At 40.1% G+C, this 72,089-nt stretch overlaps 3 long non-coding RNA genes across 7 annotated transcripts in view; 2 read left to right on the plus strand and 1 right to left on the minus strand.

Moving 5' to 3' along the window:
- Window positions 1-4,471: 4,471 nt before the first annotated feature.
- Window positions 4,472-24,025, minus strand: LOC115286722. Of its 4 annotated transcripts, XR_003906235.1 has the most exons (6): window positions 23,888-24,025; window positions 12,237-12,399; window positions 9,952-10,187; window positions 6,589-6,733; window positions 4,754-4,863; window positions 4,472-4,502 (listed from the first exon to the last, which is right to left on the minus strand). It is a non-coding gene; the product is annotated as an uncharacterized LOC115286722 (long non-coding RNA). The 4 variants fall into 4 exon arrangements; XR_003906234.1 differs by lacking the exons at window positions 4,472-4,502; window positions 4,754-4,863 and having other exon boundaries at window positions 6,442-6,733; window positions 12,237-12,362; XR_003906233.1 differs by lacking the exons at window positions 4,472-4,502; window positions 4,754-4,863 and having other exon boundaries at window positions 6,442-6,733; window positions 9,952-10,149.
- On the plus strand, window positions 11,320-41,037 carry LOC115286723. Its single transcript, XR_003906236.1, has 3 exons — window positions 11,320-11,377; window positions 32,866-32,989; window positions 40,737-41,037. It is a non-coding gene; the product is annotated as an uncharacterized LOC115286723 (long non-coding RNA).
- Window positions 41,038-64,010: 22,973 nt separating this feature from the next.
- Window positions 64,011-72,089, plus strand: part of LOC115286724 — a 14,272-nt gene continuing 6,193 nt past the window's right edge. Inside the window, exons 1-4 of one of the 2 annotated variants that reach the window (XR_003906238.1) lie at window positions 64,011-64,064; window positions 65,904-66,093; window positions 67,840-67,970; window positions 68,149-68,268. This is a non-coding gene — a long non-coding RNA (uncharacterized LOC115286724). Of the gene's footprint in view, window positions 64,065-65,903; window positions 66,094-67,839; window positions 67,971-68,148; window positions 68,435-72,089 lie in introns of those variants that run through there. The other variant, XR_003906237.1, reaches the window with a different exon arrangement.

Raw genomic sequence — 72,089 nt, forward strand, 5'->3', positions numbered from 1 at the left:
CTCCATGTGATCTGATAATTCAACACACCACAAAGATGCTGGCCTCTCTTGGAATGTGCCAGGTGGACCCTGGTAAGGCTTGTTTTATTTTATTTTTTTGTAAACATAAAGGACATTAAAGAATCTCTTTGAAAGTTTGGGGAATCTTAGAACTCGATCAAGAAGAGTATCAAGAAAGCAATCCTATTAGTGTTGAGAGTTTTATTAAAGTCATGACATGATAGCATTTTCTAATATGATTCAATTTGTAAAGTATCTCATTACAATTATAGTCCAATCAGGGCAGGGGAACAGATAACTTCCTTTTCTTTTCTATTTATTTTGCTCTCAACTGCCTTAAAAAATCCACTTTAGGTCTAAAATAATCTAACTCAGGCTCATGGGTTGAAAAATCATCTATACATCTGCAGAGTCCTGGTGTAGAGGATGGGGGAAGAAATTAATTTTACAAAGCATATGCTGCACCAAAATATAAGATAAGTGAGATTTGGGATAAAAAGAAAAATATTTCTTGCTCAGGGTCTGATTCCTGTGATTTCTTTCTTCTGTTGAAACATATTGTGTCTCCTAATTTTAGAAGCTTGATTATTCATAAGAAGTTCACTCTGATGAAGCTGTTCTCCTGTTTTCAACAAAGAAATTGGACAAGTTCAGAAAGTTTGTCCAAGCTCCTCATTTGAGTGTCTGGAAAAAAAAACCATTCGGTGGCAGTAATTGCCAAGAGCTCATTTCTAGCCTTCAGGAGCCTTCAAGAGTTGCCTGGCCCAGCCTAATTCAAACACCAAATGACCTGATGATATCTGACTCTTTATTCTTTCAGCCACATTGTTTTTCACTTAGGGAAAGACACTCGTGGCTGGTAGAACAATAAGAAGAAAGTTGTATAGATGTAGAATTATGAGAGTAGCTGTTTCAGTCTCCTCAATACCAAGGTTGGCACATATTCCCCTTTCTTATCTGTAACAAAAAATAGCCAAAGCAACGTGAAGGGTTCCAAAAGGGGCAATATGGATGAAATGATTTATTAGATTTACAAAGACTAAAGGGAAGTGCTAAAGCTATCCATCTCCTATACTTTACTGAGAACAGGACCAATGATTCAGACTATCAAGACAGTATCTCCAAGCAGAATTGAAATCTCAAAGTTAGCTGAGAATAAGTGCATGCATTTTGGGAGAAGAAGGATCAAAGGCCACAGTGAAAGCACACGTAAGCCTTCAAATACATTGAATACAAATCTGTCTGCAACAGCTATGCAGCCACATAGCTTTGTAAATAAAGACCTCATTTCAGATGGTCTTAAAGATTTTTTTCCCCTTAGTCCTTTCTTACATTGGAATGCAAATTAAAACTATCGGGTGACAGTGGGAAAATTATTATTTGGGTCATGTGAAATGCATATGTGCAAATAAATAAAACTAAGATTGATGTAAAGAACAAACAATACCATTTAACTGAGACATATACACGTTAGATCTTTTCTTTTGGCATGATGACATCAGAATAAGTCGAATTGGCTGATTATGTTTAAAAGTGTCCTGTGTATCAATGAGCTTGGAAACTGAGTAAATCTAAAGACATTTGATTTAGAATCTTAACATAAACTGCTAACATGTTCATCTAAAGGCAAGGGTTTGATTTTTTAAAAGACATTGATTCACTATTTTAAGTTAGACATTGATTTATTTTATTTTATTTTATTTTATTTTATTTTATTTTGTCGTTGTTCCATCAGATAGAACTGGTTTCAGTTCCTATAAATGGCTGGTTTGGTATTTACAATCTAGGTGGTCTGGGCCAAGTTTCATTTGTCTCTGCTTAGGCTTAGTTTGCCAGTTGTAAAATGGGGGATGATGACATTCCTTAATGCAAAGATGAAACTTGATCATAAAATAAAAACAGCTCAGTGCTCAATAGTAAATTTTAGCTGCTATGATGATGATGATGGTGATGATGATGATGATGATGATGACGACGACGATGATGATGATGATGATGCAAAAGGGTGGATGGCAGAGTCTAGGACCCTTTTAGAAGAGAGCTATGAAGCAAGGAGAGGGCATGCACCAGGCATTCCCTGCTTATTTCAGGGGCTTCAGGCTAATATATTAATTCCCTTGAAAAAGTATTCACTGAGAATCCACTAGGTTCAGGTTCCACACTCTCTGCTTCCTTTTAGACTGCCTCCACATAAAGATCATAAGAAACCCAGACAACTTAGTTTGTTTCAGGTCAGAATAATGCAGGTGGAACAAACGAGGCACATCCATGGGACTATCAGAGAGACATGCCACCTTCAGCAGGGAGGGACGTGGTAAGACAAAGTGAAGAGAAAGGAGTGAAGAGGCATCCTTTAAGAATGAATATAAATTTGAAAAGCAGAAATGTTCAGTCATTTAACAAATATGAATTGGGTATCTGCCATGTACTCTTTCACATTCTAGAGATTCAGCAGAGAGCAAAGCAGCTGAATTGCTTTGCTTGGTGGAACCAGGGAGGAACATTGAATGAATGTTCTTTGGATATGGAATAAAAAAAAACAAACTAAACTTTATGATGACAAGTAACAGTGATTTCCACATAAATCTTAAAGTCACAATACCTCACTTATCTCTATCCAACAAGCATAAAATTGGGATCCATTTCTCAGAATTATAAGATGATTAGAGACAAAATTTTATAGATAGATATAAAGAGATAAAATTCTAAAGTGGAACATGTACTCTTCACTCTGTTTCCTTGACTCATCCTCATATCCATTAAGTTTTTCTATTTGACATAAAGATAATAATTTTCTCAATATATCCCTATCTATATTTATATCTTTTCCATTTCTCAATATAAATTTCTTTTTGAGAGCTGCATATCTAAGTTCTTTTATAACTAAGAGTTTTCATTTTATTTTCCAACTTGCCCACTTGGCACATTTCATCTCCCGTCCCTTTATTTCTACTTCTACTTTACAGCGTGGCACTCCCTAAATATCTTTCCATAGTACCCAAAACAGTTTACTGAAAAAAACAAATTCAGTTATAAAATAGGACTCAATGATGCCAGCCTGAGCTCTCTCAATCTCCCCAAGGGAACAAGGTAGAAACCTAATGTTGTTGGATCCTGGCACTCTTCCTCTAAAATGCAAAATTACTGAATTAAATATAACATTAATATTAGCAAATTTGGTGACATCATGATTAAAAAAATCTTTTGTCTATTGGACAGGCACAGTTGCCCTTGGTCTGCCTGAAGAGTTCAATCTCTTGGGCGGTATTGATCTTCACTGAGTTTTGAAATCTCAGAAGCTCATACAAACCAGATGCCCCCCTCCCAAATTAAGATGAATGTGTGTAATTGTCATTCAAGACTCTCAACATTAGATGTTGACATATGCATGAGGAGTTTGCCGCCTGTGTGTGTCCCTGTCCATGGTACTAAAGAGTCCACCATGACTTGTGGAAAAGCTATTAATAACGACAGTAGTAAATGATAGAAAAGCATGTTTGAAAGCCAGGTGCTGTTCTCAGAGATCCATGCATTTCATTTAAAACATTCACAGTGCTGATTTACAGTGTCTTTTTAGTTATCCTCTCTCTTTTTCTAATTGATTGGCTGTGGGTCATGGGCAGAAAATGTTGGGGTTTGCAGGGGGAAAGGCACATGTATGTATTAAAGGCAGATGGTTGAACTGAGCTAGGATTTGTCACCTCCTATTATAAAATCTTATTTTCCAAGATTTTACAACACAACCATAAAAAAATATATTGTGGAATAAAACTTAGAAAAGAAATGACTCTTTGCAGGCTAACTAATTAGGGGAAAGTCCTATAACCTGCAAGTTATAGTCATGGAAAATAAGGCAATGTTGGACCGCAAGTGCCTAACTATCTACCATCTATTGTGTGGGATTAAATAATTTGAAAATCGATAACCGGCTAGTGTATTTAAAGCTTCAAACCCTAGAGTTGTGCACTGTTAACCAATTAGAATTGGTCTTTGAGGGAAAACATTGATAGTGGTATCAAGAAATGGTGGAGATGCTGAAGTTCATGAGCCAACTGTTCTTCATCTGTTGTACTTTCTAACAATATCATTATAAAGAAGAGGGTTAGTGAGTTGGCAAGGAAACCTGATGCCTGATGCTTTTGAAATCATTAAATAAGGTGGCATTACCTCAGCTTATATCGGGGCCACCTGAGCCTTTTTAGAACAGGTACAAGGATTTCTCTAAATAATGGATTTTTAAAAGTAAAAACCAAGCAGTTTCAAATTTAAGATTTCTAGTCTTGTCCTGTAAATTGGTTCATATATCTTTGGGTCAACAGACAAAACAGAGAAAACAAAATAGTCTTTTTTTCCTGGAGTGGCTGAAAAAGTAAAACCTATAATTACAATGTAAAAATATTTGAAACTTGCATTTTAGATCTCTACAACCATTAATATGTTTGTTCTAAAAAATAAATTACAGATATTTTATTGTATGGGGAATTCTTCACAGCTGTGACTATCTAGATAAAAGAAAATAGAAATGATAATTGTTAGAAAGAGCTGCATTAATTCTGGTGAATGAGTTAATTTATTAAGTGATTTACACTGAGTCCTTAGAACAATGAATGGCACACAGCAAGTTCTTCTACTATAAATATTCTTTGTTGTGGCTGATGATGTGTTTTTTATTGTTGTCATTAAACAGATAGGGTAAAAAGAAACCCTTCTAATCTCTGGCCTCAAGTCCACATTATTAGTTAAATATACTCACCAGAGGTGCTTGGGCAACTTTCTTCCCTCTTCTTTCCTGTCTTCATCTCCTTCCCATTATGTACATCTCAATATGTGCTTTCCTGATAATCTTGGGCAAAATTATTATAGCTTAAATAAAAGTTAATTTTGAAAGGCAAAACATCTCTGTGAGTAATCTAATAGTGATAGAATGGTCCTTAATTCAAATTTAAATATATATAAAATATATATGCATAATAGTCAACAGTTTAGTCTGTAATCCAAAGAATAAAATAATTGGAGTGGCTGGGTGGCTCAGTCAGTTGAATGTGCAACTCCTGATTTTAGGCTCCGGTCATGAATTCATGATTCGTGGTTTCAAGCCCCGCGTTGGGCCCAGCACTGATGGTGCAGAGCCTGTTTGGGATTCTCTCTCTCTCTCTCTCTCAAAATAAACTTAAAAAAAAACCCAAAGAATAAAATAATGGCCTCAGTTTCCTCATATGAAAGATGGAACTAGTAAGACCTATCTCATAGAATATAATGGAGATTAAATTAAATATCTTCAAAGCACTTAGAATAACGGTTGGCACTTGATGGCTAAGTGTCTTTACATGATTTTTAAAAATAAAATTAAAAACCTTTGTTCTTGTTCTTGTTTTTATTTTTCTCACCAGAACCAGAATTGATATGAAGATCTCAGGGAGTCTGAGACTGTTCTGGGTAGGAGTCAGAGAGTAAGCACTGCCTCAGAAACTATCCAATAAATGACACAGCAAAATTAACTCAGTCTCTAAAGCCCAAAGAGTTCTCATGTCAGGCCCCATGTTATCTCTGTATAAACTTTCCCTTTTATATCTCTCTGATGCTTTCCTCCTAAACAGAGAATATACTTAAGGCCTTAGTCCACTGTGGGGCGTATGAATCTACTTTACTTATCTTAGGGCTGAAGGTCAGACCTGGTAGTAATTTGCAGATGTCAGGAGTCATTGAATCCAGAAAGACTCTGCTGAAGGCAATGTTCAGGATTTCAGGGTAGCCTCTATGTGTATCCCCTAACTCTTCCTTAACTTTTATCTCTGCTCAAAACCAGAGGCTACCTCTTTCTGTTTCCAGGAGGATGGAGACAGCTAGCGTGTCTATTTCTGGCTGGATTCTGCAAGAATTCCATGAATTCAGGAAGCCTTCAACATTAGATGGTCTTTGTGCCTTTGTTTTCCCCTTGCTAACCAACTTCTTAAATTTATTTCATTTTTTTCAAGTCATAAATTCTGTGGCCATCTTTTCATTTCAGGTCCTTCCTAGGCAGGTGTCTCCCTGTAACTCAAATTTGTATACCAACCTAATTTCCCTCCACATCCAACTCTACCACCAACTGTTTTTTGTTTGTTTAATTTTACTTCTAGTTTTTATTTTACCTAGTTGCACAAAAGTTACTGGTTCCATACATAATACGCTTAATTTTATATTTATGTTGTAATTACTTCTGCTGGTATAAAAAATTAGATATAAAAAATTAGGGATGTTTGTACCACAACTCAGCAGAACTTATGGAAATACTCATAACTTGAACCAATATTTTCATCTAGACAAAGCATTTAGCCATCTCCCCCCCCCCCGCCCCGCACCAGTAAACCTTTTTTTTAAAATGCTGGTTTGAGTACCTGGCTCCATATTCTATAGTTGCCTATCAAAAGATGCTGTACAAATTCATTTCACCACTTGAAGTATGAAGTGCAAACTTTGTTTTGGTAATTGTTGGTTTGTTTTAGGTAGGTCAGTTTGATCTGTCCATAGAGTCAGGAAGACATAGTGGAGGGGTAAAAGAGGGAAGAAGAGTAATTTTCCTAGACAATAGTTACAAGAGGTGTAAACCTTTCTGGAGTGGCAGAAGGGTGAGCTGTCATCTGAGCCCTCACGTCTTCTGGGTCTGAGTTCTTGAGATAATTCAGCGAATGGTCACGTGAACACAGCTAAGGAATCATCTTTTATTCTTCAGAACACTCTCCAGGACTTGCTTCTGGAATGAGGAGGGTGCATACCCTGTTTGTTTTTCTAGGGCAGAAATTCACTTGTACCACTAAGTTGCTTTGAATAGTCAACTGTTGAATCTTTGGCTACCCCTGTGTGTAGAGTAGGGAGATAATTGCTCTGATCCCAGGGTGAGCCATCTGCCAGTACAAATTGCTCTGCTATCTGCTTCATTGAAATGCTTGTGTTCGTTATATTATGTTGAAATGTTCATGAAACGTGGTTTCTACTAAGCTGTGTTCCTGGAAAATTTGATTCTATAAATGGGCAGAACACTTTTAATTGCAAGGGCTTGTCTCTCTCTTTGGATTTCTAAGCTGCTTTGCTGATTTGATCTGGGGCACTGGAAAGGCAACATCCTGTGATAGAAGCTGATTGTCAATGCCTGGGAGGATATAGCAGTGACAACCCAAATTTACAAGACTCATAACTGTTTCTAAAACCTCCCTCAAAAACAGACATTCCTGAGTTCTGGAATATGAAAAAATATGTCTGTTATTATCATTCTAATGTTCATTGTTGATGCTGCTATTGGAAAGTTCAGTTAGTGTCTCATCTATCAGCTTCATTCTTGAATTGTAATACTAGTCGGGGGAAAGTATAATTTGATAAATGCCCACTCCCAAATCTTTTTGTTTGCTGTGTTAATGTAAGATTAATGACCAGGATGGCTCGAGATGGGATTTTTTTGACATGTTGCTTTCTTTATGCCTCCTGATATCACACAGATCTGCAAAATATATCTATGGCACAAAGGGAGAAAATAATAATTAAGTAAGAGATAGAAGCAGAGTCTTCAATGAACAAGACAATGTTAACACAGGTAGATTTCATAATTCTTCAGGTGCATCTGGTAGAAATTTGAGAAATAAAAGTTGGGACAGGCAGAGAGACAATGTTAGGACATTAGTAATTTCTTCCTGCCATATATTTCTTACTCTACTATGAATAAAGCTAATGCTAATTTATTTATCCAATTATCCTTTGAACTTGAGTTTAAAAAGCCATAAGACAAAGATTCAGGTAGGATGGCAGATTTGGTCTGATTGAATACCCCAGTGATTCTTGTCATCTGAGGTCTGTTGACATAGTATGGGTATTAGGGGACCTGGGATCACCAGACTGGACCCTCTTTCCCTGATACCTCCATTATCCATGATGGTTTGTACATACCAAATAGTTCCTTGGGTGGAATCATTTTACAAACGATGTGTGGAGATTATATATATATATATATATATATATATATATATATATATATATGGCTAAAAGTTAATAGATCCAGCTTCAAACAAAAAGTTATATATGTGACCAACGAGAGTCTTCCATCACTTGCTAGTAGGCTAGAATTGGCAGATGGGAATTTAAGCCCTTGTGTGGCAAAGTTTGTTTTAAAATTCCTCCTTTGTCTTTCCCACCTGTTCTGGGCAGCCAAGACCAAGAGGAGAGCTATATATTTGAAACATCTCTCCTCTCTCTCTTCCTCATCTTTCAACAATTTGATTCCCTTTTTATTATCATTATTTATGTTTTGTATAACTAGAAAAATAATTTGTCATGGATTACATCTTATTTGCAGGAGGCTCTAGAAAGATGGCAACAAGGCATGGCACAATATATCATAATTTAGCAGCTTCTCTTGTAACTATACAGAAGTAATGGTGGAAAAAATATATATAAACAACTCTGAGGACAGATTTTGAATGATCCAGTAATTTTGATTTATACTTGGTATTTGATGGAACTGTATTAGCAGTTAAAGTCAATGGCTAAATGATTCCAGCACAAAATGAGCCAGAAGTACAAAAGAAGCTTTACAATGCACGATTGAGAGCTCCGAGCCTCCCAGCTTAAATTTCCAAAGTGCGGTGTAAATTACGGGCCCAGTTGTCACTTGTAACTAACCGTTCTACTCAATACGGTCTAGCTGGGTAATTTGTCCACTATTCCTTTATGAAACAGCAAACACCAGCTTAATTCCATTGGCTTTTCTAAGGCAAGCAGCCTCATTTCTCATATCTACTGCAAAGGAGGGGTGAATCTCCTGCCTCGGATGACAATAAACCACATTCAAGAAACACCATGTGGAACCTGGGATTGGATGGAAATGCTTTCTGTGACTATTAATAGCACTGGCTGCTGATCATCTTGAAGAGATCAACCTCCCCAAGTCCTGCCTGGGGAAAAGGACCTCATATTCTTGTGTTTTCTTTCCTTAACCAATATTCCCTCCCACCTCTGAACAACCATTTCTTTGCACTTGTATCCTCAACGGCTTTCTTATCCCAGAAAGGAAATAAATGACAGTGTTGGAAATCAAAGCTCAGCACTCTACCAATATTAACAGAAAGAGAAAAACAGTCCAAATTTCAATCAAAGCCTCAAATCCAACCCAGCAAAATATCCAATTAGGCAGGCAGATGCTGGTTCCACAGCCACTGATATAGACTGATATTTCATTAATTTGACTTGTCTATCCTGGGCAATTTGATCATACCCTCATAGAGATTTCTTAGCCAGAAATGGATCTCTGAAGATTACAGATGTTATGAGGGAAAGACCATTCATTTAGACATGAGATCTTTGATTTTTGCAGGCCAGGTGGGAAAAGCTAATAGATTTGCATAAATGCTTCCCAGGGCATCTGTACTATGAGCAGTGTGATACAGATTTATTCAAGGGCTTGGATGTGGACCAGAGGATCTTTTTTCTTCTTTAATCAAAATGTGACCTTACTGGTCTTTATTGCTTTCTTTTGAATCAAAGAAGATGATCTCTGACACTGTCATTCATTTGAAAAGCATCCTTGGAATCTTTCAATCATAGGTATTCACCAAATATTCACTAAGTTCTTGCTTTTGTTATGCGTTGTAGTGGACATGCGGGATGTAAAAATGAACACTGCTTGGTCACCATCCTTGAGGGACTCAAGGGCTCCTGGGAAAGATCAAGATATAAATAGCCACAATAATCATAATAATATGTGCAAATAATTGGCATAAGAATCCTGAGGATCACTAAAGAGGGAACAGCAAACTGGGAGAGTTATGAAAGGGATATAAGAATAAGAGGTGTTAGAGGGTGTTTATTTTGTGTGGTTTTTGTTCTTTGTTCTGTGTGTGTGTGTGTGTGTGTGTGTGTGTGTGTGTGTGTGTGGTTTTGCTGCTGTTTTCAGAGTGTCTTTCTAAAAGATACCTAAAAACTTACAACTTTCAACGGTGAGTTGCTGTGGTGGTGAGGGTCAGAGAGCATGTGGTCTCTACTCAGTTGAGAAGATGTTGTTGAGCCATTGCTGTATTTTCAGCATTGTGCCAGATGAACTCAATATGCCAATACCACTCCGGTATTCACCACCTGACCTTCCCATGAGCCAGCTCCTCCAGGATGGAAAAGAAGCGGGTGGAGCTGGAGGGTGTGGAGGAGGAAATGTTGAGATTCATTACCTAAAGGTCATTTGGAGAACAAGATGAACGTCATGTAGGTCTTCTTTGGAAGCACCTCTTCTCCTGAGCTGCCAAAATGCCACCATTTAAGAAGACACTAGCGGAGTTTTACTCTTTAATTTCTCTGCTCATTAAGCCTTCACTTCTGAGGTGTGAAAATGACTCCAGGCTGATAATAAATGGCTGGAGAAGTCATTATTTTAAAAATGATCTTGCTCCCAAAGGGGATGGAGTGGTACAAAGCACAATTGCTCCAAGATCAGCTCCTCTGTAGGACAATGATTGTTCAAATGTTTCAGTTATCATAAGAATAAAAAAGGGCTGTCTACTTACAGCAAGAAAAGATGAAGCACAAAGCACCCAGACCTACTCAATAATCACATTAGTCTATTTTTGGGGGTGGGGAGAAGGCACGTTTCAATGGGGGAAAATTATAGTATTGTTAGCCTGGGCATTGTAATGAAAAGAAAGCTGAAAGGTTCCAGAAAGGACCAAGAAGACAGAAGTCACTTTCAGGGAGTTTTGTGATGTTAAAAAAGGAACCTGGAATAAGTTGGAATAGCAATAATGCTGTTAACAATAACAAAATTCTTTTGGAGTGGTGAATGTCACCACTTTTGAGACAATTTAGTTCACTATAGACAGGACCTCTTACATTTTGTTTTTTTTACAGGATTCTCATTTGACCCGCAAATTAGTGAGGGGCAAAAAAGTTTCCCATGACTAATACAGAATCTCCCCTTATCCACAGGGGATATGCCTCAAGACCTCCAGTGGATGCCTGAAACTTCAGGTAGTTCTGAAACCCTATGCATATTATGTTTTTTGCTGTTCATACATACATATGATAAGGCTTAATTTATAAATTAGGCTCAGTAAGAGATTAACAACAATAACTAATAATAAAATGGAACACATAATAATATAGTAAAGGTTATGTGGATGTGGTCTCTCTCAAAATATCTTATTGTACTATACTCACCCTCCTTGTGATGATGTGAGATGATAAAGTGCCCATGTGATGAGATGAAGTGAGGTGAATGACATAGGCATTGTGACGTACTATTAGGTTAGTACTGACCTGCTGACAATATTCCAGAAGGAGGATCACCTGGTTTTAGACCAGGGAAACCTGCAACCTTGGAAAGCTAAACCGCAGATAAATGAAGACTACTATACTTCTTAAGGCAGTAAGACCCAGACTTTGGGATATTAACTTTCTGTGTCTTTTCTCTCTTTCTTCCTTGGCCATCTCCCTCCCTTCCTCCCCACCTCCTCCCTCCACCCTCTTTCTCCCTCCTTCTCTCCATCCCCTTCCTCCTTCCTTCCCTCCCTCCCTTCTTTCCTTCCTTCCTTCCTTCCTTTCTCCCGTTGATTGTTCAGTGCTTATGTCTATATTTCTCCCCTTAATACCATCACAGAGAATGCAATCTCTGCTTTTCTCTCTAAGTAAAAGTAAATTAAGACAATTTGATTTTGAGAAATTTTTGAGCCTGCAGTAGAACCCAGTGAGATAATCAGACAGCTCCTGTGCTGTTGCCTAAGTGGGATTGTGGGAGGTGTAGATGGAAAAATGATTGATTGAATGTGGATAAAATGTTATTCTTAGGATTCTGCTTTTCATCCAGCATTTTAAAAGTCTCTGAGCAATCAGCCCCCTCTGCTTGGGCCAATTAAGGGGCATGATTAGAGGGAAATTGAAGTTACCAACTGGTGATACAGGGATAATGTTCTCTTCAGGAGGCAATCTCTTCTCTGGGGAAGGGAGTTCACTCAGTCACCTCACCTCTGACCTAGATCCATTGGACCTCTGATGGGGAGAAGGAAAAGTAAAACCCCCATGGCCTATGCAAGCCTCTTGGCTTTCCTCCTGAGGCTACCAATCATTTCCCTCCACAGCATTTTGGTCACATGTCCTCATTGCAAAATCACCCAGGGACTTGCCCTTGACTTCTAAAGACTCATTCTCAGGTTTCCTTTGGCCACCAGGTACAGGGCCTTGTTCAAACACATACCAGATGTTACTGAAGGCATAAACTGAATAATTACCCTTTTGGTAACTGTAGACTCCGTGGTCCAAAGAACAATCACAAGTTATAGTTCACCTCTTCACCAACTTCCACATGATCAGTTATTCTTCAGCTCTTTGACAATCAATTCAGCATCAGCTGGGAACTAAGGAGAGGACTAAATTTTAGGTTCCAAAATAGAGCTGAAATGAAAGAAGACAGAACACATAGTGATCTTAACTGGACAGATGTGGTAGAATGCTCTCCTATTTTGGGGTTCATATTGATGAATGAGGCTAGTCTGTTGCCCAAAAAGTTTGGCAGATAGAACCTCAGTGTCTTATTGGAACAGCTCAAAGAGCTTTGCCATTGCAACCAATACCTAACACTATCACTACCTCTAGCACCAACTTCACCATCACCTCCTCGACCATCTCCTCCGTTTCCACCTTCATGCCCAATCCCACTATGATCATCTCTACCTCTACCATCTTTCTTTTTTTTTCTTAATTTTTTAAATGTTTATTTATGAGAGAGAGCTAGTGATCAGGGGAAGGGCAGAGAGAGAGGGAGACACAGAATCTGAAGCAGGCTCCAGGCTCTGAGATATCAGCACAGAGTCTGACTTGGGGCTCGAATTCATGAACTGAGAGATCATGACATGAGCCAAAGTCAGATGTCTAATCCACTGAGCCACCCAGGTGCCCCTCTACCATCTCTTTCATTTCTACCTTCACACTCAATGCCACTATGATCACCTCTTGCCACTACCTTCCTCACCACAGGACTACCCCTCCTGCTACCACTTCTACCCCCCCCTCCCCCAACTTCCATATCCATCACCACTCAGATTGGTCCCTCAGTCATTTAAGTCAGTAAATGAGCAGGCAATGGCATCTCCCTTATATTTGAATATGGTATTTATCAGTCTACTTTCTCTCCAGTTCTTTTTCTTTTGGGAGCTCTAACTGATCATTTTTTTAAGTTTAAAATTTTTAGTTACTTAATTTTTAAATATAACTTTTATTTTATTTAAAACATAGACATTGTAGAGGGTATCAGTACTGAAAATTCTCAAAATACAAATATATCCCTCTTACACAAATGGTAGCAGACTGCATGTGACATTTATTTTTAATTCTTTTGTAATGTAATGACTTGGATATCATTCCGAAAGAGTACATAAAGAGCTTCATTCTTCTTTTATATTTGCTTGAAATTAAATTTTAGCTTTTACTTATATTAGTTTTTCCCTCTATGTTATTTGGGTTTGTTTTGATGTTTTTATTCTAATTTCTTTTGAAGGACATTTAGCTCATTGATTTTCAATCTTTCCATTTTTCTAATATGAATAATTGTGGCTATAAATTTCTATGTGTTCCATTAGCTTCATTCCAGGTCATAGTGTTTATATTCTTTTTTTATTTTTTCAGTTCAAAATATTTTAGAACTTACATTATACACTACTATTTGATCTATTTAAAAGTATATTTCCTAACTACCTGAAAGTGATTTTTCAAGTTATTTTTTGTTATTGATTTTTAGCTCAATTGCATTGTTGTCAGAGAACATATTCTGTAAAGTTTTAGTTTAATTGTTCTTTTGCTCTATGTCTCAGTATATGACTATGGAAATGATTATTTTAAATGTTTATTTATTTATTTTGAGAGACAGAGAGACAGAGAGAGACCATGAGTAGGGAAGCAGGGGAGAGGGGCATAAGGAGAGAGAGAGAGAATCTTAAGCAGGCTTTATATCCAGTGAGGAGCCTGACACAGGGCTTGATCCTATGAACTGAGCTGAGGTCAAGAGTCAGACTCTCAACAGACTGACCCATCCAGGCACCCCTCAGTATATGATTAATTTAAAAAAATTTAGTGGATTAGACTCTTTTAAAATAGTTTCTTTTAAAGGCAATTTTTGTTAAAAACATAATGCTTTGGTGTATCTTGAAATGGTTTCTTTTCCCCTTTTCCTCTGGTAGCACAAGGGAATTTTTCTCCAATAGTCACTGTGGGAACTTGGTTCAGTTTATGGCAGTAAAGCTCACAGAAGTGCCAATGCACTCCTCCTGCCTAATACTGAGCCCCCTAGAGATTTTAACTTTGAGATTTGTCCACTCTGAGCATCCAGGAATTCATCAATTACAGTTTGGGTTTTACTATCCCAGTACTGGTTTCTGTAGAGGGATTTTGTTCCTTTAAGTTGTGATTCTTTATATGGGCCTGTCTCTCCAATCCTGGGGACATCAGTTTGCTTCTGTGACCTCAGTTCTCTGATGGATCTAAAAAGAGTTGTTGATTTTCAGTTTGTTGAGCTGTGTGTGTGTGTGTGTGCATGTGTGTGTATGTAATGATGAGAATCATGACTTCCAAGCTCTTTCCATGCTGAATTTGAAACAGTTTTCCTCAAATGCTGTCATTATTTTTATTGAAATATAACTGACACACAGTATCCAATTAGTTTCAGGTGCACATCAGAGTGATTTGATATGTCTTACATTATGAAAGGATCCCCACAATAAGTTTAGTTACTATCTGTCACTATACAAAGTTATTACGATGTTACTAGCAATATTTCCTAAGAAGTATATTATATCCACCCACTTATTTTTTTTAAACTGGAAACTAGTACCTCTTGATCCCCTTCATCTATTTTGCTGTTCCCACCAAGCCCTTTTTTCTCTGTTAACCAACAGTTTGTCTCCTGTAGCTATGGGTGTTTCTATTTTGTTTTGTTTGTTTTGTTTTTTAGATTCCACCTCTAAGTGAAATCACATGGTATTTGGATTTCTCTGTCTGACTTATTTCACTTAGCATAATACTCCCTAAGTTCATCCATGTTATTGCAAATGGCAAGATTTCAATCCTTTTTATGGCTGAGTACTATTCTACTGTATATGCATAGAACATCTTTTTTTATCCATTCATCTATGGATGCATAGTTGGGTTACATATATTGGCTATTGTAAATAATGCTGCAATAAACAGAAGGGTACATATATCTCTTTGAATTGGTGGTTTCATTTTCCTCGCATAAATACCCAGAAGTGCAATTACTAGATCATACAACAGTTATATATTTTTAAAAATTTTTAATGTCTTTTATTTACTTTTGAGAGACAGAGAGAGACAGTGCGAACAAGGGAGGGTCAGAGAGAGATGGAGACACGGAATCTGAAGCAGGCTCCAGGCTCTGAGCTAGCTGTCAGCACAGAGCTTGATGCGGAGCTCGAACCCACGACCTGTGATATCATGACATGAGCCAAAGCCGGCCTCTTAACCAGCTGAGCCACCCAGGTGCCCCAACAGTTCTATTTTTAATTTTTTGAGGAGCCTCCATAATGTTTTCCACAGTGGCTGCACCAATTTACATTCTTATCAACAGTACAAAAAGATTTGCTTTTCCCCACATCCTTGCTAGCATTTTTTGTTTTTTTCTTTTTGTTGTTATTGTTGTTGTTGTTTTTTGGATAATAACTAATCTGACATGTGTAGGGTGATATCTTATTATGGTTTTGATTTGCTTTTCCCTGATGATTAGTGATTTTGAACATATTTTCCATGTGCCTGTTGGCCATCTGTATGTCTTCTTTGGAAAAATGTCTATTTAAACCAGGAGCTCATTTTTAAATTGGATGCTTTGTTTTACTTTTTGGTTGTTGCTGTCTTTGAATTGTATGAGTTCTTTATGTATTTTTTGATATCACCTCTTTATCAGATATATGATTTGCAAATATCTTCTCCCATTCAGTAGGGTTTTTTTTTGTTTTTTTTTGGTTTTGTTTTTTGCTTATGGTTTCCTTCAGTATGCAAAACCATTTCTGGTTTGATATGATCCTATTTGTTTATTTTAGCTTTTGTTGCCCTTGCCAGAGGAGACTGGCCCCCAAAATATTGCTAAGACTGATGTCAAAGAGCTCACTGCCGATGTTTGCTTCTAGGAGTTTTATAGTTTCCAGTCTTATGTTCAGGTCTTTAATTCATTTTGAATTTATTTTTGTATATGGTATAAGTTAGTGGTCCAGTTTCATTCTTTTACCTGTAGCTGTACAATTTTCCCAGCACCATTTATTGAAGAGACTGTCTTTTTCCAATGTATATTCATGCCTTCTTTGTTATAGATTAATTGGCCATATGTTTGTGGGTTTGGTCTGTGCTCTCTATACTTATTTCATTGATCTATGTGTCTGTTTTTATGCCAGTACCATACTGTTTTAATTATTATAGTATTGTAGTAGTATAGTTTGAAAACAGTGAGCATGATACCACCAACTTTGTTCTCCTTTCTTTGTCTATTGCTTTGGCTATTCAGGGTCTTTTGTGGATCCATACAAATTTTAGGATTCTTTGTTCTAGTTCTGTGAAAAATGCCATTGGTATTTTGATGGGTGCCAGAGTCCAGCTCCAGCAGGTCCAGGGCTCCCTGAAGGATGGATGGTGCTGGCGAAAGGGAATGAGAGAGCCTCAAGTTTCTTTCTGATCACCAGGCAGGCATCTCTGCACTGACCGGAGAGTCAGCTTTATTTATTTGAAAAATGTATGGGGTACAAAACATAAGTGGCAATTGCCTTAGACAATGATTTCTGATGAAAAATTCTTTGGTATGTAAAAATTTCCCAGAACATTGATTGGTAGAAGACTCAATGCATAATCTTTATCAATAGTGATTGAGGTAGGTAACTTAGGTGCTTATCATATGAGGGAGGAAGTTATCTTTAGCATTCAAATACAAGGCAATGTTTTTAGCATAGCAAAGGCAAAAGTTAGTTCTTTGTGACAAGGGTCAATAGCCTGTTTTCTCAAGGGGTGGAAAAACAGGTTTCTCAGGAAATGTAACATTTGATCCCATAAACAAAAAGAAGAAATTCCTCGAATACGTTCCTTCACAAGGTGTAATCAGCATTTCAGGGCCAGAATAAGGAGACAAGTCACTCCTGACACCAGTCAGCAAGATGTCTTGGGGGTTGGTGCTCAAGCAAAAATAATTGAGTGGGGGGTAGACATCAGTCGCCATCTGACAGTGGAATCCTTGCAAACCCGCCTTGCCTCATAAGGAGATTTCTTGACTATTGTGAGTTCAGAAACAGCTTCCAGCAGATGGGGATTGCATTGAATTTGTAGACTGCTTTATGTAGTCTGGACATTTTAACAATATCAGTTCTTCTAATCCATAAGATGATATAGCTTTCCATTTATTTGTGACTTCTTTGGTTTTTTTCAGCTTAGTTTTTCAGAATACATGTCTTTCACCTCCTTAGCTAAATTTATTACTAGATATTTTGCTAATGTTGTCATCTTAATGTCTTTTCTCCTGTTTATTTTTTAATTTTTTAAGGTTTATTTATTTAAGTTATCTCTTCACTCATTAGGTGCCCAAACTCATGACCCCAAGATCAAGAGTCATATGCTCCTCTGACTAAGCCAGCCAGGTACCTTAATGCTGTCATTTTTAAATGCAGATATATATATTTTAATGTTTTATATATTTTTGAAGGAGGGAGAGACAAAGTGTGAGCAGGGGAGGGGCAGAGAGAGAGGGAGACACAGAATCTGAAGCAGACTCCGGGCTCTGAACAGTCAGCCCAGAGCCTGATGCAAGGCTCCAGCTCACTAATGATGAGATCACGACTTGAGCCAAAGTTGGATGCTTAATGAACTGAACCACCCAGGCACCCCTTAAAACAGATATTTTAACTCTTGTTGGAGAGCAAAACATTTTTAATTTCATCTTCTAGTTTCTCTGGCTGTTCTAATAATTATATTAACATAAGAGATATTAACAAGAGAAAAATTAATTTAATTACATACATACTGGGGCCTCTCAAACACAATGAGATACAAGGACAAGCTGGAAAATTGAGGCTTCTATGCGATCTTGAGCTAAGGAATGGATTAGAGGCTTGGGACCTCAAAGGGGACAAGAGTGATTCACAGGATGATAAGCAAAACAGATGTTTGTTAATTAGGCATTTGTCCTGCCATACAAATAGGGCATTTAGATAAAAGAATCATCTCTTGGTAATAACTCTTTTTCTGAGCCAGGCCCCCTATCTGAATTATTTTAAGTAGTTTAAGGGAGAGGCGTAAATTTTTCTTGAGGCTGATGGGTCTTGATTGTGTTTAGCTCAAAATAGTCCACATGCCAGAGCGAAACATTTTAGAGATACTTGTTCAGAACTCCTTTACGTTCATTATCTTTAAATAGAAAATACAGTGGTTCTAAAATATAATTCTAATGGTTCCTGTCTCTGAAGTCTTTAGGGTTTTGTTTCTACTTCTTGCTGTTTGTTTGTTCTCATTCCTGTTACCTTTGGTCCTTGTGTCATTGACACTGGTCTCTGCCCCCTGTGGCCCTTGAAAATGATTTGTTTAGGTTCTCAGAGACCTTAAATAAAGATACCTGCCTCAGGATTGATTTGGGTTTGCTTTTTCAGATATCTGTAAATAATATAACCAGACTTGACATTTTTGGACCAACTTGACCATGACAATTTGAGCCATTTCTACCAGATTGTCAAAACTGGGTGTACACCTAATTACAAATGTTTCTTTTTTTTTCTCTCTCTCCCAGATCACCACCATGTCATTGTCTCCGCCATTTGTCTTGTCAGGATGTGGAAGATTTATTTCTAAGGAGCTTCTAATCTGAAAGGGTGCCTCTTTGCGCTCACATGCAGAAGGACAATTGTTGTATAGTACTGACCACTTTGGTCAGGATTTGGGTTTTCAGTTTGTCCTTTTTACCTAGAAAAGCCAGCAAAACTTTAGCTCTGTTTTACAGTCATTTCTTCTTTCTTTTCTTTTCTTTCTTTCTTTTTTTTTCTTAGTTTATTGTTAAGTTGGTTTCCATATAACACCCAGTGCTCTTCCCCACAAGTGCCCTCCTCCATGACCACCACCCCTTTCCCTTTACCCCCTCTCCCTTCATCCCTCAGTTTGTTTTCAGTACTTAAGAGTCTCTCATGATTTGCCTCCCTCCCTCTCTCTAACTCTTTTTCCCCCCTTCCCCTCCCCATGGTCCTCTGTTAAATTTCTCCTGTTAGACTTATGAATGAAAACATACGGTTTTTCTGTCCTTCTCTGCCTGACTTATTTTACTTAGTATAACACCCTTGAGTTCCATCCAGGTTGCCACAAATGGTCTCTTGATTGTCAAATGCCCTCAGGGGAAAAGCAGCAAGGAATCCCAACTAATTCCTCTGAGTTCTCTACCTTTTCTCAACTTTAAACTTAGTAATAACCCCTTTGAGCACTTGGATAATCTTTTTTAGAAAAATTATTTTAAATTTGTGTCATTTGTGTATCTCTATTTCTTTGGAGTCAGTTACTGGAAGTTTACTGACTTTAGTGGTTTCAGATTTCCCTGGTTTTTCTAGATCCTTGTAGCCTTGCAAAGGTATCTGCATTTGAAGAAGCACTTACCTCTTCCAGACTTTATGGACTGACTTCAGTAAAGAAAGACCTTTACCTATGGGGGCGGGGAGCACCCAAGGGTGCTGGGCGCCAAGTATAGAGGCACAAGGTGGCTTCAGGTGGGAGGGGTGTGATGTTTCATCAGTTCAGGCCACAACATGAACAACTGTGTGACTCTTGGCTAGAGTTTCAGGGCTTCCACAGTGGCTGTAAGAGTTTTGGGGGTCCTCAGCAGCACCTCCAGATCTAGTGATTAGTGATGAGTGAGTGGGTGGAGTGGGTGATGTGCACATGTTCTGTTTCAGGGGCCCGGCTGCAGGTGGCCTGTGTAATGGCAAGGCCCCACCGTAGTTTCACATAGGATGAGGGCTAAAGCCAGCAGGAGGGGACCAAGCCAACTGTGGGCTTACAAGCAGCTGTGGGGGTCCTGGCTGTCTGCATGAACTCATGTTGTTTTAGATTCTCACCAAAGGCAAGTGTGGCAGAGGAAGCTGGTTACAGGAAGTCTGGATGGTAGCGTGCAGGTGCACAGCTGCAGGGGCTAGGTGCAGGCAAGCCCAATAGTGCTGGCTAGTGATAAGAATTTGGGCCCATGAGAAGCTGCGGTGGCCCTGGATGGCTGTGTGCACTCCCGTGGCTGCTGGGGCTAGCCAGGCAGTGGGGTCAGCTGCCAGTATCTAGACTGATGTCTTGCCTCCCTACAGCCACAGATGCTGGGGCTGGCTGCCCTTGTGAAAATCCTGAGCTCCATGGAGGCGAGAGTGGAGGGTGAGGGGAGAGATTTGGGTGGCTGGTTTGGGCGAATGTGACAACATGTAGAAAGAAAACCTCAGCAGCGGAGTCTGTCGAGGTTCCAGGATGACTATGCTGGCCATTAGTTTCTTCATGGGTGAGAGCTTTTGGGGTCCTGGGCAGAGCTGGAGCCCATAACCAGGTCTTCAGTGATGAAAGCTGGGAGAAATTGCAACACGTACAAGAGCTGGTAAGATCCTCAACGGTGAAGGCTGCTGGGGTCTTCTGTAGAGCAGGCAACTGAGAATTGCATTGGCTCCCATTTCTTGGCCATACATAGTCCCTGCCCTTCTCTCTTGCTCCTAGTTTTTTGTGATGTTTCAGCTTTATCCATGTCTGAATGGGGTGAAACTGAGGCAGATCTCTTGTGAAGTGCCCTGAAAGGCTTGGGTAGTTGGTTGCTCACCCCACTTTCCTTCTACTGGTGAAGGAAACTCTTCTGATGTGGGAAGTTCCTTCTTGGCGCTAAGCAGTACTGGCCTGGGGGATGGACTGATGTAGGCAAAATGAAACCATTCTTTATACGCTTTTTGTGCAAAAATTTTAGGTTTTATTTGTTTCATTGGGTTGTTGAACCTTGTAAACTGGACTCCTGAGCTCCCCCAGAGCTATTAGTGATCAAGGAGAGCTATCTAATTATTGGTCTTTGTTGGGGGACAGAGGCTGGGGTAATCTACTCTGCCATCTTGGTGCTGTCACTGCCTCAGCTCTTTGATACTTCAAAGGTGACATATATAAAAAATTTATCCAGCATCTTATTTGTTTTCTGCTGGAGAATTAGTCCAAATAACCTAACTTGTCATTACTAGAAGCAGGTATCTCCTATATGTTCTCAGATTGTTCTTTGATTACTTTTTTTGGGCTTTGTTCACAGTCGTGGCAGTATATCTTTTCTACCAATCCAAAAAATCCATTTCCAAAATGATTTAATCTCAGATTTTTTTTTACAGCAAAGTCTAAGCCAGCCTCACCTCTACTGCAGTCTATTCAGGAAAGGGGCATGCATCCAGCCCCAGCAGACTGACCCATTTGACTGGTTCAGATCCTGGCCAAGGGGTAGGGGAAAGAGGTCTTGTGATCCTGACCTCACTTGGCTACTTGGCTAGTCCAGCTGGATGTATGGTTCTGCAGGCATAGGATTTCAAAGGACTCCACACACCTAAATCATTCTTTCCACCTTCCGAGTTTATTCCACTAAGGATTTTCTATTTTTTTTTAAATTTTCTATTCTATTGACTTTCTAGTTCTCTACCTCTTTCTCAGATGTAAATTGTCTCTTATAAGATGTTGATTTCCTTTTATTTTTCAAATTACCTCTTAATTTACCACTCCTATGTGAACCATATTAGGGGACTAGAAGGTCTTGATCCAAGGTAAAGCCTTCTTATTTTCCGGGCTGAATCTCTTTGCTGAGTTACAAACAATGACAATATTGAGTGCTTACTATGTGGGTAAGTGTTTTGCTCATCATCCTGCTGAAACTTTACATCATGTATATTATTTGGAAGACAAATATTATACGTGGAAAATGTGTCTTACAGATTTCACACACTACAGTTACCATTTTCTTGGTTTTGCTTATTTATATTCCTTCTCTCTTCATTTCAGTTTGGACTCTTGGGAATCATTTGATCTAAAAGTTTTCTTTTCAAGATGAATACATTGAGAGTCAAAGAGTTTAAAATTTTTGCAGGACACACAGGTAACTTGTAGCAGAATTAGCTTTAGACTTACAGAGTTGCAGCAACAGTACAGAGAATTCCCTTCCACTCTTTCACCCAGATTTTCCTACTGTTAATATCTCATGTAATCATATTCCAGTGACCAAAACTAAGAAGTTAGTGTCGGTACAATAGTATTAGCTAAACTACAAATTTTATACTGGTTTCATCAGTTTTCCCATTAATTTCCTTCTTCTGTTCCAAGATCTAATCCAGAATGTCATGTTGCATTTAGTTTCCTGTCTCCTTAGCCTCCTTTAGTTTTTGACAGTTCCTATTTTTCCTTGTCTCTTATGACTGAGGCATTTTGAAGAGTTCTAGTCAGGTATTTTTACCATGACTTTTGATTTGGGGTTGTCTGATGTTTTCTCAGGACTGATTAAACCTACACATTTTTGGTAAAAATACCATAGATGTATTATGCCCTCTTTAGCAGGACATATCAGGAGGTACATGATGTTGGCATCTCATAATTGGTGATGTTAATTTTGAGCACTTGGCTAAAGTGATATCTGCCAGGTTTCTCCCCTGAAAGGTGCTATTTTCCTTTTATAATTTATATGTGTATAGAAGTACATAAATTTATATGTGTATATGTGTATATATATAAATATATCTATTGGATATAAATATATCCATTGATTACATCTTGTATATTTTACCTTTTATAAAACAAACCTCTCTGGAGAGATAAAATGGTATCAAAGGCTCACATTCTACCTGAGGGACCAAGGTGACAATAGGGAGCAGTTTCAGTTGAAATCAGAAAAGAGAGTTGATAAGAGTTTGAACTGATGTAGAAAGGTGATATATCCGAGTAGGGTGTATCTAAAATTATGGATCCAGAGTATAAATTAAACCCAGGTACAAATGGCATCCAGAGTTCTCTGTCATATCAGAGAAATGAAGAAAACTTGGACAGGACACATGCCCTAAAACCATGCAAAATGATAAAAAAAATGACTACTCAGTTTGAAGATATGGGTAGAAGGTGAAATGTCAGAGAGCAAAGTGACTATGATCACCTAAAGTGCTATGAGCATGTGCTAGGGGAAAGGTGTCTACCGGGGAGGACAATTCTATAAGAGTTTTAGCAGAGGGGTACTTTTACCAATCAACATGAGGTTCAGTAATAACAGTGAAACAGTTAATTTAAGTAGATATTATAATTATATGTGGAGGATTGTTAGTTTATTGTATCCATTAAGGGATGAATAATTGGAGCCTCATTGTCATTGTTCTTATTTTGGTTTACTGGTATTTGCCACATGCCTTATTCCTTCCCCTCTCTTCCCTTCATAATCTCAGAGGGGACCATTAGGGGGTCCTAAACAAAATGACCCACGATGAAAGCACAGAATAATTCCCCTCCTTTTCTGGATAGGAAGTCCTTTGATGGAAGAGGTAGATTATTACAGTATTTCTCATTGCTTCCTAGCTTCCCTTTTCCACTTTTCTGACAGAATGGAGCTTTGAACAGTCCCTGTCACCTGCTAGGTGAGTGCCTTGCACTTCTAGAAGAAGAGAAGGTGGAGCACGGAGGTGGAATCAGAGGTCAGGAAGGAGGAAGTACAATCCTGCTCAGTCTAGGACTTTGGGGCAAGAGAATGTGAGCGGTTCTAAGGAGCAAGGTGTAAGATTGCCTCAAGCACTTCTATGACAAATATCTCAGAAAGTCAAGCAATGAGGTAGAGGGCAGATGGAAACTTGAGGCAATGTTATTTGTAGGAACTGGAGATCCTTAAAAGATTTTTGCTCTTTACCTTAATGTTGATAATGTTAGTCCCAAGACTGATGGTAGAGAGCAGATCTCCTTTGGGATGGATATCCATGTCTCAGAATTTCCATGTTTTCCATACTGCTCCAAGTTTGAAAATGCAATTTCTCAGGGCATCTGAGTGGCTCAGTTGGTTAAATGTCTAACTCTTGATTTTGGCTCAGGTCATGATCTCAAGGTGGTGAGCTTGAGCCCCTATCAGGCTCCATTGTGACAGTATAAAGCCTGCTTGGGATCTCTCTCTGTCTCTGTCTCTCTGCCTCTCTTTCTCTCTCTCAAAATAAATAAATCAACATTGAATAAAAAAAGAGACTGCAACTTCTCCTGAGAAGGATAAGATAGCTAATGTGAAAGCATTCTAAAATCAATCAGCTTACCATGGGCGAATAAAGCAGTTACTTTTGAAGCACTTAAGGCTGAATACTAGTTTTCTATGCTGGTGTAATAAATTACCACAAAGTAGCTGATTCAAATACCACAAATTTATTATCTTACAGCGTCTTCAGCTCAGGAGTCAGAAATGGCTCTTGTAGATCTAAAATCAAGATGTCTGCTGAGCTGCACTCTTTTCAGGAGGCTGTGAGGAAGAATATGAGTCCTAGCTCACTTGGGTTGTTGGCAGAATCCATTTCCTTCTGGTTTTAAGATTGAAGTACTTACCTCCTTGCTGGTTGTTAGATTCAGCTTTTAGGGGCTGCCTGCCTTCCTTGCTGGCAATGATGGATCAAGTCCTTTGCACACTCCAGTCTCCTGAAAGCCACTCTTGCCTCAACTTTCTTGTTTCACTTTGTCACATCTCTGACTGACTCCAGCTGGAGAAATGTCTTAGCTTTTAAGGACTCAAATGATTAGATTGGGCCGCATAAATAATCCAAAATAATTCCCCTGTTTTAAGGTAGTAACAATTACACTGACAAAATCCCCTTTGCTATGTAATGTATTCACAGGTTCCGGGATTTTAGGCTTGAATGTGTTGGGAGGTAGGGGCATTGTTGGGGGTATCATAGACTCAAGCAACACATGGGGAAGGTTGTGAAAGGGGTTGGGGACAGAGGCAAGGCCCAGTCCTAGAGTGTCACCTGGAATAAGCCAAGGGACCACTGGGAGGACACCACAGTGATGGGAGGGAGTGAAAGAGAGGAACAGGAGGCACTGGTCCTCTGTGTGGGTGAGAGATGCAGATTTAAACTAGAATCTCAGCTGGAGGCAGAGATAATGGAGGACAATATTGCCTTCTTAAATTTACATGGGCAGATGTTGCTGAGAAAGTCAGTGGGGGATGGAGTAGGGTTGATCCCTGGAGCACTCAACTTCTTTGAGGAGCATGTGGATGTCTGTCTAGACCCTGGCCTGTGGGGCACACAGGCCAGCAGCAGAAGACAAAGCAGAACTTAGAGAATCCTGGAGGAAGTGACCTGCTGAATCCAAAGTACAGCTTTCTAGCCATCTGTCTGCTTTGTTGGCAGTTCTATGACAGCTCTTTGAGCCCTTTGACTCTTCCTGTCAATGGCAGTAGCCTGATAGTAGGGCTTCTGAGAAGTTCTCACACTCACTGGCATACATCCCAACTTCCCTGCTTTCCACTTTCTGATAAAGGAAACTCTGGCACAGCCTGACATTGGAGGTGAGATGTCCAGTTCAGACACGTGTTATATGGGGCTCTTCATGGGCACCATCTCCTATTCACACAGCCCCCTCTTTACCACAGCCACTGCCAGGGCAGCCAGCTTCACTCAGGTGTCACGGAATGTCCCTTTGCTTCTCTGCCTTAGGATCATGTGACACCACAGTAAAGCTGGTGCAGAAAGTAACTGTCATCATACACACCTTAGGAGTGAGTGAAAAGTTAATATTCCACAAAAGAGTCTTTGACCAGTGGAATATGGGAGCTTGTGATAAGTCTCCCCACTTCTTTCTCTGAAGGGGATGTTTCTGAAGTATTTCTATACCAGCTCCTCACAGGGCCCGAGTGAAATGGATTCTCACAGGAGTGACCAGCTCGATGACACACCTTCCTACTGGCTCTTATCCCTCCTCAGCTTTATGCTCTCTGCTCTCTGGCTACTGTGCCCTGGAATCACTTCCCAGAATAGATTACTAGCCTACAAGCTTTGTCTCCGGTTCAGCTAAGACTTGTGCCAACTATATTAACAAGCAGGGCTGAGGAAAATCTTTGTCAGAATAAAAAAAATTCAGTGAGTCAAAGCTCAGTCTCTTTTCATAATGCCTACCCATGAATCATAGGCCACAGCTGGGAGAAAACCGTCTCCAGCATCTCCTACCTCTGGTTCTTGGGGAGATACATGACTGTAAATCCCTTTTAACTGCAGGCCAAGTTGAAGATGGCTTGTTTGTGTAAACAAAAGAGGCAGAAAAACATAGAGGTGGCATTGTGCTAGTTTATATGGATATCGTGAGGAAGCAAAATAGAAAGCCTATGATACATCAATTAGTCAAATGAATTGATTGCTATATTTTAGGCCTGTCCTTTGGAAGGAATTGGGAGGGGACAGAAGAATAGAGGTAGTGTCCTCATAAATCTTTTATCTAAAAAAATATATTGTAGAAGCTTAGGTATTGAAAAAATCTTAGGGATGCTTGCAAGGCCAGACACTATAAAGTTGGAATGAAAACAAACACCCTAGAAAAGAGAAATACTTGGCTGTGAGTAAAATACATATTTTAAATGTGCTGGTTCCTCTTTTTTTCCTATCTGTGAGACCTTGTTTCTAGTTCCTTAATGTATTTAAACCATAATTTTCTTGTCTGAGATTTGGGGATACTGATAATTTTGCTCTGATGCTATGTTGTAAGAATCAAATTATATAATGTATGTAAGCCAAAATTAACATAAAACAAACATGTACCAGGACTTCCCTAGACAATATAGAATACAAAGATAAGGGTGACAAGGTCCTGGCCTTTGAGGAACTCCCAAGACATGAAGACAGAGACATGTATATGTGTGAATATACAGAAGGCAATGCCATTAATAGAGGGAAGGAAAATCTGAGGCATCTGGAAAAGAAGCAATCAATTTTTCTAGGTGTGGGAAGTGAGAAGTTCACATCTATGCTAGAAGTTTAGTAGGTTTGTTAATACATAGAAAGAATTGAAATATGGCGGGGGGAGCCAAGGGCTTTCCAAGGAGACAGATGAGCAGATCTGAAGGCATCTGTGTGCAAGTTAGAATGAAGAAATAGTAAGTTTGTTTTGGGACTTATTAAATGGAAAGTTCCCCCTGAGCCTCCCCAGTGTTAGTATTCAGTAAGTAGTTGGAATTAGGACTCGGAGACCAGGTGATGGGATGGAACCGGACATAAGGATTTGGAAGTAATTTGCATGTCTGTAATCATTGCCACGAGAGTGGGGAACTGCTCAGAGAAGACGAGTGTATTGAGTGAAGCAATAATTGGCTCAAGAACAGAAGCCTGTGCAACACCAATAGTCAGTGGGTGAGGAAAGGAAGCTGGAACAAGATGTTAAACTGGAAATTTTCACTGAGACAAGAAAAAATAGTTATAAAACTACAAATTGAGGTATCCAACCACTAGACAGAAATTTAAAAGTAGGTATCAGAGAACATTTTGCTAGCTCTCATGTCAATGAAGAGAATAAAGAAAAAAATCTATAGAGATTGATGAGAGAATTTATGATGGGGACTTCTCTGAGAAAAGTCTATTCTGAGATTCCTATTATTTCTCACTCAGGTGTGTTAGGAAGAATGTCAAAGGAAGTCATTTGGAGAGCGTGGTATGCAAATCTTGTATTTGGAATCTAGGAGACAATTGCCTCGCAGCCAGCACCTGCCTTAGGAATCATGACATGGGGCACCTGGCTGGTTCAGTCAGCTAAGCATCAGAGTTCGGCTCAGGTCATGATCTCATGGTCCATGGGTTCAAGCCCTGTTTCGGGCTCTATGTTGACAGCTAGCTCAGAGCCTGGAGCCTGTCTTCGGATTCTGTGTCTTCCTCTCTCTCTGACCCTCCCCTGCTTATGCTGTCTTTCTCTGTCTCTCAAAAATAAATAAAACATTAAAAAAAAAAGAGAGAGCGAGAGAGAGGAATCAGCTGAACTGGCCTGTGGTAGCAGCATAGTGAGAAATAATTGCATTTTCTTCTAATGGTGTGTCCAAGGTGCATGATCTTTGGGATGCCATATGGTGTCATTTAAAAAGTTATTTCTACCAAGAGACCTATGTCAGAGATTTCTAGTTGGGGGCTTTGGCAGGCGGGCCTCTAAAACACCCACTAATTTGCTCATGAGAGAGAGTCAGCTTTACATTCCTGTCAAGTCTGGAGACAACAGAACCTTCTTAAGAGAGTACCAGAGAGGGTGGAGACTTCACATTCCACTTCCCTCCTTTCATTCTATTCCCAATTAAACTGTGGTAAGTTTTAAAATAGCAATTAGGGGGAGGTGACAAAGAAAGAGAGAAAAAGTGAACTTCACCTTCTTTCTTGGAAACAATCTGCTTTTAATCTTGTGCTATTTGGGGTGTGTGTGTGGGGGTGGGGAAGGGACTATTATAGCTTTGAATGAAGATCGAAATGCCAATTAACATATTTAACTAGGAATTTCTAAGTTCCAAGTTGAGACTCTATGACCTAAATTATTCTTTGGTTTTATTTATTTCCCAAGAGTGACTACCCATATGGAACACCTGGGTGACTCAGTTGGTTAAGCGTCTGAATTTGGCTCAGATCATGATATCACAGCTTATGAGTTCAAGCCCTGCATTGGGCTCTGTGCTGACAGCTTGGAGCCTGGAGCCTGCTTCAGGTTCTGTGTTCTCCTTCTCTCTCTGCTCCCCTCCCCCACTCCCACTCACACTCTGTCTCTCTATCTCTCAAAAATGAATAAACATTAAAATGTTCTTTTTAAAAGAGTTATTACCCTTCTTCTTTTCTTCCTTCCTTCCTTCTTTCCTTCTTTCCTTCCTTCCTTCCTTCCTTCCTTCCTTCCTTCCTTCCTTCCTTCCTTCCTCCCTTCCTTCTTTCCTTCTCCTTTCACCCCAATCCCAATTAAAGGGCATAAATAAATAGCAAAATACCAAATAAGTCTGCAGTTTGGCTAAATCCCACATGTTGTGTTTTTTTTTTTTTCAAGGCTTGATTTGAAGAGACTTCACACAAAGAAAGAGAATAAAAAGCCAGAGAAGTCAATAAGATTAGAGTTGTAGAAACCAGGGGGAAAATAAGTTATCCAAATAGGACTGATGCAGGAGATAGTTGTTTTCATCCTAACAATGAGGACAATCTGGAAAAACTGTAAAATTATACTTTTTTTTAATCCATCTGAGATCTGAGTATTTAAAGAATCCTAAATGAACTAAATTCAGGCAGAGATGAGCTCTTTCTAAGAGGGAAGAGTCTCATAGATGCTTTAATTACTGGATTTCTGGAGACATAGTGACTAAGGAATTAAGCCCCCCATAAAAAGATAATGAGAAGCCAGATTCTTGTTTTTAATAGTTTATTGTCAAATTGATTTCCATAATACACCCAGTGCTTCTCCCCACAAGTGCCCCCCACCAAGACCATCACCCTCTTCCTTCCCTCCCCCTCCCCCTTCAGTCCATGGTTCATTTTCAGTATTCAATAGTCTTTCATGATTTGTGTCCCTCTCTCTCCCCAGCTCTCTTTCCCCCTTCCTCTCCCTATGGTCCTCTGTTAGGTTTCTTTTGTTAGACCTATGAGTGCAAACATATGGTATCTGTCCTTCTCTGCCTGACTTATTTCACTTAGCATGACTCCCTCGAGGTCCATCCACTTTGCTATAAATGGCCAGATTTCATTCTTTCTCATTGCCATGTAATACTCCATTGTATATATATACCACATCTTCTTGATCTATTCATCAGGTGATGGATATTTAGGCTCTTTCCATGATTTGGTTATTGTAGAAAGTGCCGCTATGAACACTGGGGTACATGTGCTCCTATGCATCAGCACTTCTGTATCCTTTGGGTAAATCCCTAGCAGTGCTATTCTTGGGTCATAGGGGAGTTCTATCAATAGTTTTTTGAGGAACCTCCACACTGTTTTCTAGAGCAGCTGCAACAGTTTACATTCCCATCAACAGTGTAGGAGAGTGCCCATTTCTCCACATCCTCACCAGCATCTACATCCTCTTGATTTGTTCATTTTAGCGACTCTGACCGGTGTGAAGTGACATCTCAGTCTGGTTTTGATTTGTATTTCCTTTATGAGGAGTGATGCTGAGCATCCTTTCATGTGCCTGTAGGCCATCTGGATGTCCTTTTTGGAGAAGTGTCTACTCAGACCTTCTGCCCATTTCTTCACTGGATTATTCATTTTTCGTGTATGGAGTTTAGTGAGCTCCTTGTATATTTTGGATACTAGTTCTTTATCTGATATGTCATTTGCCACTATCTTTTCCCATTCTGTCAGTTGCCTGTTAGTTTTTTTTTTAATTGTTTCCTATGCCTTGCAGAAAGAGAAGCCAGATTTTTAATGAATGTCTCATGATTGCATATGATAGGCCAGAATTTTGAGGAGTCCTAGTCATGGAATGATTCTGCATACACCCACCAACTCTTTTCCATGGACCTACACCACACCACCATAGCACACCAGGGCAGTGTGCTGGAAGCTGGGGGGCAAGACAGAAGACTCTGAGAGAGATTTACCCTTGGCACAAGGGGTCTTTTCTAATTGTAAGGCAGGGACCAGTAGAGCATAAGTAGAGGATGTGACACAAATGTCTTTAAGGTTCATGGGACTTTTACCAAGTACAGGAAAACCTTGGTTTGAGCATAACTCATTCTGGAAACATGCTTGTCATCCAAAGCTCTTATATATCAAAGTGACTTTTCCCATATGAAATAATGGAAACTCAGATGATTCTTTCCACAACCTGGAAATATTTGTATAAAAGTGATTATAATACTGTAATATAATACAAAATAATAAAGAAAATACAAAATATGAAGAAGAATTAACAAATTAACCTGCACTTACCTTTGAAAACATTCATGGCTGGTGTGAAGAAGACAATGAGAGGAGGGATATTGTGTAGGAAGACTTTCACTATCACTAATGGAATCATTGCTCATCTACTGGCTCAATGGAATATTTTTTCTGCATGGGGGCCATTGTGTATGCTCACACAGATGTCGGCTACAGGACAGTATTAATAAACTCTTCTCATAGACTGTATTTAATGTAACTGACAATAAGGCAACAGAGGAAAGGGTGTATATCTGCAGGCAGCCTGACCGAGAATGAAGCAAAGCATTCTTAAACTTACTCTTGTATGGAGAAGCAAAGTACTGTCTATAGGTCTTTTAAAGTGACAAAAATACACTAGTATCAGTCGTGGGCACCTTCAGTGTTCTGAAAAATCACTGATTTCTGCCAAACACCACGGCCTGACACAAGGCATCTGAGCATGGGGGACAATCACCCACAATCCTGCAGTAAGAGAGAGAGAATCATTTGATCATGTGATGTTCAACATCATGTACTACTCATATTGCAAGGCATAGCTCATTTATCCAGTTAAAATTTATTAGAAATATTTGCTCATCTTGCAGAACACTCACAGAATACTCAGAATCCAAGGTTTTAGTGTACAGTTTATTGGCTCAATAAAGGCCAGGGACAGGCCTGTGGAATAGATAGTTCTTCCAAGGCACAGAGGGCCAGCATCAGAACTGGAAAGCAAAGAAAACTCTTCAATGACCCCAAAATCTGACATCCAGGTAATAAGGGAGTGAGATATACCACAATTTGAAGAAATAGTACTTGGAGAAATCTTTAGATCTCCACCAGTATATAGATTCCAAAAATCCTACTACTACCTTCACAATATTTGAAACAATTGGTAAGGTGAGTGTAAGTAAAGTTGTAAAAAAGCCCAGACCCAGCTTAGTGCATCACCTTGATTCTATCCACAAACTAGCACTGGAAGAGGCATAGCTTTTTCTGGGAATAAATATTACTTACTTTAGTATCTATTGCTCTTTTATTCATGATGTTCTGTATACAATAAAAATTATAAAACATGAGAAAAGGCAAGAAAATGTGAGCTATTATATAAGAGTAAACTGGAGATCCACAGATAGTCCAGGGCTTTAAATTAATCATTATAAACACATTAAATATTTTAACAGAAAGATGAAAGGTATAAAAAAGAACTACATGGAAATATTGGAAATGAGAAGTTTATATTGGAAGTAAAGAATTTATTCAATGGCCCCATTAGCAATCTGGATACAGCAGGAAGAAGTATCTGTGAAGTGGAATAATGGTAAATACAATCATCCAAATTAAAAATCTCAGAGAAAAAGACAATAGAAAAATTAAGCCAAGTGTCTGAGATTTGTGAAATAATACCAAAAGGTCAAGAACATATGTAATCAGAGACTCAGAAGGAAAGGAGGGAGAGAATAAGGTGGAAGAAATATTTGAGTAGATAATGGCCCAGAAGTTTTCAAAGTTGATGAAAGACATCAACTCACAGTTCTTAAAAGCTCAGTAAATCCCACGAAGGAAAAACACAAAGAAAATAACATGTAAATACATCTTAATCAACCTGATAAATACTAAATATAAAAATGAAATCTTGGGCACCTGAGTGACTCAGTCAGTCCAACTCTTGATTTTGGTTCAGGTCATGATCGCACAGTTTGTGAGTTCGAGCCCTGAGTCCAGCTCTGCCTGGGATTTTCTCTCACCCTCTCTCTCTACCTCTCTCCTACACATGCACACTGTCTTTAAAAATAATAAACATTAATCCTTAAAAGCAGCTAGATAAAAACAAAAAAGACACATGGGATGTGTAACAATAAGAATAATGACTGACTTCTCATCAGAAATAATGAAGGGAGAAGACAACGCATACAATATTTTTAAAGTGCTGAAAGAAGAAAAGTAAGATAAAACAAAAACTGTCAACCTCAAATTCTGTATACAGTAAGACTATCTGTTTCTTTTCCAGGCAGATAAGAGCAGAAATAATTCCTCTTCAGACCTAAACTACAAAAATTAGAAAGGATATTCTCATACCAGATAGAAGTCTTGTTTTCTAGGAACAAATGCAGAACACCACAAATGGTGAAACTGTGAGTACATATAAAAGATCTTTATATTTTCTTTAAACTTTTCCAATGGACCATTGGCTGTCAACACAAACATTTAACACTATAGGCTGAAAGTGAAGAATTGACCAGTTGCCTGGTGCATGCTGTGGGACCAGGGCCAAGAATCCAGTTTTGGGGAGTATGGTCTAGTAGCCCCAGGGCCAGTGAGGCAGTTTGTGTGGTTAGAAGTGGTGTGGCTATGGTCAAGGAGAGAACCTGATATTGGTTAAATGCAGGGGGATTGAGCAACTAAAACAAGTATTTTGAGAATAGTGGAAGTGAGTTTCTGACTGTTAAAGAAAGGAGATACAAATACAGAAAGAGGGTAGGTCAGAATAAGTCCTCTGATACTGGGTTATAGGATTGAAAATGCTGGGGTGAGCTCATGGTTTTATATCTATCTATCTATCTATCTATCTATCCATCTATCATGAGTCTATCTACTGATAAACATATAGGTACTGAAATGGAAACAAGTGCAGATGTTTGTGGGTATATATATAAATATATTTCTTAGTTTTGCCCATTGAGAGGACCTAGAATCAATGATGTTGAACAGGAACAAAAAACACACCTAGATTTTGCTTTCTAAATACCATTATACACTAAAAGAAGCCAGAACTTCTCAAAGAAATCATTGATTCTTGGACCAGGTCAGGGAGAGTTCAAAGTAAGTATATAACATTTCATGCATCAGAAAGCAAGAAAGTGCACAGAGAACGTTGGAAGAGATAACAGAAGCATATAAGAGCCTGCTTGTGTGAACTCCTGCTAGCCACGTCTGGCAATTTGAACATCAAAGTAAATAGTGATGGTAACAAGTTATGATCCATTGAATAAAATAAGAATTCATGTTTCCATATTAATATAAATGAATGAATTAACAGAAGAGAAGAGAAAGCTCTATCTCATGATAGGATGCTCACTCATAAATGTAGAAGTAGTATAGGCATTAGAAAAATAACCATTTCAGTGCTAACATAATATTAAATTATTCAAGCAAGAAACATCAATAGACATTAAAACTAGTGGGTTAAAGTTTGAATAAGAACAAGATATTTATGTACTGTTAAAGCACCTTCCCACAAATTACTTATTAATTAATAAGTACAAAATACTTAGTAATTTACAGTGGAGTCACTTGGCGGACTCCATTTTAATCTAGAGATAGAAATTAACATCACCAGTAATAGGACAAATGGACATTACATGTTTCCTGATATGTTTCATTTAGAAGAACACAACATCACTTCTGTGACATTCCTGCAAAAAATGCATAAGCTGAATATAATTATGAGGAAATGTTGAACAGATCCAAACTGAAGGTTGTTCTACAAATTAAGCCATACATAGCAATGAGTTTTAGTCTTAAAGAATCAGCCAAATGGATTTCCTTCTCCCATCCCACCTCAATATATAAATGGGAAGCTTTCAACGGGGCAAGGAGGAAAGAGGAGCAGTTAGCCAGAGTAGGCAAGGCTCCTATTATCCTCATGCATATTGGACATTCATTAGTGAACTTGTTTATGGTTAGTGATCTCCTGCTTTAAGACAAAACATTTATGAAGGTGAAACCTCATGTTCTCACCTTAGCATGCATTTCTTTAGTCAGATAATTAAATTGCTTTCTTATGAACATGTTGAAGAATCACAAACTGAGAGCATGTTTTTAGGTCTATGTATTTATTTTGAAAGGGAGTGAGTGGGAGAAGGGACAGAGAAAGCTGAGATAGAATCCCAAGCAAGGTCTGAGATGTCAGTGCAGAGCCCAATGAGGGGCTCCATATCACAAACTTAGATCACTCCCTCAGTCAAAATTAAGGGATACTTAACTGACTTGAGCCACCCAGGTACCCCTTTCCTTTTTAATTAAACATTTTGGGGGGGTGGCTACTTGGAGCACATGACATTTAGGAGAAAAAATACCTAATCGGAAAGTGGGGAGACTTTGGGTAGCTGAAGTGCAGATAGAGAGTGCTCCCTGTAATAGTGAGAAGCATGAAGGGAAAAGTTGAAGGTTGTGAGTAGAGAAAGATCAGCTGAAAATTTTGTTTTCTTGCAATTTTTGTGTGTGTGTGTGTGTGTGTGGAGTCAACTATCTGTCTTCATGCTGTGGAAAGTCACCCAAATGGGCATTGTCCTATGGGAAGAAGGTAATTGCCAATGACTTGAACAGAACTAATGGCCGGCCAAGATAATTTCCAAGGGAATAAATGGTGAGGTTGCAGTAGTCACCCATCTGATCAGAGAACTAGAGGAAATCATTCTCATGGGGGTGGGTGGGAGGTTTGTTGCCCTGTCAGATACAGATGGTTGGAAAAGTCATCGGCGCCTAGAGAAATTGAACAAAAGTCACAGATTCTGGTTCTACTGCCTCGAAAATCCATCTCTTCGTGCTGCCTGAGCACCTTGAGGCCAGGTCCTGAAAGGAATACTGCCTCAGAATGGGATCAGGGGCACTCAAATCTCAGATAAGTAAACAGCAAAACAAACCAAAACCTTGTTCTTGAGCAGCACTGGTGGTATAGTGGTGAGCATAGCTGCCTTCCAGAACCTTGTTCTATGGTCACTTAATAATGCTTCCTGTAAGTAGCCAAGAAGGAAGATGAGATTGTTTTCATCAAACAAAGCCTGGCAGAGAGAGAAAAAAAAAAAAAGGTTTAGAATGCTTTGCTGTGTCCATCTAGCTTTAAATCCTAATGTCTTCTTGAATTCCCAGAGACATGATGTATATGAGGACAGCTGCTCACAGATTCATTTTCTTGTACAGCGAGACCCCAAAGGGCAGAATACAGGTGTGTAGTTTTGGGTTGTGTTCTAATTCAACTGACTAAATGACAGTGTCATAAATGTCCTAGTGCCGAAGATTCCTGCCTGAGTGCCGAGGGCTGGGGAATACAGTTAAGCCTCATGTGGGGGTTAAGTAGGGTGAACAGCAGATCCCAGTTTGCCTGGCGCTCTCCTGGCTTTAAACCCCATGCCTCAGTCCCAGGCAAAGGTGTCTGGCCCCCCACCCAGCGGGTCCCCCTCAGTGATTTGTAAAGCTTTTCTCAAACCCTAAAATCCTTTTATTCCCATGCTTGTGTATGTAAGTCCAGGGCTGCCTTTGTGAACTGTGGGCTTGGTATAACAGAAACAATAATTGTGTCACTAGCTTGGTCAAGAGGGCAGACTGTGGACTAAGAACGGGTGGTTTTACCAATAAACAACTGTGTGACCTTGGGAAAAATCGCTCCTCTAAGTCTTTGCTATTTCCCAGGGTGAAGGAACTCATATGGAGGTTTTCTAACATTCTTTCCAACTCTACCATCCCATGGCTTTTTTTCTATGAATTTAAGTGGTCTCATGTGAGTCTTAAGAAGATGTCCTTGCATACCAATTCTGTGCTTATCTGTGTGTATGTGGAGGGGGAGTGGGTGTAGGAAGGGTGGGGTGGGGAAGGAAAGGAGGTAGAATGAAAAATAGGTTGTAGAAAGGACAACAGCAACAACAACATAAAATTAGGCTAGAGAAATTCTGAGCTTTTATTCCAAGGAGGTCAGAGGGCACATTATAAATCTATTCACTGACCACTACAGAAATCCTTTTAGGTGCGTAACAAGCGAGATCTCTCCTTTCCCCACCCTAGGCCCAGAGAGGAAAAGAAATTTGTTCATGATTGTGCATTAAATTTGTGGCTAAGGTAAGCAGTAGAGGTTATGTCTCCTAGACTATGCTGTTTTCTTGCCAGACTGTGCTGCTTATGAAGGGCCCCTAATTAGAGCCACCCCTCATTTCTCCTTTCTTTTTGAACCAAGGAGGGGAGCATTGTGTCTGATAAAAAGCAAACAGGGAATAGTTTTCAGGCTCGGGCTTTTCTCCCAACTCATTGTCCAACCCTTGGCATTGTTGACTCTTTCAGATACGGGTTAAATCAGCAAGGGGAAGTCAATGCTACCCCTTAAAAATTAATTGTTCAAGTACTAGGTCATTTCAGAGTAATGCACCGTGAAATTATGTTATTCTCCAGAAGAATTTCCATAAAGTTTAACATGCCATGACACATTCTTTTTCCATTGGAGTTCGTTTTTTAAAAAAGTACATAAATAGAGCCTTTGGAGTTCAGGGATGTGCATAAGCCTTGCTGCAGACAAAGCAGGACATGGGAGGTAAGACTTTCATACCGGCAGATGCTGCCACATCGCTGCTGTAGGAGACCCCATTACCATACCGTGCCCCCTAAAAGCACAGCCTGGCTGGTATCTGCGGAGGCAAGCGAGGAAGAAGTCATTAGTCTTGGTGCTTTTTTACTGTTATTCACACTGGGATAATGAGATTATTGGAATATTTTTTTTCCTAATGAGAATGAGACAGAATACCTTGGTCTCTAAATGATTTAGTCACAGGGGGAACACATTACTCTTCCCTTGATTGCTGTCAAATGCTGGAAAATTGGAATATTATACTGATATTTATCGTGATGGGCAATATTTTTCCTGCCTTCTCAGTGTCAAATGAGATGGGAAAAATATTTGTCTGAAATGCAGGCTCCTTTACAAGGTTTACAAAAAGGGAGACAGATGAAAATGCAGGATAAGGAACCGGGGGTGGAGGTTAGAAGGAGGATAATTGGAAGATTTTTTTTGCTATTTCTTCTTCTTCTTTCCCCACCAGTAGAGCTATCCCCTTGTTTTAATTTCCTACCGTCTTCCCTTCCAGTAAGCTCACCAGTGCTTGGGGCTAATTAGACATTGTTTAGATTCAGAATAGAAGGTTAATTTCAAGGGGAAATGAGTTTGTGCTGGTCTGGAGGTCATTAGTGGCAGCTAGTTAATTTGTGTTGCTTGGGTAGAAATAACATCCCGGGGATGGAGAATTCCTTGCAGAGGGAAGCAACGTTTTCACGCTTACTCTTAAGAACCTTTCACCTGAGACTTGTCAGCCCAGGTTTATGTGGCTGGTACAGACTAATTGGGTGACCTGATGCAATGAGATCCAACCAGGGTCACAGGTGGCTTTGCAGCCGAGCTGGACCAAGAAATCCCGAGTTCTAACTCCTGGTCCACACTTGTTCTCCAAGAAGGTCTGAAACTTTGGAAAAATGAAAATATATTAAGTGCAACACTGCCTGTCATCATCACGTGCTGGCTTTCAGAAGGGAGGTGTGCTCATATTGCTACATTAAAATCAGGAAATTTTAGTGTTCTCAGTGTAACAGGTGGAAGCAGCTCATAGCACAAGCATTGGTCCTGTGATTTACAACTATTTACAACTATTTGTTGGACTCATTCGGAGATCCTGTTATAAATATAGAAATTCAGGCTCACCCAAATGTGATCCTGATTCAATTCTTTCATGGGGTGGCAGGGTGCTATTTATCTGCACTGTAACAGACTCCCAGAAGACCTTGTTGTAGCCCTGGACATAAACTGGGCCTCTTACAGAGAAAGGAGATGTTCTAAAAGCTTAGGATGGGAGAGGGCCAGAAACAAATGCTGAAGACTGTATACAAGTGAATGAGATGCATGATGGTGGATGTATCATGCGGGCAAACGCTATACCTCGAAATGTCCGGATGCAACTCATCTGGTTTTTTTTGTATGACAATTTCTTCTGAGAATAGGATTGTATCTTCTTACCATGAATCCCCAGAAAGGAAAAATTTCTCAGTGACAGGAAAGAGGGCATTCACTTAGCTTAGACGATGCTCAGATTCCAGCGCCTCCATGAAATTTCCCACCCCTGGCCAAGAACCTTTTTTCCTTTGAAACTAATGTACACCTCCAAGTTAGAGTTAGCAATGTCCAACTTGTAGTATTGGTATCTGTGTTTATAACTTAGCCCCAACTGAACTGTATGCAATCTGAGACCAGAAAGAATCTTTTTTTAAAATGAATTTTATTTTATTTTTATTTTTAAAAAAATTTTAAAAATGTTTTATTTATTTTTGAGAAACAGAGAGAGACAGTGCGAGCAGGGGAGGGTCAGAGAGAGAGGGAGATACAGAATCTGAAGCAGGCTCCAGGCTTTGAGCTAGCCATCAGCACAGAGCCCAACGCAGGGCTCGAACCCACGAACTGCAAGATCATGAACTGAGCTGATGCTGGACGCTTAACCGATTGAGCCACCCAGGCGCCCCAGAAAGAATCTGTTTCATTCGTCTTCCAATCTCATCCCTGGGGACTTCTAGAGAGCCTTCCCTAAAACCTATTTGTACTGAATTAATTAAGTGGACAAAAATGTGCCATGCAGAGAGACCACCTAATGAAGTGAATGACCCTCCATCGCACCCTGTTAGATACCCTTCCTGTCTCTTGCTCCTTTGTTTTCTTATTCTGATGTCCTGCCTTCCCCCATCATCTCAAGTTCCCAGATAATGGCTTGTCTTTTTCCTCTTTTATCTTTTTATCTTCTTTCTTCTTCCTTTTCCTCACTCAGCGGCACCAATAGGAACATTACTTAGCACATTACTGGGTCAGTGTTCCCAGTTGCTGCTAAAGACCATGGTGAGGTCTGGGATTCTAGCACCATTTTGCAACTGAATACAAGCAAATCATTTCCTGGGTGGTGAGGGATAGTGTATTCTGGTCACGCTTAGTTAGCTTCAAGTTAGCTAGCATCCCCTCCAGTAAAACCACTTATTTATAACATATCAATGTATTGACAAGGTCGGAGAGCAAGGCTGTCCTGAGGTGACATGCAAGTTCCAAGGCGGTGAGCACTGATTGTTCCAGTGATTGTTCATTTATTGGCGACGACATAATTACTGTCTTTGGGGTCATGCATTCCCCTCCAGGTTGCTACATCGTTGTGACCTTGGGATCAGCCCAGGGCAGAGTGTGGTCACTGAGACTCAAAGTCCCAAAGCAATCAGCCGGAACCTCCCAGAGAAGGCGGTGGGCCCTGTTCCCTGAGGGACGGGGGTGGTGGGTCGAGAAGCTTGGAGGCTGACCCTGCTGTGGAAACTCTCTTGGTTTTCTTGAAGTGGGGCAAGTACCATATGGCTCCAATATGTGGCCCAAGGAACCCCGAAGGGTAATGGGCACAGCAGACGTGTAGGAGTCTGGTCCTGGGTGTCTGTACTCAGAGCTAAGCGTGACAAGAACCACCTATTTCAGGTCCCTGTATTTTGTGAGGAGGGCATTCCACAATCACACAGCTGGAGACGAACCCCTGAACGGTATCGCAGGGATATGTTTGGGAGGACTCATTTGGCTTCTGCATGTCTAGCCACAGAAAATAGGTGCCAGGCTCTGTTCCCAGCAGCATGACTGAGATCACTCTGGACACCTTCGGGGACCCACCACCATCCTCACAATCAGGGAAGATGGGGGTTTCAACAGGAAGATGGATAGGTCTGTGATTTTTCCAGCGGAAGCACGCTTGCAAAGGTCAGCACAAAACCGGAAACCCAGTGGGCACCCGCGGCTGTATGCCCAGCCCCCAGGACCCTGGCCAGAGGCCATCTGTGCCCTGCCGCGGACCTGGGCTGGGGCTTGCCGTGGGCTGACTTTGCATTGTGGCCTTCCCCGGCTGGCAGCTCTCTCTGGGAGAGTGAAGAGCTGATGTAGGGAAATGGCTGAGCTTGGGAGAAACGGGTTTCCACCAAAGTGATTTGCCCAATGTTTTTCTCTATTTTCTTATACATTTTTAAAGCAGATTTATTGCTGGTAAAAGTGCTGGCTGGACAAAGCTGTCTCATGCTGTGTGTTTGCTTTTTCTTCTCTTGAATGTTTTTAAACCTCTCTAGGTGTTTTGTCTGTCTGACACAGACTGGCAGAGAAAGCTAGCGGTCTGAATTCCTGGTTCACTGCTGTAAAGGCTTTGCGGCCTGCTGGCTGCCCCGCCTGGCCAGCTCCAGGCCCGCAGGCCCCATGCAGCGGGGCATGCAGCACCAGATGGAGAGAGGGAAGGCCGACCCAGCGAGAATCCGCTCGAAGAGAAGCAAACTGCCCAGGGAGGGGAAAGATGGTGCCGGACCAGTTGGACAAAGGCCCAGCTCTGAGCAACTCCCCCTATTCGGGGGGTGAATAAAATCACAAATGAGAACACTAGGGGGCCAAGAACCAGCTGGAGACAAAGGGGTGTTAGCTTCGGGTTGGGGGCTGTGAGACAAGGAGGGCTCTGACGAGATGTTCAAAAGTCTGGCCTGCCATGGACAGCTGCCACTGAGCTCCAGGCCTGGATCGTTTGTCACAAGTCCAGCAAGACGACCAGTCTGCCTCAGCCCAGTACCCAGGAAGACTGATGAGACAAGGAAAGGCCTCAGGCCTCCCCCCCCAGCTTTTAGCTTTTCCTGTCCACACCTGGTGATTTAGCATGTATGGCCAAGATCCTTGCCCTTAGGCAACTGACAACAGGAGGAGGAGGAGGAGGAGGAGGAGGAGGAGGAGGGAGCAGAAGGGAGAAGGAGGAGGGAGTAGGAGAAGACTGGGAAGAAGGGAGGACAGGGAAGGGGGAGGGAAAGGAAAGGAAGGACAGGAATAGGAGAGGGAGAAAAAGGGGAGAGAGATGCAGGGGGAACAGAAAGAGGGAGATGAAAAGTGGGAAGAAGAAGAGAAGGGAGGAGGAGGAGGAGCAGGCTTTGAGATTCAGTGAGCTTCAGGGCAGAGCCTTCTTCTCACCATCCCCACCCCTGGGACACTGTCTCTCAGCAAGAGGCTAAAATGATCTTTCTTGAGGGTTTCAGCCTCTCCAAATTTCAGAGGATGGAACAGAAAGGGAAATCAGTAGCAGGAGGAGGGCCTCCATCTTGCTGTTCCTATCCTGTCGTGCATGCCACTTCCTCTGTCCCATTCTTAATTAGAAAATCATCCCTTCTTGTACTCTGACTGAACTTTTCATCCTGGAACATCAGAGAGCCTCTCCCTGCTGCCTATTACGGCAAGACTCTGAAGATTAAAGACTTCCTCCTCGACCCCTGCTCAGAAACAAGAGGGACACGAAATAACATTTAGTTATTTCTTTGCATTAACTGTTGACCATCTCTTGATCTGACTTGAGGCTTCCAAGGCATTTTCCTACTTGGAGAAAGATAGACAGGATTGAATCCTGGTGTGTGAAAGGAGAAGAAAGTTAGGTTCTCTTAAGGATATTAGGCAATACAAACACATACCATTTATGTGTACGTGCACATTCATACACATATATACATACATGTGTGTACTATACATATCCAGATACCTATATGTATAAATATATATACACGTATACATATATATGCTTATATCTATGTTTAAGTGGGACTTATACAATATTTAAAATATTTGTATAATGCTTTATATTTTAAAAAGTATTTCCATATCTCATATCACATTTGATGTGACTCATATAACAACTTTGAAGGATATGTAACAACAGCATCCTTATTTTACGGAGGAAATTAAAAGTTCAGACTGATTGTGCCTGGTGTAGAGTCACACAGCTCCTGAGTGGTCTAACTGGAATTCAAGCCTAATTTTCTTTTTAATGTAAGACTTTATGTCCTTCCCTTTACATGATTCTGTATTTTATACCTAAGGTATAAGAATGCTTATAAAAACGTTCCCTTCATCTTTACCAGGTAATGTGTTTGACATGATTTCATCTAATTTATTTTTTATTTTTAAAAATTTTAAATGTTTATTTATTTTATTTAATTTTTTTTGAGGGAGAGAGACAGAGTATGAGCAGGGGAGGAGCAGAGAGAAAGGAGACACAGAATCTGAAGCAGGCTCCAGGCTCTGAGCTGTGAGCACAGAGCTTGATGCAAGGCTGGAACCCACCAACTGTGAATCATGACCTGAGATCATGACCTGAGCCTAAGCTGGACGCTCAACCGACTTAGCCACTCAGGAACCCCTCTAGTTTAGTTTTTAAAATAGTTATTTAAAATAAACATTAGTATTCTTGGGTCTATTAGCAGTAGAGCCACGATTGGGACCAAGATCTGGATGACTCTAGAGCCATGCTCTGTCTATTGCTCCAGAGAATGGACAAGGTGACATTCTGCACGTCAGTGGGGGCAGAGTTGTCCAAAAAGAAAAAAAGGCACAAATTCCAGTTGGAACTCTGGATCTATTTTCTATTAGGTCTGGGGATTTGAGTGAGATCCTTAGTTACTTTGATCTCAGTTTCCTCAGCTATGATAATGGGATTAACAACATCCATCCTACTGTGTGCTCTCAGGATTAAATGAGATCAGACGGGTCTGTAGTACAGTTACATAGTAGGTACTCAACAGATGATACTTATACAAGCTGCTATCTATATTCTGTGTTTATATTGCTGATTTGGGTGTGATTCCCTAGTCATCAGACCAAATAACCCATACCGATCAAAAAATGTTGTCTCAGTAAGAACAGGACATGAAGCTCCAGAAGGGACCTTTTGATGCTAAAACTAATGCTCTAAGGTAAGAAGAGGAAATCCTTGACAGGAGAAGTTTTGCTCTTCATTCTAACTAACCTATGAAGGCTGTGTCAGCCATGCCCACAACCATCCACTCCTTGCAAGTTTGAGGGGATTGTTCTTTGTCTTTACACTCCTGAAGGAAAAAAAAGAGGAGAGTAGTTTTAAGTTATATATTAGGACAGAGAAAATTCCCATACAAACCCTCCTCCCTTCCTAGTCTAGTACGATCCTCACCTCCATTTTGCCTTTCTGCTCATTGAGAGTCATCACAACCTGTTAATGACGGAGCCAATTCATTCACAGAGTAAGGCCTGCACCCCACTTTCTCTTGGAAGCTTGGAAGCTTGGAAGCTTCAGGTTAGGGGGTGCCTGGGTGGCTCAGTTGGTTAAGCATCTGACTTCAGCTCTGGTCATGATCTCATGGTTCGTGGGTTTGAGCCCCACATTGGGCTCTGCTCTGTGTGAGGTCTGCCTGGGATTCTCTCCCATTCTCCCTCTCTCTCTGCCTGCTCCCCACCCCCAACTTCTGTGCACATGCACCCTCTCTCTCTCTCAAATAGATTAATAAACTTAAAAAAAACCTAAAAAACCCCTTCAGATTAAGGCTTGTCTTTTTGCTACTTTGTAGTGTAAATTAAATTTTGCCCTTTCTGTCTTAAAAAGAAAATAAAATACCCAATCTGACCCCCAACTCTTCCTTTTCTCTGACACATATAGACACTACATTTCTAGGCTCTTAGTATTGGTGTTTTTCTTCTTTTTTTTCTTTTTTGATGCATGTGACGTTTTAATAATTATAACACCAGGGGTGGAAAAATGAAAAAGGAAACAGCATGACAAAATGCTCCTGGGCCATTTTGGAATTAGTGATATTTTTCAGGAATGATCAATTACATTACTTAACTGGAGAGCTCAGATTATAAAGAGAAATATAATTAGTGGCAAATGTGGTGAGATATATCAAGACAGATAGGTGGGCCAAGGAATGGGAGCTCATCAATTTTTCCAGGTTCCATCAGGAGGGCCGTTGTTTTACTGCAAGACTCCATCCAAGTGATTGGAAAGCAAAAGCAAGCACACTCTGAGCTTTGCCAGTGCTCAAAGGAAAAAGCATCAGCTGAAAATCAGCGGGTCTGCATCTGGTCTACCATTGATTACCACACAATTCACTTATCCTGCCCCATGTCTCAGTTTCCTCCTCTGTAGAAGAGGATTAATAATGCCTATCCATCCTGCCTCCCAGGGAGCTGTTGTTGGGCTTAAATAAACCATATGGATGTGGACTTGCTTTGAAAATTAAAAGCCCTATCTACATGCAAAGGAGGATTAGGAATATTATTGCTATTTGAGCTGGATCTTGCCGAATAAGTAGGATTTGACCTCCTGGAAACAGATATGAGGGATATCAATTAAAGGATACAGAACAAGCAAGGCATCGAACATATACATTAGTCTCCTGTAGCATAGAATATTGAAATAGAAGAGGAAAATATTATAACCAAAATGCGGGCTGGAACAAGAACAAGGAGGCTTAAGAGTTGGAAGTTTTATCCCAAAGCAAAAGCAACTGCTGATAAGTTCTAGTGGGGAATTCCATAACCTAGGCAGTTTTGTAGAAAGATGAAACAGAGAGTGTATGTAGGGTAGAGGGCATTTCTCAGGGCGGAGTGATTAGGAGGTGAAAAAAAAAATAGTGAGGTAAGACACATAGAGCTGACTGGAATACCAAGCAAGAGCCTGGGGAGAAGGGAAAGGAGGAATCAGCATACTCCAGGGGTTGGAGTCTGAGTTCCTGGGAGGATGGGTGTGCCATTAACAGAAATCTACAATGCGGATTAAGGGGCACCTTGTGGTGGAGTTGGAGAGCATAATAAATGTGATCCATCCTGCAGAGGTTGATTTTAAGGAGCTGATTAGATCTGCAGTGAAAAGTGTCATTTAAATGATGGAGCTAAAGCCCAGGAGAGGGGTCAAGGCATTTTGAAACCATTAGGAAAGAGGAAGAGCCATTGGAATTGTGAAACTCTAGGAGGAAAATGTGAAGAGTCAAGGGGATGAAGGCAAGAGCTTTAGAAAGTTGACTGGAAGGGCAGGTGGATGTGTAGACTTAACTTGCTCATTGAATTTTCTCCTTTCCTTCCAAAGCCTGTTACCTCTCTGTCAAGGACAGTGAGGGGGAGGGGAGACATTCTTATCTCTTGGGAGGAGGCAAGCGAGGGCCACAGGGGTAGTGAGAATGTTTGCTGGGACTGGCTATCACCAGTGTGGCACCTGAAGAGGGGAAGCAATAGTGGCTCTCTCAGAGTTCACTAACAGCACGGTTGGCCACCCTGGCCTTGGGGAGTCTGAGAGATTACTCTGCAGCTAATTAGGAATCATTCTTAAGGATCAATACCATCATTTTGATTCTCTGTATCTGGAGCCAGAAAATTAGCACTTCTCTGAGAATATGGATGGTCTGTGTGGCTGCTTTGTGGATGGAAGGCTACATTCTACTTTACTGGAATGTTTTTCACACTAGCAATTAGTAGATATGGAAGAGCCATCAGCTTTCAGCTCTTTTCCCTGGAACACAGTCACAGGCTTGACTCTGTCATCAGAGAAAGGAAATGAATTGGACTAACAGATTGTAAACTACAGCCGGACAACTTTCCATTCCATGGCTGAAAACTCCACCCCCAAATCAGAATGCCAAAAATGGTATCTTTGTTTTGGTATTTCCCTGTGCCTGGGTATGACTTTTATGGTTTTGTTTATGTATGTGCATGCATGCAAATGTTTGTTTTTGAGATCTCAGACACACATTTTATAGGAAGAATATTGGCATTTCAGAAGTCATTGATGTTTGGAGTTATTATATCCTGGAGATGTGGGTCATTGCTGAACAACCTGACATGAGCATTATCAGGCTTGCAAACCTGTTTTCAAGTGAGATGTTCTAAAGCAATATTTATAGCAAAGTTATGACCTCGAGGCATCTAAATGTAATCCATTTTTAAATCTCATTTTTTTCCTCTGAATCCTTCAATCTAATTAGGCTCACATCAGTATATTATTATGGAGAGTAATCATTCCTTTCTTCTAATAACATTCATGGATAATTTTATTTCTCATTTCCAGCCTCCTACTCCTGTGGTGTAATTAGTGTCTTTGGCACCTCGTGATGCTCAGAATGAGTTGCAGCTGCTAATTGCTAATTGAAAAATTAGAAACTCAGTTAGAAAAAGGATCTAATTAAAATGAAATTAGATAAAATCCCTTCAAACCAGTTTCTCTCTCTCTCTCTTTCTCTCTCTTTTCTTTGTTTTTCTTTTTACTCCTTCTGTCTTTTTCCACCACAGAACTATTAGCACTTGCAAAACATGTGTGATAACTAGAAGCCAAATACCTTTCCAGAAAGTGCTATCCAATGGCCTTTAAGGGGGAGCTATGGAGAGTTTATAACAATTGAACTTAACTTCGGAACTTGGACTTTCTCCCTATTCACGTTCCACCCATGAGTATGAGTTCCACCTTACAGATAAAATTTACAGGCTCTCATTGGGGTTAGTCCCCTGTAATTTTTTTCTGTATTTGGAAGGATCGTTGCCAGCCTCATGCCTGTGAGTTCCAGGGAGCCACTCACTTCTTGTTGCAAATCTATCCCACCCTCTTCTCTACTGTCTTGTCCACCTAATAAATGATTATCTGGTAAAAGTTCAGCCCTATAGGAGACACAGAGGGATTCAAGCCCCTTCTACCTCCAAAGTATTTATAATCTCCTGAGAAGTCTAAATAGATAGACATAACAACAGAACAAGAGAACATATAATCAAAAGCAAAATAGAGTTTTTCACTATATGTGATAATTAGTTCAACCCTTCAGCTATTTTTAAGCAATTTCTTACTGCAGGCCAGGCTTGGTGCTAGAGCCCCAACATGTAAAATATATACCATATAATTCTTAAGAAGTTCATATCTGCACACCTATAATTCAGTGATTTATAATATCATAGATAAAAGCAATAGTAACAAAAGCACAAGTTGTTGAATTAATGTAGAAATTTGGGTGATGAATTCTGATGGGCCAGACATCAGGGAATCAGGAGTCAAGCATCAGGGAATTTTTTCCATAGAGGAAGTGATATCTCCATAGGATTTTGAAGGATGAGCAGGAGTCCATTAGAGGGACAGGCATTTTAGGCAAATGTGTCATTTAAAAAAAAAAAACAGAAACATAAACAATATAGTGACTTCTGGAACAATGAGTACCTTGGTATTTCTGAAGACTAAATTGGGAGGTGGGTGCATAGCAAGAAATGAGACTGGGAAACTGGTAGGGGTCCAATTACAAAGTAACTTGTGTGCTTTTGAAGTTTAAAGGAAAAATAGATTTGAATATTTGGGAGAAAATTTCTTGGATGGTATAGGAATTAAATGATAATAGGACCTCAATAAAAGTCTTCAGGAGGGGATTTTGTGAAATGAGAGGGACATTCTAGATGAAACAAAAAGATAGGAAAAATTTTGAATATCCAGTTTGACTAAAGCAGAGAGAGAAATTCAGAAATAGGTAGAGAAAAGTAAAGCGAGTTCAGATTATGATTAAAAGTCAGACAGGATGTTTATTTTCAAAAAACAACAATAAATATAGAGACTTTCAACTGCATATTTTCCTATGTAGATATACATCAACTCTCCTTTAGGATGTGGATGCCAAGAGTTGGAAAGCTTAAATAATTTATCCGAGATTACAGCTAATTTGTGACCTGGCAGAATTCCAATTCAAGTGTGTCTGTTTCATAAACCTATTCCCTTCACATTCCACCAGCCTGCCACCTGGGGTCCCACCTCCGTCCACTGTCCACCGCACCACTTTCTGCCCCTACCACATTCTAGAGAAAGCAACTTTTGATCAGTACCGCAGGCAGCTGCCCTTGTCCTGAGTCCCTGTCAGACATAGATTTCTGGGATTTCTTCACTCTCCAGTCCTTGGTTTCAGCAAGAGAGGAAGTCATGACCAATTGATCTGCAAGCTGGCACTTAGGGGAAGCTGTTCCATCTTTTAAAAATTCTCAATCAACAAAAAGCAAAGAGATAAGTGAGCCAGTGGACCAAGGGAGTGCTTCCCTGCATATGCTGTGGATGGAGAGAGCTGGAAACAGCGAATACCAGGAATTCATTCACCAATAGTTTAATGTGTCTGGAGAGCTGCTACATGAGTAATCTATTTTCTGCTTTAGGAATACTGCCAAAGCAACTCCAAAAACAGAGGTATACATCTTCTGTTCCTCATAACTTATTCTGATCCAGAAAGATAATGGAATGGCAACTTAAGATAAGCCGTGCCTTTGAGAAGTCCTTCTTGATAGCTAACATGTTTCTCATGCTGCAATTCAGCTAACTTCCCTCCAGTTTATCACCACCAAACCTGATACTTCAACCTGTATCTTCTAGAATAATTAAAGTGCTCTGGTTTGTTCATGACTCAACAGGCTCAACAGAGTTCAGGTAAATGGGTGGGAAGGATGTTGAGTTATATTAGTGCCTGAGCTTTGGATCACACTACTTGGATTCAAATCCTAAGTCTTCCACCTAACTGTACAGGTTGCTAAATCTCTCCATAGTGTTGATGCTGGCAAAAATAATAATATTTATATGGTTTGGGGACAATCGAATGAGATAGTACATTACGTGTTTAGTCCATGTTTGACACAGGCTGGTTACTGAGACAAGAGACTAGGAAGAAAAAAAAAAGAGTGGAGAAATGTTCTGTTGGCTGGCCACATTTATAGCCCTCAGCTCAGTACCTCATAGAGACTAAGCCTTCTGTGCTTATGGCTCGATTATGGAATGAATGTCTAGATAGCACCAATTCTTTGCCTGATCTGTTGCATGTCACTTTTAGTTATCCAAACTACATTGGCCCTGTGCTCTCTTGGTGGAGTGAGATGTTCTAAGGCATACTGCGATGGGAACTGACGTGCTGACAATCTCCTGTTTGTCACTTTTGGAAGGAGGTTGAACAAGGAAGAAAACGGGATTGTGAATTGGTCAAGAGAACTCACTTGAACTCAATTTTAGGAAGTGACCCCGGGGGCAGCTACCGCTGTGCATCAGTTGCAGGTGCCGGTGCTCCGTTCACTCTCCATCCCTGTGGGTCTCCCGGCTCCTCTCTCAAAAGCTGCCCTGGGGCTCTTCTGTGAAGTTCTTGTGAAGCCCAAAGCTTTCTGCCTCCTCATTTTGGGGGAAGAGTCTGATAACTAACTGGATATGACATAAATAAAAACGATGGGAAACTCAAGTGAAATTACCGCTTCCTGGAAAAGAAAGTTAAAGGAAGATTTCCTGTATGTGCTAATTTACTGAGAGACATGTTTTAAAAACAAGCTTCTACAGCTGTTCAAAGGAGTATTTATGGATTATAAATTATAACACCCTTGAAATTCTGTAGTGATCAGCTCAAGTCTCATGAAATACATTGAGTAACTTGCCTCTCTGCTAAACTACTCCCTGGTATGTCACCTTTTTCCATTTCCTCTTATGCAAAGCATCATTGCACGTCAACACAGAAATAATTTAGACCAATGTACCAGGGGGAGAGGCATTTTTCTCACTTCGACCTAAACTGTCTCTCTTCTCAAATAGGCATCTGGGGAATTTTCCACCTTCTCAGACTCTGTGTTTTAAAGGGGGAACATGAGAAGATGCACATCAAGAAAGACATTTACGTGAGGCACATCCTTATTGAAAGCATGATTCTGTTGGACAGGTCAGTTCTTCTGGGGTTCAGCTAGCTTCCACCTCAACATACCCTGCGAACTATAGCCAAGATGGCAAAGCTATTGCTATTCTGCTTCATAGCAAAGGGATTTTCAAAGAAAGGTGACTTTGAAGGATTCAAGGTGAAAGTCACTGTCAGCTGGCAGCACTGGATGTTTGCAGAGAAGGGATTCACTAGGGGATATAAGAAGGGCTGGGGGCTTTAAGTCCTTGCCACGGCGAAGCTTCCCATTTCAGAGAAGCAGGTCGTCTTGCTAATTATCTGTCATGTCACCCTGGCTCTCCATAGAAACAGATAATTTCCTTCTCTGGGTTTTTCAAATCCATTTAGAGTTGCAAAAAACCCTTTGTGCTCTGTCTTTCAGAGATTCTAGGAACAAGAGTAAAGGTTATGACCACTGGAGCACTTTTCTTCAAGGACTTCTCAATATGTTAATATTTATGCAGGAAGACAAATGTACTAATTCAGTCATCACCATACCTTTAAGTGAATAGACGCTTTTTTTGTTGTTGTTGTTGGTTTTATTTTTTTGTTTTGTTTTGTTTCTAGCAACCTGGAAGAGGAAGGATGAAAATAGCAGTAAGGGCAAATTTCCTCAAAGGGAATAATATAGTATAGTATGATGCCCAGGTAAATGTTGCATATAGGATTTGGACATTCTGGCCCAAGGGTGCCAGATCCAATATTCTAATAATCTAGATTTGATTATGTGCAAATATCTTGAATCATCATATCACATAATGTGACAGTGAGAAGAGAGAAATCATAGTAAAAGGAAATGCAGAGGGATGTCACCAAGGGAGGCTTGACTTCCAGGAGACCGAATAAGACGGGTAACTCATTGAAGTCTAGAGACTACCCCTCAGCTATATTGGTTTGGGTTCACATTAGTCTGTTTCCTAGAGTTCAACAAGGGAACTGATACTCGGCATTGATAATAATATAAGAATGTTCAATACAACTGCACCCATCGTGTGTCATTCATCATGTTAAGAGATGGCAGAGTCCAGTGCTGAGGAGAGAATGAACCCTTGGGGAGATAATCCGGGTACTGTTTATCTTTGTAGCTTCAGCATCCAGCCTAGTGTTTAGTCCTAAATACATTTTTCTGGATGGCAAATGACTGCTCAGTGATGGAGTGATTAGCTGGTTGGTTGGGTAGATGAGTGAGTAGATGGGGGTAGATGGGTGGAGACATAAGAAGCAGGCAGAAGAGAAAGAGTGAGGGAAGGGAAGGCAGTAATGTCCTAGCTGGTATTTAGTGGACAGCATTGTGCTAAGTGCTTTTATATGCTTTAATCACTAAGCCCTCACAGCAACCTTAGGAGGATGGAGAGGCTATATTTTGCATTTTATACAGGAGGAAACTGAGGTTGAGAGGATGGTAGTTTGCTCAAAGATGCCTCAAGAGTTACGTGGAAGAGTCAGAATAAATTCATAAGAGACTAAACCATGAAATAATTTTCATAGGGCCCAATTAGAACTAAAACATGTAAGTTGATATCACACTTGCGTTCTCTGACAAGCATAGTTTTTCTTGCCAGACAAGCTACGTAGGAAGCCGACTGTAATCAGATATGTTCCTGTGTAGACTCGCCTCAGAATGAGGAAACATCTCTGTGGTTTAAATATTTCATACCGTCTAGTGTTTCCCTACATGTTCATAATAGGAGTAAAACTACCAGGGATCAAACCTTCACGTAACCATTCAGAGCGCTTTCTCCCCTGGACAACGCTCACATGGATGGTCTGTTTCACTATGTTCTGTGCTTCCATTGCTCAGCTCTTAAATTTACACTACCCTGGAAATCAGAGGTCCTTTAAGATCATTTTAGATATTTTTATTCCAGTGTACATTGTGCGGAATATGTAGTTTTCAACACCTATTCTTGTTTCTCTCATTTTTCCGATGCTGGTGCACATTTCAGTGTCACCTAACATTAGCACTAGGAAGATGGTGGGGCATGAGGAAGGGAAGTGACTTGCTCAGCTAAATGGGGCTGAATCTCCTGATTCTAGCCTGGTTCTTTTCTGCTGTATGACACCCACCAGTTGAGTGAATAAATACCATTTCACAGAATCTTATATCCATCAAATTAAAGTTGTTTTAAATGAGATATGTCATTTTTTTTAATGCTCCATGAGTTTGGTGGAGCATGGGATTTCTCAGCTCATGAAACTTTACATCTGCTTTCTCTGATCTACCCCAGCCAGGGGCCTGCCCCAACCTACAGGCTTTTGGTTTAGGTTTGTAGAGTCTAAGTGGGTCTTTGTCTCCTGGTATAAAAACTTTGGACACCCAACCTTAGATCATGTAAATGACTCCTCCTGTGAGATAAGCAGATACCATGTGGACACATCTCTTAAATCCACATACCTTTCCAACACATCTATTTTGACAACAAAATGTGAAGGTTCCTAGGTATTCTGGACACCTGTCAATCCCACAGTTAATCATAAACTCTCCCTGATCTAGAAAGGCTTTATCATATGCCCTTCCTAACCTTGCAGGACTCTGAAGGCAAATTGATACCAGAAACTCTAGGGAGACTGAGTGTCTTCTGAGATTTTGCTTCTCCCCAGTGAAGAAGCTAGACAAAGACATGACTCTCATGGAGGATGACCGATGGGTCCCTTTCTGCAAAAAACAAGGAGCTATTTAAGGGGTCTTTCTCCCTATAAGGAGTAATAGAGTTCATTTGTTCCATGACAAGTATTGACAGAAGAAGCCACCCTCCTCCTGTGTGTCGGGCACCCCTGCCCTCCCTGCCCCCCGCCAACACACACATGCACCTTCCAGTGGAAAGCCTGAAAGCTCATCAAGGCTGGCCTTACCTAGCTAAACAGGCCTTCCCATCATTTTTTCCCATATATATTTTTTCCTATTTCTGGATAATGTGTTCCATATGCTCTCCGAGTACTTCATTATCTGCTTATTTTCTGTTTGATTCACCCCCTTCCCTGGCTAGCAATTTCATCAGCATAGTTCAAAATTACTTTTAATAGTTTTTTTTAAAAATTCATTTTAAAATACCTCCCCTTCCCTAGTCTCTTCATGCTAGACTTGGCTTTCTCCTAAACTAATCTCTGTGGTAGCCAATTAAGGTCAATATATATTAAATATACCACAAATCAAAGTTTATAATGAAAATCCTTCCATTTATGAGTTTTGTTTTAAATTAAGTGGAATGATTGATGGGAGGGATTCAGAGCATTGAGGATGATGGTCTGGATGTTTCCAGCCAAGAACTGGGTGGTCTTCACTGCATCCAGATGGTATACCTTCAGTTATTTCTATGTTAGCACAGTCTGAGGTAAGTTGCCCTATAGTGAATAAACACTCCTCAGCCTCTCTGTGGGTTCAAGATCCTAATGTTTTCAAGACCCCAGGGCAAAAGTACCAACTGGAGGCTCACATGCCTCTATATTGGAACATCCTACATCAAGTCAGCAGGTTGTTAAATGTGCTCTTAGTGTCGACATTGACGATTGTATCTAAGTAATGATCTGAAGAGTGGGTTTACATTTAGAATTCTTCAACCCTTCAGAGCTCTGGTTTTGAACATGGCGGCACAAAGACATGGGAAGGCCTGGCCCCTGATGTGCGTGGCCTTCTTTTGCTTCCCGCTGTTGGCTCTGATTAAACTGCAAGGCCTTCACCAGCCTTTGTGTGAAGGTCATAGTCTGCACACTCATGCTCTGTCCAATCTTTACTACCAAACCTCTCTTTTTTCTTCATCGTGAGGCATGGGTAAACAGAGGACCTGGGGAAGAGGCTTACATAGGGCCTAAAAGTGAACTCCAAGTAGGGAATTGGTGAAGGGGTCTGAGTACTCTTAGTGTGGTCAAGATATACGGGCTTCAGAGGCATGCACACTCTGGGTAGACATGTCCTCTTGACTCCACGAGGTGGGGGACAGTTAGAAGAGTAAGACAGAGAAGGACCCTCTGTAGTGTGGGGCCCCTGGGATAGGTCCCTCTTGGGGGCCGAAGGGTAGCTCTGCTGTTAGAAACTCAACAGACTTTGGAAGAATTCATGTAAGAATAACTGGAGCTGACAATAAATTATTACTTTAAGGATATTTTCATCTTATTTTTATTAGGTTGTTTCCATTATTACAAGCAATAACCATTTTTATTAAATTAATAAGCATTATACACTCTCAAGATTTCTCATAAATCATTCAGAGTGCTGCTATTTTAGCTAGAGGAAACGATCTACCAACTCAGGAGCATCTACTGCCCTCCTGCCCCTGTTTGTTCCGGCCCATATTACTAACAACACATGTGCACACACACACAAGCACATACTGTCAGAGGAGAGCTTTAACCTAAACAGAGCCTTGCAAATGTAACGCATACAGTAAATATTTCTAAGCTATAGGTGCCCTGAGAAATCCTTATTTCCACCCCTCTCCCTTTGTATAGGGTCAGAACTGAGGTCGAGAGAGAGGAAGTGATTTGCCAGTGTTTTGTTTGCTGACCTTTATATCTTCAGGTCTCACTGTGACTGAAGACAGGGATGTTGGGGCCACCAACAGAGTCAATTCTGGAGAAAGGAGAGTAGCCACGTGTCCTTTGACCAGTGGCTAATTGGGGTGATTCACTAAGAAATCAACCCTACCCCCCATTTTAGAAATCTTTTGTCTATCCTTGGGGGAAGTTAACTAATCAGAGGAAATGGAAATATTTTCATTTGACTCTAGACAGGGGAGATAGGCTAGTGTGTGTCTAAGAACTGAACCATTTTTATCCAAAAGGGGTGTAAAATTTTTTTAAAAATAGCATTATAGGGGCACCTGGGTGATTCAGTCGGTTAAACATCTGACTTCGGCTCCAGTCATGATCTCATGGTTCATGAGTTCAAACCCCATGTCAGGCTCTGGGCTGGCAGCTCAGAGTCTGGAATCTGCTTTGAATTCTGTCTGTCTGTCTGTCTGTCTCTCTCTCTCTCTCTTGGCCCCACTCCCGCTTGTGCTCTGTCTCCCTCTGTCTCTCAAAAATGAATAAACATTAAAAAAATAAAAAAAATCAGTACTATAGAGGTAAATTTCACATTTAATGAAAGCCATCAATTTTAAGAGTAAAATTTGATAAACTTTGACATATGTTTATGGCCAAAGCCGACATTACAATCATCACATAGACCATACCCTCGAAGTTTCTTCCTGCTCTTTCAATGTCAGTACCTGTATCTGTCCCCACCATCTGTCAAGTGATCAGCTTTTGGCCACTACTGTTTCACCTTTTCTAGAATTTAATATAAATGGAATCATACAGTAAATAGACAGTTTTGTTTGGTTTCTTTTACTTCTGAGATTTACCCATGTTGTTGCATACAATAGAAGTTCATTTTTTAAATAGTTGAAGAGTACCTAATTATATAGATAACCCACAATTTGTTTACCCATCAATTGATGGACACTTGGATTGCTTCCAGTTTTTGACTGAGAGACAAACAAGCAAAAAAAGAGCATCCCCTGACATTTGAAAGCTGGCCTGGCACTCACAGCCTGGTGATGTTATTCTCCTATAGGACGCAAACAACCTCACAAAATAAAAATTTCAGACCAAGTTACTCTGAGAACATGATAACATGAGACAAAGCAAGTCTACTTCATAATTTTGTGTACGCTGAGACAAAAATATTCTTTAAAATTTTTTTAAAAATGTTTTATTTATTTCTGAGAGACAGACAAAGAGAGAGAGAGAGAGAGAGCAAGAGCGAGGGCAAGCAGAGGAGGGCCAGAGAGAGAGGCAGACACAGAATCCGATGACAAACTCCAGGCTCTGAGCTAGCTGTCAGCACAGAGCCTGACCTGGGCTCGAACCCACAAACCATGAGACCATGACCTGAGCCAAAGCCAGATGCTCAACTGATTGAGCCACCCAGGCGCCCTGAGACAAAAATATTCTTATTTGCTATCTCCAAATTCAAAATATTCCCTTTCTTGGACAAATAAATGACAACTGCTTCTTTATTAATCATAACTATATGCCCAAATGCTCTCCCATGGATTTATTATCCAGATACCCAATCATAGAATTATCTTCACTTTGCCACCTTCAATCTAGAGTCAACCCCCACTTCCTTCCGTTGCCTCTTAAGTCACCAAAGCAGAGTCTGAATCCTATCATAATCTCCTTATAACACCTTCTTATTGAGATTCTGCAAGGTTCCCCATTGTATGTGCTCTCCTTCACTGCAATGAATAATAAACTTAACCTTTCAACTACCGGCCTCTTTTTGGGGAGTTGTGACTGGAGACCTGTCACTTTAAACTTTTACACACAGGTCTTCATGGGTACCTCCTTTCCTTTTGTATGAATCTAGGGTTGCTGTCTTGGCAAATGTACGCTTAATTTTATGAGACATTGTCAAATGGTTTCCCAAAGTGGCCGCAGCACCGAGTTCCCATCAGCAACGCAGGGAAATTTCAGTTGCTTCACATCCTCTGCAGTGCTTTTTCTGTCCAGTCTTTTCAATGCCACCACTTCAGGGACTGTGTCCTGGTATTTCACGGTGGTTTTAACTAACATTTCTCTGTTCACTAGTGATACTGAGTCTTTTTTAACATGCTGATAAGGCATTTATGTATCTTTGGTGAAGAGACTTCAAATCTTTTCTGTTTTGAAAATTGTGTTGTTTGCCTTTTATTGTGTTCTAACGATTGTTAGAGTTCATAGATCTTGATTGGATTCAAGTTTTTTTTTTTTTTATCAGTTATGCTTTACAACTATTTCTCCTACTCTGCCATTTACCTTCATATGTTTTTTGCAATTGTTTCAGATTTTTAAAAACATTGATATTGTCTATTTTATCTTTTGTTTTGTTTTGTTTTTGTTTTTTTGGTTTGTGCTTTTCGTGTCCTAAGATATCTTTGTTCACCTAAGGGAATAAAAATTTTCCCTGGGGCTCCTGTGCGGCTCAGTCAGCAGTTACTGAGTTCAAGCCCTGCATCAAGCTCTGTGCTCACAGCTCAGAGCCTGGAGCCTGGTTCAGATTCTGTGTCCCTCCCCCCCCCCCCCCCCCCCCCCCCCCCCCCCCCCCCCCCCCCCCCCCCCCCCCCCCCCCCGCCTTCTCCACCACAGCTCTGTCTCTCTCTCTCTCTCTCAAAAATAAACATTAAAATTTTTTTCTCTCATTTTATTTTTCTAAAGTCTTGAAAACCCTATATGTGCTTTACAGTTACAACATATTTTATTTTATATTAACCACATTTTAATTGTTCAATAGCCCCATGTGGTCAGTGGAAACTATATTGGACAGTTCAAGATTTAACGTGTATCAATCTTATTGATCTTTTTCAAGAGTCAGCTTATAATTCTTTGATTTTCTCTACTGCTATCCTGTTTTCAAGTTCACTCATTTCTGTTCTCATGTTTTTAATTTTTACTCTGCTGCTACTTTGGGTTTAATGCTTTCTTCTTTGCTTAGCTTTTTAAGGTAGAAATGTATATAATTGGCTCAGTTGGTTAAGCGTCTGACTTGATTTCAGCTCAGGTCTTGATCTCATGGTTTGTGGGTTCGAGGCCCACGTCAGGCTCTGTGCTGACAACATGGAACCTGTTACCAAAGACGGTCTCTCTTTCTCCCTTTCTCTCTGCCCCTCCCCTACTCTATCTCAAAAATAAATACATAAAGTAAAAAAAATAAATTTATATAATTGATTTGAGACTTTTTTCTTTTCTATAAAGATTTAACCACAACTTCAGCTATATTTTACTTTCATTTACACACATTTCAAAATATATCATTATATATATTTTGTATTATTTTGAACTATATTTTCCCTTTTCAAATATTTTAGAGGTTTCTAGATAGCTTTTTATTCTTTGTTCCATTTTCTTTCTGCCATCAGAGAACATATGATTTTAATTTTCTTAAATGTATTAATTCATGTTTATGGTTCAAAATATGGTGTATCTGGTGCATTTTTCACCTGTACATAAGAAAAAGAGAATTCTGCAGCTATTAGGTTGAATATTGTATAAATGTAATTGATAGAAGTACCAGTTAAGGGGTGTGTAAATGACCTGGTTGGTTAAGCGTTTGACTCTTGATTTCAGCTCGGGTCATGACCCCATGGTCCTGGGATCGAGCCCTGTGTTGGGCTCCATGCTGAGTGTGGAGTCTGCTTGAGATTCTCTCTCTCCCTCTTTCTCTCCCCCTGTCCCTGCCCTCTCATAAACTAAAAAATAGAAAATAGAAAATAAAGAAATATCAGTTAGGTTATGTTTGTGGAGTTGTTAAAGTGTTTTGTATCCTTATATGTGCATGTGTGGCTGGTTATTTTATCAACTACAAGAAAGGAGTGTTGGCATCACCAGCTATTATTATGAATTTATCTATTCTTTCAGTTCTGTAAATTTACTAATTTTTTAATGTTTTGGTCCATCTAATACTCTAGTGATTCCACCTAATGTGTTTTTCATTTCAGGTACTGCATTTGTTATTTCCAGAAGTTCCTCCCTCCCTTCCTCCTTTCATTCCTTCCTATAAAATATCTTCCCTGTCTCGTCTCACCAAGCACATATTGCCCTTTGCCATTTTGAGCATATGAAACACATCTATGGTATCTATTTTGACATCTTGGTTGACGAAGTCTGTCAATTGTCTGTTCTAATTAATGAGGTTTTGTTTGTTTGTTTTTTAGACAGAGAGAGAGAGAGAGAGAGAGAGAGCAATGGGAGACAGGGGCAGGGGGAGAGAGAGAGAGAGAGAGCGAGCGAGCAATGGGAGACAGGGGCAGGGGGAGAGAGAGAGAGAATCTTAAGCAGGCTCCACCCTCAGCACAGAGCCTAACATGGGTCTCGAGCCCACAACTCTGGGATTATGACCTGAATCAAAATCAAGAGTTGGACTGTCAGCAGACTGAGCCTACCAGGCACCCTTGTTAACGTTTTTATTTTAAAGTATTTCAGTCCTTCCTATGTCAGCATTGAGTAGAAATAAAGGAATAAATTAGTGGATGAGGCTCTGGCTTAGTATATTCTTTCTTACTTTAGAATTAAACAAAAGATGGGCTAGTGGTTCATTGTTCCTAATGAGAGATTAATCCAATCTTTTTGAAGAATCTAAACATGAATCACTTTTAAATTTGATTTCTTTATAGTCCTAATTATTTTATAAAAGAATTGAGCCCACTTATCTATGAATATATTTCTGATCTATTAATGACTTACTTTAAGTTAGGCCTACATCTTACTGGTATATGTACGTAGGATACTTTCTTCAGTATTACAGAGTGTACAATTTGGCTCCTCCGGACACAAGGAAAACAGATATTTGTAATGTCGTATTACTCTCATTTACAAACATTTAGTCATGGTACTAAGAAAGTTAGGAAGACAGAAAATCTCAAGACCACTCAGCTCAACAACAAGGGGAAAGAGAACATATTTCAGAATAGACTGTAGTTATGACAACTAGGTGTTATATTTTAGGTAGCCCTTGATGGTCCCCTGCTTCCCACTCAATTATTCTGCCATTATAGTCACAATGTATGACTTGGCTCCTCTGTCTTTGCTTCTGCTTGTTTTCCTTCTCTGGATTGACCCTGCTTCCTCTCTTGCTCGTGGATTCTGTTTGTTTTTGGTTTTGCTACATCATGGCGTTTGCTTACTGCCTTCTTTCTACTTGTATCTCCTCTTTTGCCCTTCTCAATTGTCTGCTTAGTTTCTCTATGTGCTGATTGGGTTGAATTCTCATTTGGGGTTACATCATAGCCTGCTGGCCAGATGGCGGCTACTTTAGCACAAATACTCATCCTTGGTTCAATCACTTGTAACAATGTAGCATGAATAATATTATGGAACTGGTGGTTCATCCTTGTAAAACCACTTAAAAGGGTGACAGGATTGTTGAAGACACTGTGGGATATTCCAAAGGGGAACTAAAGGTGTCAGACATCTTGTATTGACAATATACTCTGTATATGTCAACCAAATGATCACTCAGTGAGTGAGTGAATTAAGTAATAAACCTATTCTCCTTTGTTTGACTGGAGGAAGAGCCCGGAGCTAAAACATGCTTTATGTTTTAAACTTCCATGTTATTTCATCCCAGTCTGGCCTTTTCCCCTTTGTAACTTTTCCTTCTCTTTCCTCCCCTTCTGTAACTCAAAATTGAACTGGGCACCTCCAGGCAGAGCAAACCTTCTACTGTTGAATGAAGGAAGGGGTTTCATTTTCTGCAGCTTGCTATCTCCTGACGGCTAAGTGCCTCATTCCTCATTTACTTCTTAGGGTAGCTGCGAGGAAGAAATGAGATCCTTTTTATAGATTCACCAACCTCATTGTCTGTGCCATAAAACGTGCCTCCTATCAGTTGGCTATTATTTTTCTGTGCTCCTCATGATTGGTTCCTCATTTAGACGTATCCCAAACTCCCAGATTACTTTTTAAAAAATGTCCCCTTTCATATCAGTAGGTACTCTGTGCCATCAGTGGTATGTGTGTGTGTGTGTGTGTGTGTTGGGGGGCAATATATTGAGTAAAAAAATCAACCAACGGGTTATAATTTCCTTTTCCTTCTTTGTAAGTGTCTTATTTTTAAAAGAAGATTTGGATCATTCCAAGGAATTAAACTCTAAATGTATATCCCCTGAGCAAATATGGGCTGGGTACAAGGCATCTCTTTCCTGTGTGTTCAAAGAAAATGCAGTGGGAAATACTTATGTTGGCTTATTTGGCTTTCTCGATTCAAGCACTGGATATATCAGATCCCTAATGTTAGGGTCGGGTTTTTCTTAATTTTTATTTTTAAAAGTTTATTTATTTTGGGAGAGAGAGTGAGAGAGAACGAGTGTCTGAGCAGGGGAGGGGGGCAAAGAGAAAAAGAGAGAGGATCCCAAGCAGGCTCTGCGCTGTCAGCACAGAACCCCACAGTGTGGGGAGGTTCATCTCACGAAGGGAGAGATCACGACCTGAGCCGAGATCAAGAATTGGACGCTTAACTGAGTGAGCCACCTGGCGCCTCAAGGTCAGGCTTAATTTCTATAGAAAACAAGGACCAGATCTATGTATTATCTTTATTGAAAACCTCCGGCAATTGACTACTTAAAACACAGTGAAGTCAACTAAGTTCACAACTTTAGTGAGAAGCACTTTCCTGCTTTAGAAAGTGGTGAATGAAAAGCAGAGATTCTTAGCCAATCTCACTGATGAGTCAGAAGGCCTATATGAACTCATATTTCTACACTCTTTTCTTGGTCCTCAAGCCCCCCTATTTGCTTATATTTTCAACGGTGCACTGCATTCTTCTGTTTGGAGCTCAAGGAGAAAGTGGACATTGGTGGAGCTGAGATGCCAAGCCAAATGCCATGAGACCCTGGAACATTTTCAGCTTCTCAGAAAGTAGTCACATTTTTTTTTCTCGATTGAGGTGGACAAACCAGAGGCAAACTTCTGCACGTTGCTCATCTGCAGCTGCTTGCTTTGGGGACATCTTGCTTACTGGCTACTTTAAGAGTGTTTCAGCTGGCAGTGCAGCCAAGCAGAAATGCTACACTCTTTGCAAAAACCCGAGGTCAGCACAATTTCTTCCCAGGGAAATTGTAACCTTTTGTGCTGAGATTGGGATGTCTGGGTTAGAAATGAGGAGAGAAAAACCAGTTTCTGGGATCCCCAAAGCCCTTATCTCTTTCCAGAGCACCAGAGCTAAGATCACAAGTTCATTCCTGGCAGATGGAGAGAGACTCCCACCTCTCTGGGGCCACTAAAAGAATGTGAGGTATTTTGCAAGTCACACTACCAGTAAGATTTACAGCAAAGTGATGCATGCTTTGGAGTTTCCTGTTGTTTTACTCTTGCCTCTCCCTCATTTTATTCCCTCATTCTTCTGCGTAGAATGGCTTGCCTCCTCTGGACCAGGCTCTCTCCATCTTCAAAGATTCAACTCTTCAGAACCGTCTTTCCTGAACTTCACACATCACATACACATTGTCTCTCCACCCGTTCTACATGGTTGAACTTCTTTGCTCTTGCAGTTTTCTGTGCTTGCCTCCAATCCAGAGAGCACGTAAAACTGTATTAGCACCTTCTGTTTACGTGTCTGTGTCTCCCACTGTTCTGTAAGAGCAAGAACCATTCATTTATCACCGCTTCTGGAGGGCTCAGGGTTTAGTGTAGAAGCTTTCCCATCAGAGACTTCTGGATTCAACCCCATTCTGTCTCTTACCACTTCATGAGCTTGTTTTCCTCTTCTGTAAAATGAAAATAATAATGCCTTGAAGGTTGATGTAGTTTAAAAAAATATATATGTAAATTCTTTGGATGGTTGTAGGATTTTTACTTTTTATTGAATAAAGGTTTGTTGAACATTAAGACCCTCTTTGAAGGTGAAAAATGCCACAAAAGATACACAGGTTGAGGGGGATGTAAGAAGGTGGAGACTGTAAAGTAGTTCGTCTTTTGGTGACATGGGTCCCTGATGTGACGACGGGATGTTATGAGCTGATTCTAAACATTTAGGTCTGCCAGATCGTCATGGTGCTCGTCGGCTGGGCAACTACATTCTTGCCAGACCTAACCTTCTTCTCCATTGCGTTCTCCACCCTCCACAACCTGAGATACATGGCCCTGAGTCATCGCCAGGGATTTCCAGGTTTTGTAGACAAATGTGGTGTATATATATATATAATATAAAGATCTCAAGAGAAACAGTCTTTCTTTGTTCCCTCAGATCAAAGCTTAGACCATACTAGCTGGACTCTTTCCTTTTCTTAGAAGACTTGGAATGGTTTTTAGTAACAGTGGACTTCCATTTGTGTAGAAACATGTTAATCAAATAGGCCTATAACAAGTCTCACCTTTATGGGAAAAAATAAACATGAACAAACTTTGTTAGTCTGTGAGCATACCCGAGAAAACATCAACTTGGATGGCAGTATTGCTGAGGTGGGGGAAGGAGAAGTGGCCCTCAGGATTCTGTTTCTCTAGACACACATGGAACAAACATTTCTTGAAGAGTTCTAGCATGCTAGCTCCAATTTTTCCAGTATGGTCCATTTCTCCTAATTTTTACAATGTGTGAAATAGATATTATTGTTGTCATTTTGTAGAACCAGTCACAGAGGTAAAGTGACTCACCCTCAGGCACACACAAAATAAGCAGAATAGTCAGGATTTGAACCCAAGTCTGTCTTACTGTTAAGTTCAGCTTCTCTCTTTTAACCTCAGCTATTTCCTCAGTGTCAAAAATATGTTTCCCCAAAGAAGTACAAATGCTGAGGTCAAGTACAACCTTCAATTTTGTATATTTGGAAAGCCATGGCCTTGCTGTGAATCTGACAAAAGCTAAACTTCTTCCTCCTAGGAAAAATGTACATATGCATCAAAGTTTAAATCTAATTTCTTGGGTTGACAGAGCCCTGAATCTCATCCATGGGGCTCAGTTGAAGAATTCACAATCTGGTCTAAGTTGTCAGGTTACTTATGGAGAAGGTAATGCCAAGAGAGAGGAGAAGGAAATATTTAGTTAGTCATCTGGCAGCAGAATCCAGTCCTTTCAAATATTTGTCTAGTTTTCTTTGACCACCCAATGGGTCTCCCATATGCAACTGTACATTGAGAAGAAAAACACAGTCAAGAAAAGAATGAAAGTCAAGGTGAAGGAACATAACTGCTTCAATTATATAAATGTCAATTTCTAGGCCCAAATTACTATTGGCTGTAAGGGCACTATCTTAGAGTGGAGGTAGAGCATACCAGTGATTTTAACTCCTCTAGATATTTATTAGTCCAAGAGTCCTGAATTTCCAGGGCACCTCACTTACTAAGGAGAAGCTCCTACAATACAAAATGTGCAGCATCAATATCCTAGCCTTGTCTCATGCCCTATAGATCAATGGCTTATTCTTATCTGACAGCAACCACTGCCATATTTCCCTGGGATCGAAGAAGGAAGAGAAGAAATTACAGGTAAGATTTGCAGCTGGCTGGTATATAGTATTTTTATTGAAGGGCTTTACTGTCCCCACATTGCCTGGATTCCCAACACCCATGCAGCCAAGAGTCTCAGCATGTGTGAGGAGGTGATAGGAGAGCCTGTCACTAAGCCTCCACTATTCCACATCGGTTGTCTCTTTACCAAATTGGAATATCATCTTCAAAGGTTCTGACTCTTATCCCAGCCAATCTGTACTTTTATGAGGGAATAAGTGGAGGAAATGCATGCCATGTAAATGTAGATCCATAGTGCAATCTCACCCACAGTACTCCTTAGGGTTGACTACATACACTATTAGGTTTAGGATCCACAAAAGGGAAAAATGTATTAAGGCACGCTATGATGTTGACAAATTGCATAAAAGCACCTCTCAGGCAAAATCAATTCTTAAAAACTATGATTGAGTATGTGCCTGGGACTGTGTTAGGTGATGGGGATATAAGATAAATAAGAGCCAAGACATCCATCTATCCGTCCACCCATCCATCCATCCACCCATCCATCCATTCTTTCAGAGGAAAAATAGGTTCTAGAGTTTCTATAGGAGCACAAAAGAAGTAAGTGTAAATCAAATTAAACTGTTAGGTAGGACAACCTAGAGGACTGGCCATGGAGCTGAATTTTGAAATGAAGTGGGGTGCCCTGGATAAATTAGAGATTAAGGCAAGATGAGTGGGGCTTTGTTCAGTGCAGGGGTTGTACAATGCTCTACACTGGAATGGAAGCATTAACTAGCATGATGGATTTAGGGAATTTCATGTACTTCAATATTGTTGGAGTAAAGGTCATGCAGGGTAGAGGAGTGGAAGCAGGGAGGGAAGAGGCTGGAGAGTTATGCAGCGACAGGATCACAGAGAGTTTTATGTGCTAAGCTAAGGAGTTTGAACTTTACCTTGAAAACTAAGGGGAGCTATTGAAGGATTTTAATAGAGGCGAGTGGTAGGATCAGATTTACATTTTGTACAGACTATTCTGTCTTCAGGGAGGAGAATGTCCTGGCAAGTGGCCAGACTAGAGGCTGGAAGATGAGTTAGGAGGCTATTGCTGTAATCCAGATGGGATCCAGAATGAAGTGGTAACAGTTACTAAAGATAGGAAGGCATATATATTAAATAGATATTTAAGATGTAGAATATAAAAGACTTGAACGGTTTGTAAGTGGGAATAGAAAGAAAGGAGAAGGCAAGGATTCTGCTTTGGGTCATTATTTGTATGTTGGTCTCATTTACTGAAATAGCGGATATAATAAGAACAGCATGTGGCAAGGACATTAACTTAAGGCCAAGTAATTAATTCATTTTAGGGTATTTTGAATGTGCAAGTGGAGATGTCAACATAACAGTTGACTATATGGGTCTCTGGGAATAAATTTCAACTGAAAATACAGATTTTGGATTCATCATTCAGAGATGCCTTTCAGCAAGATCACTCAAGGGAAGCACAAAGCCCGGAAAGAACAAAGGAAGGAGCCCAAGGAGTGGCCAGACCGTTAGAAGGAAGACTGTAGAAAAGTTATTTCAACAGAGGCCAGAAGAGGAGAGAGTTTTAATAAGGAACAATTCTACATGGTCAAGAGCTTTACAAGATAAAGATGGGGATAATTTGAATTGTTTAATGATATGGAAAGCTTTTGTCCTACATTTTAAGGAGATGAACAATGAGTGAGAGAAATGATAAATTATAAGAAATTAGAAACAACTGATGTAGACACTACTTTCAAGAAGATAGTAAAAGGAAGGAGGGGGTAGGAAGGTTGGGCAAATGGATATAGTTTTGATTTGTGTTGTTTCATTGTGTTGTTGTTTTAATAGGAGAGACCTGATGGTGTTAATTTTCTCAGAAGGAAGAACCCTTACAAGGAGAGAATGGAATGAAAAGGAGAGATAAAGGATGGAGCTGATCCATGAAGAAGTACAAAGGGATGGGACCTAAAACATGACTGGAGAAACCATTCTTAGATAGCAGACCAGAAGGAAGAGGAAGAAGTAGGTACAGATAGAGGTAAGAATGCAGGTGCAGGGGAGGAAGTTGATGGAGTAGCTGCCGGTGACTTGTATCTTCCCCATGATAACAGACAAGTCTTATTTGAGTCATCACTGAGGATTTGGGGTAAAGAGACCCAGAAGTAACAGAAGGTCATAACAGGGTTCTTGGGCAGTACCGGAGGGCCAGTGCAGATAGCAGATCTTGAAGTCATAATGGTGTCAACATGTACTTCAGAAGAACCAATAGTAGGGTCACCTGAATACTGACCATGTATCAGAGAATGGTCTGGAAAATGAGCCTACCTCTCCTGCAATACCAGGAAGCTTCTGCAGTGTGGCAGAGGATGCACCAGACAGGAAGACTATCCAAGGTCTTCATGTTACTGGACCATGTTCCGGTTGTGTGACCTCGAGCTGGTAACTTCACTTCTGAGCCTCATTTTTCTGACCCATAAAAGGGTTAAAGATCTCCATGTATCAAGGGTAGTTACTATGTATGAGAATTCAGTCTGTCAATTATTTAATGATATGTAAAAATGATGGATGTTTTCTTGAATATGAAAAATGAATGCAGAGCCTTTGGAGAGCTTACTACTATCTGTTATAGAATAAAAGTAAATGTGAGTTGACGTGGTCGAAACACAAAGTTGAACAGAGCTGAACAGCAGGACCTTGGAGACTAAAGGCAAAGGCATAGGAAAGTTTCTTCTTCTTTTTTTTCTTTTAAGTGAAATTTTAAAAGCTACAAGGTAATGTGGAGTGACCAAGATGCATAAAGTATCTCTACCCTAAGAATCTCATCTGAGAAAGAGGACCAAAAGAACTGTGCTGGTTGACTAACTTGGAGATAAATACGGCAAATAAGAAGGCAAAATGGGTGATGATGCTAGTACAACCCTTTAAGAGGCTGCCCCTGGGGACATGCGTCCAGGACATCCTTCAGGTCCCACATGAAGATAAAAGGAGAACGAACCTGCCATTTTGGGAAAACCTGAGGCAGCTGAGGATAGACCTGCTTCTCTCTGACAGCCAGATAAATTGCTACCTGCCCCACCTGGTCTGCCTACTAGAGCATCATGTCAGTTGAGCAGTGTGTGTGTGTGTGTGTGTGTGTGTGTGCGTGTGCCTGTGTGTGTGTAAAAGGCCGCTACAACTAATCTGTTATTTATAAAATCGATCCACTTTCCAAAAAACACTGTATATTCTGAAATGCCATTTGTGCAACACATTTTGAAGAGGAAGCAACAGGAAACAATTACAGGACAATAGAGGGTGGCGTGTAACCTGGAATGAAATTGTGTGTTCCAGATGATAAGAATTACAGAAATTCATGGGAAGACGTTGAACACTGTGGGATGGAAGATCAGATTTGAAAAAAAACAAACATTGGGGCACCTGGGTGGCTCCATTGATTAAGCCTCTGACTTCTGCTCAGGTCATGATTTCACAGTTTGTGGGTTTGGGGCCTCTTATAGAGCTTTGTGCTGACAGCTCAGAACCTGGAGCCTGCTTCAGGTTCTGTGTCTTCCTCTGTCCCTCCCTTGCTCATGCTCTGTCTCTCTGTATCTACCTCTCAAAAATAAATAAACATTAAAAAAAAAAGCCAAAACTGGGAGAGCCCTAGAAGTAATGTAGGTCAGTTTTTTGGTTTGGTTTGGTTTGGTTTTTGGTTTTTGTTTGTTTGTTTGCTTTAGTTTTTGTGTGTGTATGTTTTGTTTTGTTTTGGTTTTTGCCTTTTTCCAAACTCAACTCTATTTTACAGGTGATGTGGGTAAGGCTCAGAGAAGTCAAGTCACTTACCTGGGGTCACGGTGAATAAGTGACAGAGCTGTAGTCGAAGTGAAAAATGGCAGAAGCAGCCCAGAGGCCGTCGAGCAAAGCAAGAATGCTGCAGTAAGAACAGCAACTATTATGAAAACAATTTTCATTGATTGTTTACTGAGCACCTTCACTCTGTTAATCATTATGGATGCATCATTCTCTTTCAATACATGCAGCAGCTCTGTGAGGTAATCTGTAGGTTATAATGAACATTAATGAATGTTTCTCTTTTTTTTTATTGATCACTCAGAATCTGAATCCCTTTCTTGTGTTTGAAAAACCGGTTGCTTTTTGAGGTGGACAGTGATCATCACTACAGAAGTTGGAAACTCCAGGTGAAGAGCAGAGAAGAATATTCCTGAAGATTATGGTCTCTGGAGCCAGACAAATCTGGTTTTAATCCCTGCTCTGTGTGTACTAGTCAAGTTCCTCAGCACTACTGCACCTTGGGGCTTTGCCATTGAAAATGGGTATGACATTCAGAATTCCCAGAAGTCCTGTGACGATTAAGTGAATTAATAAATGGAAATACAGAAGAGTGCCTAGCACATAGTAAATGCTCAGTAAATGCGAGCTTCCCACATTATAGCCACATTCTCAGCCCCCCTCGCAGCTGGGGCATGGAGCCCATGACCTAGGTCCACCAATCAGATATAGTCACTTCACATGCTGGCAAGAAAAAACAAGAGTTGCCCCAAAAAACTCATTTTTAGTTAATGTCAGGTGGTGGCAACAACCACAAATATAACTAGTTTCTTGTGAGCTACCCAGTATCCTTCTAAGAGATCTCCTTAAATTAGCAGCTGGTATCAATAGTTTCCATCTAAGAATGCTGACTCATTACAGAAGACTTACTATTTTTGGCTATTAGCAATTAAGAAATTTGTCCAAGTAGTTAGTCTGTAGTGAAACTAGGAAGCTAATTCATATTTTCTTGTTCCAAATCTTGTTTTTTTTTTAATGTTTTATTTATTTTTGAGAGAGAGAGAAACAGAGAATGAGCACTGTCAGCACAGAGCCTGGGGCTTGAACTTGTGAACCATGAGATCATGACATGAGCTGAAGTTGGATGCTTAACCCACTGAGCCACCCAGGTGCCCCTCAAATCCTGGTTCTTATGCATGATGCTGCTTCACTGTGGACACTCATGGACTCCTTGTGTTTATGAATATGAGGAAGTCACGTAGATCACTGTTGAGTGCAGGAGTGTCCATACAAAAAATATCCTAACTGGTGGTCATCCAGACTCTGTATGAACTCTACCCATGAGAGGGAATTACTGCCCTTCCATTTTATCAATTGTCAGACACCTTTTTGGTTGCTGTTCTTTTTACATGTGTGTGTGCGCGCGCGCGCACACACACACACACACACACACACACACACACACACACATATATACATGGTGGTCGGTGGATCAAAGAACATAACTTTTGGTATATAGTGTTTTGTTAGTTTTCCTGGGAATCATGAATCAAGTTACCACAAACTAGGTGGCTTAAAACAATGGTAATTTAGGGGTGCCTGGGTAGCTCCATCGGTTAAGCGTCTGACCCATGGTTCATGAGTTCCAGCCCCATTTCTGTCTGTCTGCTGTCAGCACAGAGCCCTCTTTGGATCCTCTGTCTCCCTCTCTCTGCCTCTCCCCCACTTGCACACATTCTCTCCCTCTCTTTCTCAAAAATAAATAAAGATTAAACAAATAAAACAATGGCAATTTAGTCTTATCATTCTGGAGACCAGAAGTCTGAAATCAAGGTTGGTTCCTTCCGGAAGCTCTGAGTATCTGTCCTTGCCTCTCTCCTCGTGTCTGGTGGCTCCTCCGTGCAGTCTCAGCCTTCCTTGGCTCACAGCTGCATCACTCCCACCTCTGTCACATCCCCATATGGCCTTCCTCCTCCATCTGTTTCTTTTCTGTGTGTCTGTGTGTCCAAATCTCCCCCTTTTCTCTTGTCAAGACACGAGTCTCTGAGTTAGAGCCCAACTTAATTCCGCATGAAATGGTTTTGACTTGATTAAAATGGCAAAGACCCCATTTTCAAGTTAAGTGAAAGTAAAGTATTTCCAAGTGAAGTCCTACCTATAGGTAGGAAGGATAAGACCTGAACATATAGCTTCTTGGGTGACCCAGTTCAACCAGCAACTGTGATCCATAAAACTAAAATGTGAAAATGATTTTATTAAAGCGCACGTGTGTTGAGACAGGTGTGAAAAGGCACAACTGGCTCATATGGGGGAAGAGGGAGCTTAGGAAGGGACAAGCCAGGGCACTTGCGGGCAGATCTGTCTGCTGGGTGGAGATGGATCTTATTCTTGCTCCAGGAAACAGCAGTAGGTCTTAGAAAAGGCTAGAACCTGACAGCCACTTATAGATTAAAACATTAACATTTTTCTCCCAGGCTCTTCCCTTTCCCAAAGGTAACCACTACTAAAGGATTTTCTTCAGACCGATTTAAAAAATTGAATTTTTCTCTATTTATACATATACATAGTTCAGTATATATGTGTGTGTGTGTGTGTGTGTGTGTGTGTATAGGATCAAGCTAGATTATATATTTATTTGTAGTGTATTCCATCTTGCTCTTTTCTCTGGAATTTATATCCCCTATCAGCATTTGTTGGTCTGGCTTATTCTTAGTTTACTTCTGATTTGCAATGATGGTTTAATTTCTTTACCAATGCAAACCAACTTCAGTTAATAACTTCTACAAAAGAAGTCTTCCCACACAATGCAAGTATTTCTGTAACTCTTGGAAGTGATGTGACCATATCAAAGGGTATACACGTTAAATCTTTACTAGAGACTACTTACTGGCTTTTAGAAATTAGTTTACCAATTAATTTTCTCACTAACAGCCCATTTTTGTGTGTCCTTGCCTACACTAATATTCTGTGTTTTATTTTTGCTAATCTGATATGAAAAAATATATTTTCCCCCTTACCCTTATTACCGGTAATGTGGAGAAGCTTTTCTTATCTTTATTGGCTATTTAATTTTTCCCGTGAATTACCTGTTCATAGTCTTTACATTTTTATTGATCTATTTATCTTTTTATTATTAATTTGTAAGTGTAATTTTTATATTTTGTATATTAATCCTTTGTTTTATATGATTATTGCAAATATTTTCTCTCAGGCCCCTGCTGTTTTAACTTGACTTATAGTCTTTTGAGGATAGTTTTAAAGTTTTATGTATTCCCATTTGTAAATTGTTTTCATATTTTTATATCTTCTACATTTTTTGATATTTTTATAGTTTTAATGTTTATACTTATTACATTTAATCTTTGATTTAAATAGCTTTTATTTTTGTGCATGTGTGAGGGTCTAGATTCATTTTTTCAAGGAATAGCCATAGATTTCAACACTATTTATCTAGTTTATATAAAGCATTGAATTCTGCTTAGTATCCCTTTTTAAAAGTTTTATTTATTTATTTTTGAGACAGAGAGAGAAAGTTGGGGAGAAGCAGAGAGAGAGAAAATCCCAAGCATACTCTGCACCACCCACATGGAGCCCGATGCTGGGCTTGATTGAACTCAGAAACAATGCGGTGATGACCTGAGCTGAAATCAAGAGACTGTCATTTAACCAACTGAGACACCTAGGCATTCCTATTCTTATTTTTTTAATAAAGTTTTATTGGAACACAGCTACCATCATTTGTTTTGTTTTGTCTTTGGCTGTCACATCACAGTGCCACAGCTGAGACTTTATATTCCACAAAGCCTATGGGATTTCCAATCTTGTCCTTTGCAGAAAGGACAGGATTTTTTAAAATTTAATTTAATTAATTTTTTTGCTTTATTGTGGTAAAATTAGCAGATAAAATTGTAAGATATTTAAAGTGTTCGCTGTTATAATTTGCTATGCGCAACCATTGTGAAAGGTTTCCCACTACTTAGTTAATTAACACATTCATCCTCTATTATATTTCTCTCTTTATTTTTTGACCCCTAATTCCCTACTGAATTGAAATACTTTCTTTTATATACTAGATGTCTGCTTATACAGTGACTTTTTCTGAGTTCTTTTTTGCTCCATTGATTTACATATCTATTCCTGGGTCAATGCTGTACTATACAATATAGATTAATGGCATATTTTGATATCTAGTATGTTGAATGACCCCCTTGTTTTTCTGTTTCAAATATATGTAGTATATATGTGTGCTATATATATATATATAAT

The sequence above is a fragment of the Suricata suricatta genome, chromosome 3, assembly GCF_006229205.1.
Source record: "Suricata suricatta isolate VVHF042 chromosome 3, meerkat_22Aug2017_6uvM2_HiC, whole genome shotgun sequence".
NCBI lineage: Eukaryota > Metazoa > Chordata > Mammalia > Carnivora > Herpestidae > Suricata > Suricata suricatta.